We start from the raw sequence: 72,089 nt of genomic DNA on the forward strand, positions 1-72,089 counted from the left end.
GACTTTTAAAGGCTGTCCTGCCAAGTGCTAACCTTCAGTGAAATTCTGGACTGTTGGAGCTGTTACGACAGATGATTGTTACCGGTATATAGATATTGATGCTGATGTTGATGATGATGATGCTTGTTGTTTAAAGTGGCCTAACTTCTAAGGTCATTGGCCCCTATATAGAGATTATCTAGCACTTTGATAATGTTCCTTTTCTTTATCCTGATATCCAACGGTGAACCTGTCGTTAGACCTTTTGTACTGCTAACATTAAAATACAGTCCCATTTTTTTCTCTCCGTTCTCTAACTTTCATTATGATGTCCTAAAAATCCTCCTTACTTCAGCTATCAATGTGGTCTATGTACCCCAGGTTGTTTATATTCAGACTGAGTATCTTAAATCCGTAAGTGGTCTCATCCAATTCAGTTTTCTTTATGATGTGCTCAACACAGAAGTTGAGCAGGTAAGGTAAGAGTAAGCAAACTTGCCTTATCCGTTAACTAATTAGGATGGATGGGTGGGCAGGTGGGCGGGTGGATGGATGGACGGACGGACGGACGGTGAGGAACCCCCTATCCGCCACCTATGATGCGCCACGTTGGAGTATCACCTCTCTGCCTGCTACGACAGCGTAGTTGGTATATTATATAATGTATATTATAATATTAGCTTCTGGAATCCGTATAAATCCAGCACTCTTACTTGGAGCCAAGAACACTTATTTTCTTATTAGGTGTTCTATACCACCTAACTCTCTGGAAGTTTGGACAACTACCAAAATAAAATTCTGGATGAAGACCTACCTTAATGGACCTACCCCCTCCCCAAAACTGAATTCCTGGCTACACTACTGTACACTTCATCTGACCATGGAAGAATATGATTCTCTGACCTTCACCAGCTTCTAAATACACTCAACAGATGGCAGAACATTCCTAATAATTTACATTTTGCTGAAGGAAAACAGTCGACGTATGCATAGACAGCAAGGTATCAAGTCGACTAGCCTTCTGTATGACCATTAATAAAGCACAGGGACAAACTCTTGAAAAAGTGAGTGTCTTCTTACCCGAACCAGTACCGTAAAACGGGGTAACTTCGGCCATCCAGGGTAAATTCAGCGACTGACACATGGCAACACTGATTTTCTCCTGCCCCCTCTACTATAAAAGATGAATCACTTGTAACAGCTAAAATACTTGCGCAATAGAACTCTATCAACACTCGCTAGTTCAAAGAACATAGGCAGGCTCATTGTCAAGTAAAGCGATTTGTTTTGCAGCACCGATTACTGTCTTGTTGGGTAACAAACTGTTCTCCAGCCCCAGCATCTGATTCTCTACTCCAGTGGTGTATGGTGTTAGAAAGTAAGTGAAAATGAAAACCTACAACCTGTTTTCCAGTCTTTGACCAGGTCAGGGATGTAATGAATGAACCAGATATAGACTGTTATTACAATGGGGTCACCACTTCCAAGGTGATATTAATGACTGATAAATGCTATGAAATGATAATGGAGAGTGTTGCTGGAATGAAAGATGACAGGGAAAACTGGAGTTCCCAGAGAAAATCCTGTCCCACCTCCGCTTTGTCCAGCACAAATCTCACATGGAGTGACCGGGATTTGAACCACGGTATCCAGCAGTGAGAGGCCGACGCACTGCCGTCTGAGCCACGGAGGCTCACAGTGTTAGAAAGTATGTATGTCTGGTAACTGATCAACTGAATTTGATGCATTTTATTCAAATAGGTTTTTCACAGAATAGTTTTGTGATAAAAGTTGTTCTCTTCCAGGGTAACTTCGGCCATGCCAAGAAGATAAAAGAAAGTTTTAGGCAACCGTGGTTATTGTAATTACAATCCCGTTTACCTAAAAAACACATTAGAAGAGATAAAGAAAGGCTCAATAACGATTCGGCAAGCCTCGAAGAAATATGCTATTCTGCTATCGACCCTGCAAGACAAGCTGAACAAGAAGCACACGGGAAAAAGATGGTGTCCATGCGTTCTTTCAGCTGAGGTTTGCTTTGACGCTTACATGTATCTGCTTCCTTTATACCCCCGAGGTATTGCTAACCAAGATGTTTTATTTACCTATTATCTCTGGTGTTTGTTTTCAGGAAGAAGCCGACCTCATTCATGGACTTACTATGTGTGCTGTATGGCAATATCTGTTAACACTTGGAGACATCAGAATTGTGGTGAAGGATTATCTAGACAGAGAGGGAAAAAATTTTTCCATCTTCAAAGATAATGTGCCTGGTGCAGACGGGCTCAAAAGTTTTCTTGATAGACATCGAGATTTATTGTTTCTCTTTGCAGAAAATATCAAATGTGCTAGAGCCTCTGTAGGATCAGTAGAAATTGGTGCATACTTCAACAACTTAGAAACATCACTGGACGGACTTCCTCCAGAAAACATTGTAAACTACGACCCTGAGAGGATTACTGACTCATCAAAGAGTGGAACTTCTGTCATGTTTCCAGGAACTGGCTCAGGAGAATTGTTGCCTCCATATGTGCTCTATGAAGCCAAACATTTGTACCCAGGCTGGACAGAAGGTGGTGTTACTGGTGCACATCATAACAAAAATGAAAGTGATTGTTTTGATATAGCCATTTTTGAGGAATGGTTTTCTAAATTTTGTCTGCCGTATCTCAAGAAGTTACCTGGTAAAAAAGTAATAATAGGTGACAACCTGTTCAGCCATCTGTCAATGGAAGTGATCAGACAGTGTGACAACAACAATATATCGTTTGTACTCCTGCCACCAAATACAACTCATCTAACACAGCCATTGGATGTTGCACTTTTCCATCCACTTAAAATGTCTCGGAAGAAACAGCTGAAAAAATGGAAGAATATGAATAGAGGAACCCTACCTAAAACAGAATTTCCCAGAGTTTTCAAGGCGGTCCTGGAGAATATAGGGGAGGCTAGGTTGAAAACTAGTCTGAAATCTGGCTTCAGAACTGCAGGACTTTGTCCTCTAAATAGAGATGCTGTCCTAAAAAGACTTCCTAACTTTTCCGAAAATCAGAGTTCGGAAAAGTCATGGAGCAAATCGTTCATGAATCTCCTGGAGACATCTCAATTAGGAGAGAAGAATAATTCCAGATTCAAAGGAAAACGACTGAATGTGAGACCTGGACGAAGTGTAAGCACAAACCACACATCAGAGCATCCCCAAGATGAACAGGAGCAGCTTGAAGGAAATGATAAACTTTGCAGCCAAGGAGAGAGAATTTTAACTGAAGACAGGACGGCAAGTTTGGAAATGCAAGTAGATGGGACTGATGAATATGAAGTAGGCAACTTCGTACTTGTAAAATTTTCCAAGGACAAAATTCTGCGATTTCATGATGGAGAAGTTAAAGAAACTGGAGAGCACTTGGTAGTGACTTTTTTGAGGAAGAAAGCTGGAAAGGATGTGTACTTCACCTTCCTAGTTATTGATGATGAATGTGACGTCCAGAAAGATGATATTGTCAGGAAATTGAAAGTTCGGGATCCAGTCAGACGTGGGCAATACAAATTCAAGAACTTAATTGACAGGCCAGATATATTTTAGAAGCCAGTGTATTGTGAGAACAATCCAAAAGTATTTTCTTTTTTCAACTTGTTTCTTTCTTCATACATTGGACTCAAGAGAATATGATTTTGCTATCTTGATTATCTTTCATGCCATTAAAAATAGTTACATAATATAATACATAATTTTTGTATCATTCAATGCTTATAGGCTTAAGTTAAATAAACATGTTTCTTTTTTGGGGGAAAATGTGAGTTTGGGAATATCTTGTAAATTTGATCACTATATGTCTGGTTTACCCTGAATGGTTTTAATTTTTTTGCTGATTATTGATATCGGGCATTTTACAAGTTTTTAAAAAACTTTTATGGTGGCCGAAGTAACACTAAGTTGGAGAAAACTTTGTTTGTTGAGTTCTTTGTACGGTGGTCATAGTTACCCCAAAACATGGGGTAACTCCGGCCGCTTTTTCAATAATCATAATTCATTACTGAATTACAATTACTATTATGTACATACATAACAGTGAAGAAAAATAGGGCAGAACTTATATTATTTTTTTTTCAGAAAATTTGAGGGAATATTCCATGTATATATTTTCAAAATATACGAGAAGTGGCCGAAGTTACTCCGTTTTACGGTATTCGGTCACAGCCAATTGCAAGTTGCACTATCTCGGGCAAGATGGTTTGAAAATGTTAAGATCCAGTCATGAATGAATTATTATGTACTGGTGTTAAATTTTCATAAAACTATTAAAAAGGGCATACAAAATGTTGTATACAAGAATCACGATATACAAAGCACAACATAAAAGTTTATTAGTTGGTAAATATTCACACAGTATGTACAGAATGAACAAAATTTGACTTGCTGCTTGAAGTGCTGTACACGTTAAATGTCAACATAAACTACTTGACTGATGGTCAGAGAAATATTTACATTTATATACATTAATATCTATATGTACACTGAGTTCTATCTTGATGAGATAGGATGTCCGATAGCTAAGGACTATCTGTAAGTTGGAGAATTATAAAGGGAACCTGGAGTAAAGTTCATGGTAGCAGAATGCTAGGCAGAAGCTTGAGAACTTGAAGGGAACTTGTGGCAAAGTTCATGAGTAGCAGAATGCTAGGCAGGAAGTATATCGGTGATACGGGAGGCAGGATAACTTGAGGTGAAGATGTCCTGAGGTGAGACCTCCCGATCAGAATTAGTCCACCTGTTCAGTACACTTTTTTAAGAGGGTACCTCTGTGTCTGACATATGGTGTAGTCTGATCGCTGGACACTGCTGAGTGCCTGGAGTGGAGAAGACATCGCCTCAATTTATACCCGCTGGCTGACGTCACACGATACGTCAGCTCGCTGCAGTTCACACCTCGTGGTATCTGGAAGAGTCGATGCGAGGCGGTTGCGGAGCATGCAGGTGGCGGAGAACACACACAACACCCTCCCCTCCTAATTACGCTGGTACGGCGTGAAGCGGCGACTGTGCTGGTGGCGGCAGCGATGCTGTGCTGGAGAGTCGGCCATGTTTGTTTTGTTGTCTGGAGCCTGGTCGAGGTGGAGCAGCGTAGAATCGTCCTGAAAAGAACCCATCGTGATTAAATGGTCCAGAGCTCTTTCTGCGATGGATTTCTGAGGTGTGATAAGGGAATCAACAGAGGGAGATGGACGGTAGTGGAGGCGGATCTGGTCCTGGTGGCGGCAGATGTGTTTCTCTGCGGTCTGGATGTTGTAGAGACGATGTCCCAAGGTACGGCAGATGATACCAGGTATCCAGGGAGGATTGGTCTTGAAAGTCCGGACATACACTTTGTTGGCGGTGTTGAACTTTGGTTGCGAACAATGCGGCTGGGCAGGAAGAGGCTGCAACAAAGAAAGCAAAGTTCTATCAGGGCGTCCATGGAGCTTGTGAGCTGGAGTGAGTTTGTCAGTACCAGGCATAGTTCTATATCTGCCGAGGAGTTGTAATAATGCCTGATCCTTGGTTAAACCTGAAGATACAACTTCATGTTTTTCTTGAAAGTCTGGACAAAACGTTCAGCTTCACCATTGCATTGTGGATGAAAAGGAGGTGCCAAAATATGCCGAATGCCATTATGAGTGCAAAAGTCCTGGAATTTAGTGGCACTAAATTGAGGTCCATTGTCTGAAATTAGCACTTGAGGTAAACCTTCAGTAGTGAAAATCTTCTGAAGTGTGCGAATGGTAGCTTCCGTAGTTGTAGAATGCATTTCTACGACGTAAGGAAAATTAGATAGAGAGTCTGTCACGACGAGCCACATAGAGTTGAGAAAAGGTCCGGCGAAGTCTATGTGTACTCTTTCCCAAGGAGAATTAGCAGGAGGCCATTGAGCGAGGTCAGACGACGGTGTGTTCCGATGTACTTGACAAGGTTCGCAGTGGCAGATGAGTTTCTCGATGTTGGCGTCAATACCAGGCCAATAACAGTGTTGACAGGCGAGTTGCTTGGTGCGGGATATTCCCCAATGACCTTTATGTAACAAGGTGAGAACTTGCTTGCGCAGACTAAGTGGGACAACCACTCGGAATAGGGTGCCTGTTTCTAATAGGATTACTCTGGCATGAACTGTGAGACGATGCTGAAGACAATGATAAGGTGCAAGGCTGGTAGGAAGCTTATGTTGAAGAGGCCAACCATTGCGGATATAAGTATGAATTGTAGCTAGTGTACTATCCTTATCAGTCGCTTTGGCGAAGCAAGTGGCGGCAATGGGAAAACTGGAGACTGTGTCTTCAAGTTCAATGTCTAACTGAAGACATTCAGATTCTTGAGTATCAAAAGTAGTATCGGGACCAGCAGGTAGGCGAGAGAGAGCATCAGCATTACAATGCTGGGATGTGCTATGATAGTCAATCTGATAGGAGTAGTCAGAGAGAAATATTGACCATCTCTGAAGTTTTTGTAGAGAATGTTCAGGGATCTTATTACCAGGATGGAATAAGTGAACAAGAGGCTTGTGATCAGTGATGATAAGGAAATGGTTACCATATAGATACTCATTGAAGCAGCAAATGCCAAAGATAATAGCTAAGGCTTCTTTCTCTATCGGAGAGTAGTGATGTTGGTGTTCGTTGAGTGTCTTGGAAGCGAAGGCTATAGGACATTCTTGTCTGTGGCGATCCTTCTGGGAGAGAACGGTGCCGAGTCCATAATCAGATGCATCTGTGGCAAGAGTGAGTAGCTTACCGGGCTGAAAATGAGTAAGTTTGACAACGTGTACAAGGGCCTTGTTGATGGTCTGCTAGGCACGCTGACATTGCTGAGACCAATGAAATTTAGCACCTTTCTTGCATAAGGCATTCAGAGGAGCTGCTACTGAAGCAAAGTGTGGAATGAACTTGCTGTCATAGTTAGCTTTTCCGATGGAGGATTGTAGTTGCTTGAGATTCTGTGGTGAAGGCGTGTTGGTAATGGCAGAGATGTTCTGTTCGCTGGGCCGAATGCCATGTTTATCAATGATATGACCTATGTATTGAACTTGAGGTTGAAAGAAGGTGCACTTAGCAAGATTAGCACATAGGCCATTTTCTTTCAATTTGGTGAGAAGCAGGCGCAGATTATTCAAATGATCTTGATGATCTTTTCCAGTCACAATAATGTCATCAAGGTAATTAGCACAACCGGGAATGGAGGCAGTAAGTTGTTCTAAATATCAGTGGAAAATCGCAGTGGAGGAAGGTACACCGAAAGATAGCACTGGAGCTGTAGCAGACCAAGAGGGGTGTTCAGTGTGAGGCACTGTTTAGATTCTTCATCTAAGAGTAGCTGGAGATAAGCTTCTTTGAGATCCACTTTAGAGAAGAACTGTCCACCGGCTAAACGGCGAAATAAGTCTTCAGGACGGGGAATTGGAAAAACGTCTGTTTCAATCTGAGAGTTGATTGTAGAGCGAAAATCACCACAAATGCAGATATTGCCATTTGCTTTCTTAACTATGACTAGCGGAGTAGCCCATTTACTGGAATTGACTGGAGCTATGATACCGGCTGCTAGCCATCTCTGTAGTTCTTGTGTGACTTAATTCTGAAGTGCAAGTGGGACTGGACGTGCTTTAAAAAAGCGAGGCTTGGCTCCTGATTTAAGCTGGATATGAGCTGTGTAGCCTTTGGCTGTGCCTAGGGTGGAGTCGAAATCTTCAGGAAATTGCTCTAGTAGATTAGTGACATCAGAGGTAGGTTGCAAGGCGGAGATGACATTGACGTCATGTACTTGAAATCTGAATAAATTGAAGAGATCCATGCCTAGAATGTTGGATGTGGTCTAGTTATTGACATCCAGTAAGGTAACTACTTTATGAATATCTTTATAACTTGCAGGAACAGTGATTTTGCCTTTAATATCTTCTTCTTGTTAAAAGTAACAATCTGGACATCTGCAGGAGAGAATGACGGCGATCCTAAGCTGTGATATGTAGCAAGATTGATGATGGAGACAGGCGATCCAGTATCTAACTGAAAATCAGTCGAGTGATCTGGGAAAGCGATCAGAATGATGATCTTACTCGAATTACTTGTAGGTAGAATGAGGCTGATTTGATCAACTTCCATGTCCTGTTGTCTTTTGAGTAGTGTTCTTCACAGGAGGAGTACGGGCAGGGCGGGACGTACTTTGACAGACAGTCTTGATATGCCCTATTTTATGGCACCGATCACAGGTGGACTTGAAAAAGTGGCAGTCACAGCGTTTGTGATGCTTAAAACATCCTCTGCAGGAAGGCAGGAGCTGAGGAGCTTTCTTATGAATGTGTGTCTTCATAGAAGAGCGAGAATGAACTTGTTGGGAACGCTTCGAAGTGAGCGAGCTGACCTGGCAGTTCGAAGGAGCAGAATGCTTGCTGGCCTTATGAGATACCTGAGCGACTTCATGTTTGGTAGCTATTTCAGCTGCAGTCTTAGTAGTGATTTCATAGACTGTGGCAATACGCTGTACTTCTAAAGAAGAGTTACTACTTTTGACAGCGTCGAAACAAACTTTGTCTTGGTGGGTATGGAGAATGACCATGTCCCAAATGAGCGAATCCGTGTAGGGTGTGCTACAACCATCCTTAGAACAGACAAACTTGCAACTCTTGGCGAGACCACATAATTCCGCAATCCATTCTGTGTGAATCTGGTGCGGTTTCATTCTGCATTGAAAAAATTTATAGCGAGCTGCTACAGTGTGGGGATCCTTAGCATAATGCTCATTGAGGCGAGCTAGGAGATGTGCGAAAGGAACTTCCGATATCTGTTCTCCTGGGCTTAATTTCTGAAGTAATTCGCAGGTTGCATTTCCTACAGAACTGAGAAAAAGAGCTTGTTGGCGCTTCTCGTCCGTAATGGCGCGACAGATGAAATGCTGTTGAAGGCGAGCAAAATATACCAACCATTCTTCTTTCTCTGGCTCAAAGGCAGAAAAGGCAGGAACGGCAGTGTTCTGTGGAGATGAAGAGAGAGCCTGAAGGGCTGTAATCAATGCTGATTGCTGCTGTTGCATAAATTGCTGTTGCTGCTTTTACAAAGCCTGCAATATAGCTGCTAATTGTTCCGTATTAGCCATGCGTGCGGATGACACAGTGAGCACAACGTTTGAAGCAGGGTGTAGTAGAACCAGCTGTAAGCTTGACCTTCAGTGAGCGTAGGGGAGAGCCGGGGTGGAGAAAGAATGCACTAGAGAAACAGGTGCTGTGTCCTGCATGTGAAATGTTGGGCTGGTGTTCGCAGTTCGACTGGGTGGACACACTTGGAATAATGGCACTTCACAAATGTGGAAGTGTAATATTGTCCTAGTGAGGTGAGGGAACATAACGTGTCACGGTGGCGAATATGTTACTTGTTCTCATCATACTGTCGCGAATAATAAAGTTCTGAAGTGTCCTTGTTATAATGTTAATGATGGTGTTTCGAACTTTACCTTGTCGCCATATTGTTGATGGCATTTCTAACTTTTCCTCGTTGCCATATTGTTGTGTTGTATACAAGAATCACGATATACAAACCACAACATAAAAGTTTATTAGTTGGTAAATATTCACACAGTATGTACAAAGTGAACAAAATTTGACTTGCTGCTTGAAGTGCTGTACACGTTAAATAACAACATAAACTAGTTGACTAATGGTCAGAGAAATATTTACATTTATATACATTAATATCTATATGTACACTGAGTTTTATCTTGATGAGATAGGATGTCCGAAGGAATGAATGTTCGTGATAGCTGAGGACTATCTGTAGTTTGGAGAATTATAAAGGGAACCTGGAGTAAAGTTCGTGGTAGCAGAATGCTAGGCAGAAGCTTGAGAACTTGAAGGGAACTTGTGGCAAAGTTCACGAGTAGCAGAATGCTAGGCAGGAAGTATATCGGTGATACGGGAGGCAGGATAACTTGAGGCGAAGATGTCCTGAGGTGAGACCTCTCGATCAGAATTAGTCCACCTGTTCAGTACACTTTTAAGATGGTACCTTCGTGTCTGACATACGGTGTAGTCTGATCGCTGGACACTGCTGAGTGCCTAGAATGGAGAAGACGTCGCCTCAATTTATACCCGCTGGCTTACGTCACACGATACATCAGCGCGCTGCAGTCCACACCTCGTGGTATCTGGAAGAGTCGATGCGAGGCGGGTTGCGAAGCTTGCAGGCGGCGGAGGATACACACAACACAAAACAATATGACTACGACAGACATAAGAAAATTATCACAAAAGCCTATTTCTAACCAATCATACAAGGAATACACTGAAAATAATAAGTTTCACTTTAAAACACCTAGGTTACCTACAGGCTGATGATGCCCTATATTTTAAATTCCTCCTACATCATCAGTAGGCTGCCACAAATACAAGGAGTACCTTACAAATTTTGGTTAGGCATATGCCTATTCTTTGCAGAAATTGAATTAAATAAATAAAGAAACAAGAGTTTTTTAAGGTCCATATGTGTGGTTCCTCAGTGGAATCTACAGTGGAGAAGATGGACTTCAGAACGATAGAGATTGTGGAAGAGGGAGCCTAGTATTCAGGGAATAGTGTGAGAACACTGTTCATCAGCAACGTTTATTTCCCATGTTAGTGGCGGCCTGAATATTTGCTGGCAGTAGCTCTAAAATGCCTTTGAGAGTGGTGACCCTATTATAAAAATAGCCTAAAAATGAGTGGTGGTAAATATTAGCCTCGGAAAAGGTTAGGGCATACCCTGCAGATGACGCCAGTTCTTGTTCCGGGGGAGTGGTGATAAATGGGCAACCAGCATCCAATGTTATAAAGGAGGGAATAATGTGATGACCCTGATAAGAAAGTCAGAAGAGGTCAGACTCTATAGAGAAAGAGAATGTTGCAATGATGGAACTGAGTCAAGTGGTAGGGAAAGGGAGTGAAGAAGATGACTAGAGGATTCGCCCTGTACTGGAGTGGAGGAGGTGAGGCAAAGAATGGAGTAGGAGTGATAGTTAACACAACCTATGTGGATAAGATAGACTATGTTGGTGACAGAATAATCAGAGTTTGACTAAGGTCAGAAAAAGGAGTGAGAGATTTCATCCAAGTTCATGCACCCCAAACTGGAAACTGTGAGGAAAATATGGAGGAGTTCTTGGATACACTCGAGGAAGTAATCCCCAATGTGAAAGTGATATTCATGGGAGACCTTACTGCCCAGGTTGGAAATGACAAAATTGAGAAATAAGAAGTTGATTGGTCCTTTTGGATATGGAAAAAGAAATAGTGAGGGAGATAGGTTAATTGATTTTTGTGAGAGAAACAGAATAATTATGGCTAACACTTGGTTTAGAAGGAAGAATACGGTAGTAGAAAGATCACTAGATGGCTGGGGTGAAAGAAGAACAAAAACAGTTGATTTTTTTTGGTTGAGAAAACAAATCATAAACAGTGAATAGGCATAACAGCACTACCAGATGAAGCATTTAATGAAAATCACAGAGCATGGTAGCAAAATTGACAATACATAAAATTATGAGAGTAAAAGAAATAAGACAGAAGAAAACAAAATTATGGAAATTAAAAGCTAAAGGAACTGAGGAGAAATTTGAGAAGGAATTAAAACAGCACATCCCTATTTCAGAAATGGAAAGTGTAAAAGAAGAATGGACCAAATTTAAAAACAGCTGTGCAGAGAAGAACTTTGGCAAGAGTGAAGGAAAAGGAGAGACCTTGGTGGAATGAAAAGATGAAGGAGGTTGTAAAACAAAAGAAGAAAGCATGGCAGGAATGGAACAGAGAGAGGAAAGAAGGAAGTAAGATTAAGTAACAGGAAATTAAAAGTAAAACCGTGGTAAAGGAGGAAAAGAAAACATGTTGGGAGAGATTCACACAAGAGTTGGAAAAATATGTAAATGGTGGAAAAAGGATGTATGGATTGATAAAAAATATAAGAGAAAAGAAAAAATCTACACAAAACAAATGAAGGAAGAGAGTGGAAATGTAATAACAAGCCCAGAGGAGATAAAGAATAGGTGGGAAGATTACTTCAATTAACTTCTGAATGTGAGAAATGATGCAGAAGAGAGTGCAGTGGTAAATACGGATGATCCAGAAACGGAGAGTGATATTGCAATGGTAGAGGTGGAAATAGCTGTTAAGCAAATGAAAACAGGAAAAGCAGCAAGGATGGATGAAATAGGTGTGGAAATGATAAAGGCAGCAGGACCTATTGGTCTACATTGGTTATATAGGCTGCTAAGGTGTATATGGAAGAAAAAAACAAGTACCTGATGATTGGTGTAAGGGTGTAATAATACCAGTATTTAAGAAAGGTGACGGGAAGTTATGTGACAGTTATTGAGGAATCACATTGTTGTTACAAGTATCCAAAAATTGGAGAGAATAATAGAAAGGAGGATAAAAGTGGAAAGTGACAGGGCAGCCCAATGATAGACCCTACATTTACCATGAGATTACTCTTGGGGAAACAATGGGGAATATGGAAAAGATATGGTGATGGTATTCTTGATCTAGTGAAAGCATACAATAGAGAAAAGGTGCAGGAAACTCTGGAAAGAAAAGGATGTGGAAAGCTATCAAGGGAATTAGTGAAAGCAATGTTTAAAAACTGTTCCAGTTGTGTCCAGACTCCAGTGGGGAGAACAATAATTGTTGGTTTAGAAACCAAACTGGACTAAGACAGAGAAATGTATTGTCTCCACTTATGTTTAAAATGGTTATGGATGAAATTCTAAAAGAAACAAAGGCAACATATAGAGGGCATGTGAAAATATTGTTGTTTACAAATTACATAGTGATCTGGGAGGTCAACAGTACAGAAGTGCAAATCCAAATAGAGGCTTTAAATGACGATATTGAGAAATATGATATGAAAATCAGTGTGGAGGAGAGCAAAACAGTGGTGAAGACAAGAGGAGAAAGAGAAGGAAAATGAATTGTTAGTATTAGAGGACAAAACCTTGAGGTTGTTGAATGTTTTAAGTGTTTGGGAAGTGAAATAATGCCAGATGCAAGTCTGGATAGGGAGATCACCAGAAGGGTACAAGTGGAAAATACATTCTTCCAGAATGTAAAGAGCTTATTGTGGAACAGAGAATGTAAAGGTATAATGTACACATGTACTATACCCCTAAATTAATGTATGCATCAGAGACTGGGACATTGACAGCAAGAGATGAGAGTAAAATTCAGGCCAGTGAGATGAAGTTGCTGAGGAGTATGGTAGGGAAGAAAAGGAGAGACAGAGTAAAAAATGTTGAGGTCAGAAAAGGAAACAGGGGTAGAAAAAATGGCGCATGGCTTTTAAGACAAGTTCGGCTCGCCAGGTGCAGGTCTTTCTATTTTACGCCCATAGGCGACCTTCGCATCGTGACGAAGACAAAATGAATGATGAAGACGACACATACACCCAGCCCCCGCGCCAGCGAAATTAACCAATGATGGTTAAAATTCCCGACCCTGCCGGGAATCGAACCCAGGACCCGTGAGGCCAAAGGCCAGCACGCTAACCATTTAGCCAAGGAGCCGGACATAGGAGTAGAAAAACTGAGCAACTGGAGTGGGACATTGATGATGATGATTTTGATGATGATGATGATGATGATGATGATGATGATGATGACGAGGATGATGAGGATGGAGGAGGGAAGGATATAAAACAGGTGTTTGAGGCTAAGATCAAGGAGAAAAAGCAAGAGGGAGGCCCAGGGCAAGATGAATAGACTCTGTCAAGAACAGTATAAGAAAAGTGCAAGATGGCGACCAGTGCTTAGTAGCGTGTGTTTCAATCTCCAGGTTTATCAGTGATTTGAAGGTATAAGATCGGCATTTACGTGTGGAACTTTCAACTAAGTGATAAGTAAAACCACCATACTATGAATAGCCAGTTCAAAGTGTGTCACAAGTAATTAACATCATAATATTTCTTGTAAACAGCCATGCTAGGGAAAGGTCAGGTAGCAACAGCAGACAGCCCAGTGAAGCGCGCTCTACAGGAAGCTTTGAGAGACAAGGAAACACTCGTCACACTAGCCAACATCATACAAGACCAGGTAGCTAGGGCCATCATAGAGCAGCTTAAAGCTACGATAGACTTTAATACCAAAGTAATCGAGACGAGGGAAGTGCCCGAGGCCAGAGACAAGACAATATCAGACCTCAGGGAACAGCTTGAAACTAAGAGTGATGCTCTCGAGCAATATCAGCGGTGGCAATCACTGCGTGTATTACGGGTGCGGGAATCGACTCGCGAGGACACGGACAAAATTGTCATCGAGCTAGCTGACAGTGGAGTACATTTAACGCACGAGGACATAGACAGAAGTCAAAGGGTAGGTAAGATGAGTATAGATAAGCTACATCTGATAATAGTGAAGTTTGTATCATACTGCAAATGGAGCAAACTATTCAAATCTAAAAAGAAACTGAAAGGAATAGTCAAAACAATCAGAGAAGACCTCACGTCAATCAGGATGAAACTGTTGTAAGAAGCGATCACTAGATTTTCTGTGTCCAATTGTTGGACAATAGACGGTACAATTATTGTGAAACACAATGGTGTGAAATATCGTGTGATTTACATATACAGTACTGTAATAACTAGGCAAGATAGCGTACAGGTTGGCAACTCAAAGTGAGAGTGCTGCACATGCTTCTGTTTTCGGCAACGTTACTGGTGGTCAGCTGAGCAAAATCTCCGCTCCCATACCTATCCATCCCCCTAAAACTAATCGCCTTACAAATGCTTTTAACAACTTCCCAAATTCCTTACAGGTAGTATATGCTAACGTTCAAATTCCTCACTTCCATGAACTCCTTAACATAATTGCTAATGTCAACCCTCACATCGCCATGAATGGGGAAACCTAGATAAAACCTTGGTTGTCAGATTCTCTCGTCCACCTCGAAAACGATACTATGATCCGAAATTATCGTACAGGTAAAGCCGGCAGCGGAGTAGCTATGTATATTAGGAACGACCTAAAATATAAAATAATCTACAAAATAATTAGTGAATACTGCACAAGGCCTGAGTTCATGTGCATAGAAATTGAGGCTCTACAAGTGAAAAGTGCTTACTGAGTGTAGTGTATCGCCCACCAAAGATTGCATACATCACCGACCTTGAGGACATCCTACTAGACCTCTTATCCAGGTATGAGCATGTTTTATTACTAGGTGACCTCAATACTGACATTCTTAACTCTTTCCAGTCTAACTGCGAGCTATACTCGCAGTGGCCGAAATTACGTTCAGGCCGCGCTGCGGGCATAGCCCGTAGTAAGGTTTGACAATTCACTAAAAATCGAGAACGAGCTATGCTCGCATTCTGGTGGTTACATCGTGTTTCTTCATGTATTAGTTACGAGAGTATTTAAACAGATGGCAGTATTATATGTCTAAGTCAGAGAAGTTATGATATTTTCGATCAGCATGTTTCAGTAGATGTTGTCACTCAGTGAGCTCTAAGACAAACATGTGCTTGACAAAAGTGATATTTTCAATATTTTATTATATATTATAAGTTTACGTGCAAATGAACATATTGACATATGAATTCGAAACAACTTCTTACATTTCATTATGATTAGAGTTCGTCTACATATTAGTGAAGTTGTGTGTTTAGAAGACTGTATTTTCTCTTTCTCAGAAGTCTTTTGTGGTAAATGGAACAATAATTTTACATTTGAGTAACTTTTGACAAAATTTACCAATTAAAATAAAATTTCATAAGAGCTCCCATTTTCATTATTGTAATTATTACTATTACTATTAAAAAATTATTTTTATATTGTACCCATTATTTTTGTTGTTTTGTAGTTGCAATGCACATTTTATATTAGCAAAATAGGGTAAATATAAGAGTATTTCAGTAAACTGTACTTGTTTAGTTATCCGTCTGACTTTTCCTCCATTCGCAAAACATGGTGTAATATATAAACAATTTTAAAATCTCAAGTGATAGTTGACATGATACAAACAGCATTTTTCAAAATTAGATGCTCAAACTAGCGCAAAGAAAAAAGAATCATTCTACTACTGTAAAGTGCCAGGCCGTTTTTAGTGGATTTACATGCATTTTAACATTCGTGTATATCTACCGGTGTATGTCAAATACCGGCAAGAAATTTTCTACACTTCGACTACATAAAATAAACAACTGATTTAGAGTGATATAAAGAATTTGCAAGTATTATTGTTGATAATATAGTTGTCGATAACATTTATTTTTAGGAAGAGAAAAACATTTTTGCACTTTCTCTCTCAATATCTACTTTAAAAATATCATCTGCGATGCAAAAGAATATACGTGATAATGTAGAATTTATTTCTAATTATAATTCTATAAAATAATTGCTTTGAACGGTAAAAATAAAAAATAATTAAAATTCAAACATATGACACTAATAAAAATAAGACAATTTTATTTGCCGATAAAATTCATGTATATATCGATGTATGGCAAAAAGTGAAGAGAAATTTTATATGTGTGGACTAGATTGTATAGTTCTGAGTCATTAAAAAGTAAAAAATAATAGTTGAGGTTATAGATTTTATTTTCATGGAAATCCCTTACTTCTGATTTCGTTTCTATCTTCAGTGGATCTTGCTCCTCGGTAGGTACAAAAACCAACACAATACTTACTAACTGCATCACAAAACATCCACAATTTTATCTCCCCAATTGTAATGCTGCTTATTTGGCATGTATTGGAGTAGTTGTGTATAGCATTTAGTTCCAACTAAACTTTCGTTTATGGAAATTTGCTGATGAGGAGTGTGATGATGTCTAAATAGACTATTAGCATGATCTACAAGTGGCTGGATTCAAGCACAGGGATCATAGTTTGGAGAGCCAGGAGGAGAAAGCTTACTGTTGTCAACTAAATGAAATAATTTCAAAAGAAGCTGAAACCTATTCCTTGAGAAAATTTCACCAAACCAAGGGGTAATGAAATGGTCTACAGTACTCCAGTACGAAACAATGGTAGGTTTCCTTATCAGTCCCATATTCATGATGACAGCAATGAATGCCCTTATTTCATCAATTGTAGTGCGTCTCCAACATCGAGAGCGGGAATTGGGTGACAGTTCATTACAAGTAAGGAGTTGGTCAGCTTAGCGATTGGTCTCTGTGACTATAAGGTTTAGCAGGGAAAAAGTGAAAAATAAATTTAAGTATGATATGGGTGGAGAATCAGGAGGAGGAGCATGTTTAGGTCCAGGAAGTTCTATGAACGAAATAGGAGGCTGAGGAACGTTGTCAGGTTCATTGGGATAAATTTCCACAAAATGTTCTCCAGAGACATCATCATCATCATCATCTTCGTCATCACTAGTTTCATCAGCCACACTATTCACAGTAGCTTTACTGCCATTAGAAACAAATAAACGCCTCTTCTTTAGCTGTGGTGATCCCGGTGGCATGTCTGATATAATTTCATCACTACTCTCTGAACTAAATTCACCATCGCTATCCGATAAATCATATGCGTTCACTTTGCATTGTTCCAAATATTCCATTAATTTATCGTCATCAATACCTGCTGACAATATATCACATGAACCACTTACCATTTTGCTGTCAAGAATCCACTCACTGCAAGGAGCAATCTCGTACTGACCGGTTAGCGGTATTTCTAAACACAGGAAACAACTCTTGTGAAAGCTAGAACACCCTCTTAGAAATTCCAATAACTTGTAGCCCCTTTACTATAGGTTGTCACAAAAGTATGCACGTCACTATAGGCTGCCACAAAATTATGTTTATCATAGAATTTTAAGCCGGCCGATGTAATCGGCTCTGGCAAGTTCCGACCGGATATTTAAAGGCTGATCTCATCGGCTCAGGCAATTTAAAGGGTGGATGCTCGCAGTACCGCCTGGCTCCACGAGAGTTAAACAAGCAATAAACACATGCCAAAACACACTCCTCGTGCAACACACCCTGCGGTTCCATGGATGACTCAGGAAATATGAGACTTAATGATGGAGAGAGACAAAGCTTTCAGAAAATCTAAAACTACCCAAGTACCAAACAATTTTGACCTGTACAAGACCCTTCATAACAAGACCACACAGCCCATAAGGGATGCTAAAATAAGACACTCACAGAATATTTTACTAACCCGGAACACGACAACAATCTGGAAAACCGTTAAAAAAATGGGTATAGGTGGAAATAAAATACATACTGCCAACATTAAACTACCACTATATCATTTAAACCAATACTTTATTACAAGACTCGTTAACATTGATGAGACAACAAAAGAACAGACGATTAACAAAATTCTACACAGTGAAAATACTAACAATGGAGAAGAACAGTTATATTTTTCACTTGTAACTCCTGCAGAAGTGAGACAAATTGCACGATGAATAAAGACAACTGCGACAGGATGTGACGAGATTGTTCCACAATTACTGTTAAAAACTCTAGACGTAATCCTACCAACTCTAACCCACATCATTAATACCTCAGCATATTCCATTCCCTTTGGAAATGTGCAATTGTTCTCTCACTCCCAAAGAACAGCAAACCCGTGGAACCCAAAGACTTTCGATCCATTTGCATTTTACCATTTCTTTCCAAAACTTTGGAGAAAATAGTTCACAGACAAGTAACCACATATTTAAATAACAATATACCTCTTGACAAATACCAGTCTGATTTTAGAAGCAATCCCAGCACTACTTAAAGTTACAAACGACATAGGAGTAGCTATGGATAAGGGAGAAGTTACTGATCTAACTCTTCTAGACCTTAGTAAGGACTTTGACTGCGTTGACACAGACATACTGATGGCAAAATTACATGCTCTTAATTTCTCACAAAGTACACTATCCTGGATGTATTCCCATCTCTCTGATTGCCGGCAGTGTGTATCAAGAGGTGAAAATCTCTTTTCATGGCAATCTGTAGAGACTGGAATACAAAAGGGGTCAGTGCTAGCGCCATTCCTATTCTCAATCTTCATTTCAGGACTAACACAAGTAATTAAACATCATCAATATAATGTGTACGCAGACGACTTACAAATATGTACACATGCACATCCTCATGACTTACCGACTGTAATAAATAATATGAATGACGACCTAGAAAGAATATGTAAGTGGACCAATGACCATGCACTAAAAATCAATGCCCAAAAATCGCAGTGTATTCTTTTAGCTACCCAGAAAACCCACACACACCTCACAGACGTACATACCCACTCAGTAACATTAAGAGGCACTCAATTACAATTCAAAGACACAGTTAGAAACTTAGGGATGATAATGGACAAAAACCATAGTTGGAATAATCATGTAATGGGTATATGTCAGTGAGTGTTTTATTCTTTACATTCCCTTAAGAAACTTAGAGATATTCTCCCCCAAAATGTAAGAAAACTGCTTATCCAAAGTATGGTAATGCGAATATTCGACTGCTGTGACATAGTATACAGTAACCTGAACACCTCACTTTCCATCAAGCTCCAAAAGGCACATAACACATGTGTTCGATTTATTTCAGATATACCAAGGTTTAACCATATTTCTCCCGCATTTGTTAGACATTCATGGCTCTGCTTAAGAGAGCGATGAAATTTATACACTGTTTCCCTGTTACATCGTATACTGAACCTTAACACTTCCGAATACCTTGCCACACAATTCCATTACCTAGCATCACCTTCTAGTATTCCTACCAGATCATCCACCACCTCAGTGCTAAGCATTCCCATTCACCGCTCAACTGGCTATAGTAGATCATTTGTAATTGCCACCAGCCGAATTTGGAATTCCCTACCTGCTGAAATTAGGAGCATGTCAAACCACCTCCGCTTTAAGAAACTCTGTCACACCTGGTTAATAAATAATAATAATAATAATAATAAAAAAAATTATTCATAACAGTAGGATTAGATCATAGCTAAGTTATTAGGTTAATTAAAACATTCAATTGATACCTTAAGGTATTAAATTGTAGATAATTTATTTAGTGTATATTTAACTCTTCATGTAGGTGGATGTATGGTCGGACAGAATAGAAGGCTCCGTAGCCTGAGTCCCGTCATATAAAACAAGACAATAAATAAAAATAAAATAAAATAAAAGAAGACTGGAATAGAATACAGTTACCTACTGAAGAGGTGTGGTGGAAGAAGGAGAGGCAATGGTGGAGAAGTACCATCAACAATGCAAAATGACAGGAGCTGGACAAGGGGAAATTGAAATGATGATGATGATGTGTGGTTCCTAAAAATGGATATAAAACCTTTCAATGCACTAATTGCCATGGAAGTTATGAAAGTTTTGGGAAGTTCAAACTGCTTGCAGGAGTCTACAGAAAGTTTTAGGATGGCACCTCTAGGTCTGATCATCAAACCAGTGACTGATATATCTGTAAGGTGATACTTTTCTTTGAAATATTCAACAGTAGGTTCAGTGACGTTCTTCTTCTCTGCATTGACTTCATCTGGTTGATTGATGTGAGTCTCAAACCTTATGGTAGGGTCTATGATGTATTCTTATGAACAATTTGGCTTGTAGGTGGTAACGTCTATTCATCAATCGCTGCCATTACAGGAGAGACCATGAACTTCTTGGTATTGCATGTTATGAAAGTACGGTATTAATTGTTTACTGTATGGTATCTGTCATGTTACATAATTGCTGTTGGGTGTACAGTTCTTCTTGAATGTGACTTGCAAATTTTATTCGTAAAATATTTTCTGTATAATATATCTACTGTATAAACACTTTATATTTTATGGCAGGAAACTATTCAGTAATGTAGAAACTCTACTGGAGCTTGTACTACTGTTGCCAAGTTCCTCATGTGAAGCAGAAAGGTCATTTAGTGCTTTCATAAGCCTAAAAACCTATCTGAGAAATATGATGCCTCAGAAAGTCTCTATTACATTACTATGTGCAGATGACTATATATTTTATTAGAGAATACAAAATGTGGCTTTTGATTTCTTCCTGTCAATCATGCACTTGTTAGAAACTATACAAGTTACTGATGTGGAGTTTGTGCTTTCTGGTGTTTTAAAATTTTCTGTTTACAACAAACTGAGAAATTGAAAAGTGGTGAAAAGCATAGAATTGTGTGCTGTTTTGCAGCTGCAGTATTTCATTTTCTTGGAAGCTGTATGCCTGGGTCACCTCAGGATGTCCTTCATTTCTGGAGGTATGTAAAATGCCACTTACTTTCATTAGCAAAAAAGAAAGAAAAAAAGAGAAGAGAAAGCAAGCAGTAGCAACAACATCTCAGTGAATTTTATTGCAATTTTGAAATGTTGAATATTACAAGTTATTCTATCCATGTAAAGTGTTTTGTTAGTTACAGTATATACAGTAGTTTGATTATGTATTGATAACATCTTCATGTACCTATTATTATTCAAATAAAACAGTGAAACCTGAGAGATGAGGACCTCCTACCATGTTTATTCAGTCAGGCATGCTAACGGAAAGGCTTTAACAGTAAAGTAAGTATTGAACATGGTTTGATGAATTTGTGTGTGATTGGGGATCAGAGAATCAGTTTGTAAGTATTTTAGTGATCCGACATATATTTGGCTTGAATATTAATGGTTTTAACCAATGTAGAAGGCTGGGCAGATTTGTACTGAAATTAATAGTTAATATTGATTGGCGTTCAGGCATGGCAGCCTTAAAGGTACAACTCATTGGCAATGTTTCTTCCAGAAATAGTATCGGGTACATGCAGACTCCATATCTAAATTCTTATGTAAAAATACCAATATATACACATACTACTTAAATTTATATTTAAATTTTCAATCAATAAATCAATAACTGTTCCTTCCAGTACAGTTCCATATACTTCCATGTATAAGACAGCACAATTTGCTTGATGCTCAGACTGATTATAACATCTGTCATTGTCTTAATTACTTCCTAGGAATGTCAATGGAAACAGGTCCTCGTAGAATCAAAGAAGCAGGTCTGTCCACCACAATTGAAATAGAATCTGGTGTTGGTGTAGGTGCAGGTGGTGTTGGTGATTCAGTTGTTGGCTCTGTTTCAGATGTTGTTTCCCAAGCAGGTGTAGAGGTGATTGATGTGTCCCAGTTTGGAGTTGAAGACTGTGGTTTGGGAGTTGTGGTATACCAGTTTGGTGTGGAAGGTCTCCAGTCGGGAGTTGAAGTATACCAGTTTGGTGTTGAAGGTCTCCAGTCAGGAGTTGAGCTGTACCAATTTGGTGTTGACCAGTAGGGAGTTGATGTATACCAGTTAGGTGTTGACCAGTAGGGAGTTGATGTATACCAGTTTGGTGTTGACCAGTCAGGAGTTGAAGGTCTCCAGCTGGGAGTTGAGGTATACCAGTTTGGTGTTGAAGGTCTCCAGTTGGGAGTTGAAGTTTCCCAGTTTGGAGTAGAAGGCCTTTGCTCAGGAGTTGTGGAATACCAGTTGGGAGTTGAAGTATACCAGTTTGGTGTTGAAGGTCTCCAGTTTGGTGTTGAAGTTTCCCAGTTTGGAGTAGAAGGCCTTTGCTCAGGAGTTGTAGAATACCAGTTGGGAGTTGAGGTATACCAGTTTGGTGTTGAAGGTCTCCAGTTGGAAGTTGAAGTTGAAGTTTCCCAGTTTGGAGTAGAAGGCCTTTGCTCAGGAGTTGTGGAATACCAGTTGGGAGTTGAGCTATACCAGTTTGGTGTTGAAGGTCTCCAGTTGGAAGTTGAAGTTGAAGTTTCCCAGTTTGGAGTAGAAGGCCTTGGCTCAGGAGTTGTGGAATACCAGTTTGGAGCTGAAGGATCCTGGTTACCCGATAGTTTTTGTAGTTGTGACAACTTTGATTCTTGCCTGCCTTCTCTGTTTTCTCTGTTAACAGTATTAACATTACAACGGGCCCGCAATGGCCAGTCACACAATTTTAACCTTGGATTGAAATGTAAACCTCTTGGACATTTCTCTAGAATAGGGTTCTTATCCACACAGCGGTAAAATTTGTTGCAGTCTGATTCATGGGGCAGAAGTGTGCCCTCACTGTCAGCATTTTGGCAAATTTCTTGAGGTTTTGCTTGGACAGAGACGAGCAGTAGTACCAGGCAGAACCAGAGCCCTGCAATAAGAAGGATTGTTATATTAACCTCTGTTCTTATCAAGGCTATGACAACCCAGAATTGCTTTAGTTTCTGACCTATCTCTCCTTCCACTTATTGTTATACTTCCATTATGAAATAGAAATGGTTCAGTTATGAATATCGTAAAGCTGAATATGACACAAGTTAAGCTTAAACCTCTCTTTATGAAAGTATTTAGATGGGAAATAGAAGGTGAAGGCGAAAATGTAACAATGCTTTTTTTAAAACCAAATTTATATTATGAAACTTGATGTATAAAATTACTACCTGAGGAGTTAGTTTGCTTAGTCATATTAAACATTAATACAGTAGTCTTGATAATTTTGAGATGGTTGATACTGAGCCTACCTTGAATGATCAAACACTCTGATTATATGGAAAGAGAGGCAAAACTTCAAAAATTCCTCCAGTACTGTTTATACAAATTACACCTACTTAGATTATTATAACCAACTTACAATTAAATATTTGGACTAAAATTTAAGGGACACTGGGACTGAAATTTCTTAATTCCTGTAAAATTTAAGATATCACCTTAATATTTGGTTGGCTCAAAGTATGTATTAGTATGAATATATGTACCAAATTTGATCGATGTTGCTTTACTAGTTTCATAGATATGAATTATTTTCCTATATTTATATCCAAATTATTCAAATATTATAAATGCCAAGCGCATCAAACCAATCCAGGTAGCACATTTTAAAATAATGATCTAGTACTTTATTCTTATATAAATGAAACTGACCATCATTTTTGTATTATTTACTGTGGAGATAGTATTTTATCCCAGTCAAAGTTTATTTTTTGTAAAACTATTGAAATTTAAGGTTTGAATTTTTTTTTACAGGCAAGCCAAGAACTGCAATCATAACAGTAATACACATGTTTATGGATAATGCACCACAGAATATTCATGTAAATTTTCAAGATAATAGCATCATATCTGTAATGCGTAGTACATTTTATACATCTGAAAATGTGAAACTGAGAAAATAGCTTTTTTTCTAAAAACATGCATATTTTTGAATGTTGTCACTTGACTTATTAGAATTGTCATGCAGCATAAGTCACCTGTCTTCCATTTTGCAACCTTTTTCTTCATGTTTGTGACCTTCGCCGGACAGTTGCTGACTTTCATACTTCCTGCGAGCATCAAGCTTAAGGACTGATTGTTCTGTCACATGAACTGAAGTTCTTTTGATATCTGACTTCAAGTCTATTGTTGCACTGCACCCCATATTGAACTCTGCCACAGCATTGCATACACCAATTTCAAGTCTCTTTCTTGATACAAAAGTTTCCTTCTCCAGATGCTAGCATGTAGACTTTGTTCTGATTCTGGGTGGCACCACGGACACATCGGGATAGCACTTCATCAGAGGCCAGCCTCTGATATACAGGCGTAATCTTATACACTAATGCTTCAGAAAGCTTGACCAACATTTTATCATGACTCTGTGGTACTTTACCTTCTGCTATGATTTTGTTATAGAAGCACCAAAAATCTAAGCCTAGGGGGCATTTCTTATGTTGGGGCTTACTGTCAGTGGACATGTAATGGCAGAGTGTGACATAGATAAGCATTTTTCATGTTTGCAACATTAGGTGTGTTTTGTACAATAACATTCCTATAATAGCTGGTAAGCTTGGTAATTGTAGCATTAGTAAGCCTACCTGAACAGCCACCTAACTGCACACCCTTCATTTTCCAAGTCTGTGCCATCTGTCTCAAACCTGTTCCCATTCTCTTAGCATTGTAGTTTACACACTCCTCCTTCTTCAGTATTGTGTTGGTGCCATACACCATGCTTCAAAATTATGCAGTGAAAAGGCATAAATGCATGTGCAGGATAATGTTCTGTGAGGAGCGAAGAGGAAGGGGCATTTAAATTTCTCGTTGTGCCTTTAAAAATGGCAGAACGTGGAAAATTATACTGCTAATTTATGCGCAATGGTCAGGGGTAGAGTAATGTGTGAAAATCAAAAAATCGAAATATTTGATAAAATATGCCTAAAACTCAGTCCCAGTGTTCCGTAAAAACAGAAATTGACATAGTTGCTGTATAAAAAATCAAAACTGGAGTGAAATTCTCTGGAGGTAACAACACAGCACTATGAGTGATTCTTACCCGTGGGGGTTTTCTTACCTGTTCCCCTATCGGGCGAGTCCCAGGTGGCGAATAGGGGGGCCCTCCAGACTTGTCTGGAGGGTCTGAGGGAAATAAAGTACCCTCTTGTGGACCAAAAACAGCTATTGCCAGAAAACGTCTTGAGGCATTGTGATTGTTACTAGCCCAAGTCGAGGCTTGGAAGTGGAGGCCTCGCCCACACATGCTAGAGAGGCATCCATGGTTGCTCCACATGGGTGATTCGGTGGTTCAGGGGAAGTGGGCCTGGTGATTGAGGTGAAGGCTCACTGCGGGGTGCTAGAACCAACATATCACTTTGCTCTACGTAGCGAGGATGAGCCTCGGGTTGGGAAAGGGGCTATCCCAACCTAGGGGTAAAGTCATGGCTGCGAACTCAGTCATGATAATGCCAAGTGGAGACCACATGAGTAGGCCTACTGAAGGGAGAACAAACCTGGCTAGGTTCGGGCCAGGGGTGGACTGCTGGATGGATGACTGAGGGGCTTGGTCTCTGCTATGGAGAGCCTGAGTTACGGGAGGACAATGTCTGGCTGTATGCCTCACCACGGATGGTGAGAACCACGCTCAGGACCCTAGAAGGGCGAAAAACCCTATGATTGATTGAAATATGGATGCTTATAAAAAACCAATTTCAAAAATTTCAACATCAAGGGCATCCATGGAAGCTCCAGTAGCAAGCCTAAGATGAAAAAATGGAGACAGAAGTCCCAATTGGACAGGTTGTTGCCAACTCAAAACAAGAAATGGCAACAGAAGCTCCAGTAGAGCAGACTGCTACCACATGCAAACCAGGAATGTCCGTAGAAACAGAACTGAAGTTTTCTGCATCAAAAATCAATAGATTTCATATCAACAGCCCACCTCGCAACAGTGCATATTACAAGGAAAGGAAGAGAGTGAGGAAGGAAGCCAAAATAGCGGCTGGAACTTGGATGGAGAAGAAGCCAAGGAACAGGGATCAGGGAGAGGCTATCTCTCCGACAATGTCTAAAAGGGCAAGGTCGGGGGATAGTAAGCAATCAATTTCGGCTACAAAACTGCTCACCAAGAAACAGAAAGAAGAAACGGTCATGTCCTTTTTGGAAAGACTAACTCTAGCTCTGATAGTGCAAATGAAACTGCTGTCGAACGGATGCCTTCCAGGTTTCCTTGAGTCTCCAAGGCTGGAAAGTGGAGCAATGGTACTGATCTGTGCAAATCCAGAAATTAAAAGCTGGATGGAACAGACAGTGGCCTATTGCAACCCTTGGAAAGGGGAGAATTTGGAGGTGGCAGAAGTTAAGAAGGTGCTGAATACTACAAAGGTCATCACCAAGTTTCCTCCTCCATTTGACAAGATGAAGGTTGATGATGTGCTTGTCAGGATACATAAGCATGACACCAAACTTCTGATGAAAGAATGGAGAGTGCTGAATGGAACAACTACTGATGACACAGGAAGGACAATTGTTTTGGCCCTTAATGAAATAGATTTTGAAGAGCTCAAGAAGAGAGGCCTTAAGGACAAGCTTCGACTTGGGCAGATCAAATTTCAAGTAATTAAGGGAAAAACAAAATCTAGCATTGGCAAGGATGGTACTGAACGTTCTACAGGCCAACCTACAACATAAAAAATCAGCTGTGGCCAATTTCGTCAGGAAGTCCAAGTTCGAGGCTATCGATCTGGCTCTCATACAAGAGCCATGGGTAGTTAAGGGCAGAGTAGCAGGACTGGCAGAATCTGGAGGTAAGCTAATGTATGATACTACATCGAATATGCCTAGAACATGTTTATTTGTGAGCAGAAAACTAAAATACCTTCTGTTGCAGGAACATTGTTCGAAGGTCTTAGTGGCGGCCAAGATAAAACTTGGAAATAGGGAAGGTCCCAGAGAAATAACCATACGCTCTGCACACCTTGCATATGACTCAACTAATCTGTCCCCATCAGAAGAAGTTGAGAACCTAATTTGCAACGTAAAGAGGAAAGGTGAACACCTAACCCTTGGAGCAGATGCAAATTCACACCACACGGCATGGGGCAGCAGGAAATGCAATGCAAGAAGTGAGTCTTTACTAGAGTTTATTATTGGAACTGAGTTGATGATACTAAACCTAGGAAACAAGCCTACATTTATAAATAAAAATCAAAGGGAGGTAATAGACATTACACTAAGCACTATGCATGTTGCAAACTTTATTAAAGACTTTTTTTTTTTTGCTAGGGGCTTTACGTTGCACCGACACAGATAGGTCTTATGGCGACAATGGGATAGGAAAGGCCTAGGAGTTGGAAGGAAGCGGCCGTGGCCTTAATTAAGGTACAGCTCCAGCATTTGCCTGGTGTGAAAATGGGAAACCACGGAAAACCATTTTCAGGGCTGCCGATAGTGGGATTCGAACCTACTATCTCCCGGATGCAAGCTCACAGCCGCGCGCCTCTACGCGCACGGCCAACTCGCCTGGTTTATTAAAGACTGGAAGGTGCTGGAGGAACCATCATTGGCAGACCACCAGCACATTCAATAGATGCGAGACTATGTGGGATTGAGATGTACAGAGACCCAAAAAGAACTGAGATAGATACAGAGAAGTTCTAGGGAAGGCTGTTCGAACAATTCCAACTAACGTGAGAGGACAGAAAGAATTGGATGAGGCAGTGGAACTATTAGAAGAGGCCATTATAGACTCATTCCATGACAACTGTCCTCTCAAAGAAAAGAAAAACACCAAAAAAGTAAGGTGGTGGAACAACAAACTAGCCAAAATGAAAAAAGAGGTTAGGATGTTGTATAGAATATCATCTAGAAATGGTATGTAGAACATATATCATAGGAAACTCACTGAGTATAACCTAGAGATACGGAAAGCAAAAAGAAAATCTTGGAGACTGTTCTGTGAGAAAGTAAAATCACACACTGAAACTCCAGGAGGTTCTTAAAGCAACCCATATAAATCAGGTGGGGACACTGGAGAAACCAGATGGGTCGTGTACTCAGGCGGGGAAGGACACTCTGGAAATGCTAATGGCGTGTCATTTTCCTGAGGCTGAGGAGATGACAGAAGAAGAAACGGTTGGAACAGAGACCGGAGCTCGAAGAGCAGACTGGAACTGTGCCAACAGAATAATAAAACACAACCATGTAAAATGGGCAATCAACACGTTTCACCCTACAAAGGCTCTGGGGCCAGATGAGATACTGCTGATACTCCTGGAGGAAGGACGGGAGATACTCATCAATGCCCTGACGGACCTCTTCAGAACTAGTCTAGCTTTAGGGTACTTGCCAAAATCATGGTCTGAAGCTAAAGCAGTATTCATACCTAAACCTGGAAGGGCAAACTATGCCCAAGCCAAAGCATACAGACCATTATGTTTAACCTCCTTCATGCTGAAAGCAATGGAGAAAATTCTGGATAAATATATCAGAAGAACAGTGCAACTGAACTGAACATTATATGAAAATCAGTTTGCATATAGACCTGGCAGATCCACTGAAGCAGCACTCCACCAGTTGGTTTGTAAACTAGAGGAAAGCCTAGAATATAAAGAAATTGCACTGGCAGCATTTCTAGATCTAGAAGGACCCTTCAGCAATACAACCTATGACTCTATGATCAAAGCATTGGAAAAGAGCAAGATGAGTATAACCGTCATCAAATGGATTAAATCCATGTTAGACGGAAGGAAGATAAAAGCAACCCTGTTTGAAGAAACGCTGACATTTAGGGCCACCAAGGCTGTGCGCAGGGAGGAATTCTTTTGCCTCTGCTGTGGAACCTCGTGGTGAACAAAATCATAGCTATGCTCAACGAACGTGTTTTCTGTACACAAGGATACGCAGATGACCTAGTGATTGTGGTACGGGGTAAGGTGATGAGTGTTATCCAGGACCTCATGCAAAGATCACTCAACCTTGTGGAGAACTTGTGTCGGTAAGAACAACTATCAGTCAACCCGAACAAGATAACTCTGATCCCTTTTACAAGAAGAAGAAAATTAGAGGGAAAGAGATCACTGAAGCTCTATGGGCAAGATATATATATGGAAGAACAGGCACTGCACCTAGATGTAGTGTTAGATGAAAATCTAACCTGGAATCCACATATAGAAAGCAACATAACCCAGACCAAGAACTTGCTCTATGCATGTAAAAGAGCCATTGGGAAGACATGGGACCTAAGACCATCAATGGTAATGTGGATATACACAATGATCATTAGACCGTTGATAGCCTATGTTGCAATCATCTGGTGGCAGAAAGTAAGTCAAGGAAAAGTCAGCAGTAGATGGATAGCCTACAGAGAATGACATGCATAGCCATAACTGGGGCTAGGAGAACTACGCAGACAGAAGCCTTGAATACTTTACTAGACCTCTCATCACTATGCAATTTCATAAAAGGACAGGCTAGAATGAGTTCATATAGATTGGCACAATCAGAGTGCTGGAGTGCACAATGACCCAATCTAGGACACTGTAAAATTAACAGAGTAATAACAGAGGAAGTTCTACACATGCCTTCTGATCATATGATACCAAAGTACAACTTTGAAAAACTGTTTAAGACCCAGATATTAAAAAAAAAAAAAAAAAAAAAAAAAAAGAAGACTGGGATATCAACAAATGGAATACTGAAAAAGAAGATATAGTGTGGTGGACTGATGGCTCAAAGACTGTGGATGGCACAGGAAGAGGGATCAACAGAGGAAGACCTGAGAGATCAATCCAGATGAGCCTGGGCAGACACACTACAGTCTTTCAAGCTGAAATGATAGCTATCACAACGTCTTGAAGAAAATCTGAAAATGAACTATAGGAATAAGAACATTTTCATTTTTACAGACAGCCAAGTGGCCATTAAGTCACTAGAGGCAGTCCGGATAATATCCAGAATTGTCTGGTATTGCCACTCACTTCTTCCGAAGCTCTCAAAGTACAACATAGTCAAAATAATATGGATACCAGGGCATGCAGGAAAGGGGTAGAAACACATTTTGTAGGCCCAGAACCTGTATGCAGGATTTTCTATGGACAAGCCCGATACTACATAGGAAAATGGGTACAAAAGAAACAAATGGAAAACTGGAAAAATACTCCAGGATGCAGGGTTGCAAAGGAACTGATAAAAGGATCAAACAACAAGCATACTAAAGAACTGTTGAAACTCAGCAGAGAAAATATAAGATGGGTAGTAGGACTGTTGACAGGACACTGCCATCTGAAAAAACACCTACATAGAATTGGAGCAATAAGAGACAACATACAGTATGTAGGAAATGCAATGAAGCAGAGGTATCAGCTGAACACATATTTTTCGAATGCGAGGCGCTGGGTAGAATTGGATTCTCTACTCTGGGACTACCAGGTGAAGAGAGAGAAAAAATCCAAGAAGACCCAATAAGAACAACCTGCAGCTTTGTGAAGAGAGCAGGTATATCTAGGCGGAAATGAAGGAAAAACATGTTAGCAAAACATCTTAGAGGACGACGCTAATTAGGAACTAATGTTTTGAGGCCCCATCCTTTAGTATGAGGGTAATCCCGAAAATAAGGTCCCTATTTTTTTATAAATACAGAACTCTGTTCGTGTGGCTGTTGGTCACAATATTGTGAAGAGTGTTTCCCGCTCTCGCATATAAACATGCGCACGCTGTGCTGATTCACTCAGTCTTGGCTTGCCAGCCATTGAGAATGGAGATCCCATTGGATGTTACCGCCAAGTGCAAAGTGCCCGCAGTTATTCAGTTTTTGAACGCAAAAGGTACTGAACTGATTGAAATCCATCGCCAATTGACGGATGTACATGGATGTACAAAATGTTCGTAAATGGTGTAGAGAATTTGCAGCCGGTCGGACTGAAATTCAGGATGAACGAACAAAGGAGCGGGAGACTGTCATTTTCCATCGAGACAGTCGTGAAGATTGAGCAGATCATGCTTGAAGGTCGGCAGAATACCCTGGATGATCTCTGCACTTTGGTTCCTGAGATTTCCCGAAGCGCCACTCACAACTTCCTGAACAGCATGGTGGCGAGCTGGTATGACAAGGGCATACAAAAACTGTCACAGCGTCTACAAAAATGCATCGACCGAAATGGTGATTATGTAGAAAAATAGCTAAATGTTCATGCTGTAAAATGATGTAAACCATTCTAGAAATAAATAGGTCTATGTATTTATAAAAAAAATAGGAGATCTTATTTTTGGGATTACCTTCGTATTAGGTTGTCTTTATCAAAGGAGGACAATGGTGTTTTATCCTCTATATTGCCAGTTAGGCAATTTCTTTGTCATGATAAGCATATAAGCACAGCTTCCTCATCAACATCTTAACATCTACCGTACATCATCACTGCTTAATAGGTTATAAAGTTACTATCTAATAAAATAAGAGTATGGGAATAAGAACAAATCTTCAACATAAAATAAAGCAAGGAGCTAAGAAGCAAGTTAACAAATAGTATGCAACACATGATATTATTGACCATATAAATGATTTCTCAAAATTACAAGTGAAGAACCGCATATGGCAGCTAACGCTATGTTTATAAACACCTGTTTTTCTATGCCTAACGAAGTCCAAAACTGGGATAAGACTGTAGTCCCCTATTCTGCATTGTTGTCCTCAATACTGATGATGTATTTCTTATTTTTTGGTAAGCTTTTCCTCAATGGTGTTCTCTAGAACAGATGTTGTGATAATTTCCAAGAAGTAGGAGCAGCACTCCAGTAAATAGGCTACTTAGTCTTGCCTTAAATACCATGACATATTATTATAACAATATATGGAGCACAGATTGTAAAAAGAAATATAAAGTTTTTAGGTATGAAAAGCCATATATCTATTCTTAGAATTTTAGGTATTGTATTCAAAAGCCCCACCATTTTCTAGAACTCAGAACTTACACCTTCTTGGCCATAAATCAATTGTCATATATGATGTTAATGGGAAAATTAACTACAGCAGTCTTTCAGGCTCTTTTAGGCTGTCAATGTTAGGATGACTTTTCTCAAGTACTGACAATAATTTGTAATCCAAAGGATCAAGTTGTTGTTGTTGTTGTTGTTGCAACCTATAGCTTTGTTGAGAAGTAACTCCACTACAAAATTGATGTATCTAGACAACAGTAATATACAAATAACATTAATAAAGTGTGGATGTATTAGGGAACAGAGACTTGTTTTATCTTGTATTCTGGCTGTGAAGTATAGGGCTGGTAAATTGCCAAATTGCCTTGTTTTTGTTGAGTTGGATTGAGTCCTGTGCGCTGAAGTAGTGTATTGAGTCCATCACATGATGATGATGATGATGATGGTGATTATTATTATTATTATTATTATTATTATTATTATTATTATTATTGTACCGGGTGGTACACCTCCACGCCGCTAATTCAAACTTTGCGCCAATTGAAACTCCTCTACTGGAGGAAGTCTGAACTTTATCTACAGTGTTAATTCTCAAGTTTCTCAGAAGATGTCCCTACTTGTAAATTTTGAAGTTTCTGAACTGGGTCGTTTTCGATGTATTTTTGTTTTGCCTGTAGTAAGAAGTGTGAACATTCTCTTCTAGAGGACACTACTGAAGAACTACAATTGTGCACCCTAGTGCGAAGTGAAAGAACTATGTTTTTGGAGAAATTTTGTGTTCATAAGTTTGTTCTTAGTTAAATTTCTTTCAGTCATTGTTTAAGTTGGCAATATTAACCCTTTCTTTCTGCCAGTTTTGAATTTGACCAATAAGGAATTTCTGTAATAAATTTTCCACCAATAATGTGTTTCTTCTTCATCTAGTGTAGGGGTTTTCGTTGTTAGCCAATAAAATGATTGGGGGCGGGGGTTCTCATTCCTGAAACGCCTCGAACTTTCCCCGAGGGTATATAAACTGCTGATTTTCGGGTCTCCGCGTCACTTCAGTAACATCTATCTTTGTGTAAAGTACGTAGCAGGGGGCGGGAAGCGCCTCTTTCTTCGGGCAGCAGTTCAACCACCAGGTAATGGCCTTTTAATAACTTCTTTTCTTGCTAGCTCAGCAGTTTAACTCTCGGGGCAGGTCCGAAGCCTTTGACCATGTAACCTTCCTCTAAAATGTAAAAGACGCTTGATTTAAATTCTGTCTTGTTAAACTACATATTGGGACAGAGAGTGCTTAACCCTCTCGAGCTCCCACTCATGTTGCATTGAGGTGAACTTATTTTCTCAACCGTTTCTTCCTTAACGTAATGTAAATTGTCTCCTTCTATAAGTCACCTCTTTAGTATGGGATTAGCCCTTGCATTTGAGGCCTAGTGCCAAGTAGGTTTTAATAAGGCGTATTTGGAGTGCAGTTTCGCCTCCCCTCAAGTTAGTATTGTGGAGGCCATGTAATATTTCTGTTTCTTCACTGAATAGGCCTCAGTAGGTTGGGTATTTTTACTGCTGTGTCTATGTCCTTGGAGGACAGCTTGAAAGTAGAGTTTGGTGTGGCCTTTGATAGGCTTGAATTTTGAGAGCGAGTTGCTCTTTCTTGAAATTTGGTTGCTGTATGCCTCGAGGAGGCTTTACCGTGTAAAGGGGAGCAAGTGCTCCTAGGCATGATTGGGGTTTTCTGCCCCTTTGTTGAACCTTGTATATAAGTAAAGTTGGGCTCATTGCTCAAGAATTATGTGTCTGGCTCTCGGAGCCCAAATCCTGTAACACTGTAATTGTACATTCTCGTTTTTTTGCTTTGCTACTCTGTATCTGCCATTCTTGTTATTTCTTGATTTTGCAAAGAAAATATAACCTTGTTAAATTTTATCTTAACTTTAATTTCGTATTTTGAGACCTGTTCACCCCCGCACCTTCTTTCACCTCTGCACATCCACAAAACTCGGTAACAATTATTATTATTATTATTATTATTATTATTATTATTATTATTATTATTATTATTATTATTATTATTTAGGGGTGGTAGATGGAGAAAGGGCAAGCCTCACATACAAGGAAGTGCCTCTGTCCCTACATGTATGTTTATGTAAAGTGTACTTAATATACACAGATGTATAGACAATTTTAAATTTACATATTTACACTCCAAACACTGTAGTCTTAGAATAATAATTATCTTGATTTATGCTATACATATTAAGAGTAAAACGAACCAGTCGTTCGTACCCTCACTCATACCCCTGCATACACACTGTTCCGAGCTCATATTCATTCATAACCATTCCCATATGTGCATGCAAACACATTCACCCATATTCAATTGTACTTGTACACATCATGCTTGAAATACTAATTTATACAAGTTACATACATCACATCTGGTTTTCTGTTTACATATACATTTTCTTTACTGCGTGGAGGAAGTGAGGAAGAGTTTTCCTTCAGATGATAGAAGGCTCCATAGCCAAGCAGACTGTGTGTAAAATCAATTTAAATATGAGGTGGTTGTGGTTGTGCGCTCTTAACTGAGCGATAATTAAGCTGCAGGAGGTGGAAAGGGGAGAGACGTGTGTTGTCTCAGGGATTTCTGGAGTGGTTGTCTAACCATTGGTTTCGACCCACTGGTGGCAATGACCTGGCTGTGTTTAAAGGGATGTGTTTGTTTATTATACGTTCTGCTCGGCGCTGGACACCTTACATTTTTCTCATATTTTCTGTTGTCGTTGGGTATAAGGAAAGAAGTCCACAGAGTAGTATGGGTCACACGAGAGAAATGTATGTCATTTGTAGTGCTTTCTTCATTCAGAGAGATATCGATGGACAAAACCTAGTGCTCTATATGACTTACACCTCACTTCCTCCACATGCTTATTTCATTTTAGGTTATGTAATGTGAATACCGAGCAGTTTGATGGAGTTGGAAGGCAGTAGTTGGATTCCACATAGAGTGGGCCGATTTTGGAGTGGTTGTCTAAGTTCTTAACATTTATACATATTTTATTTACATCACATCACAGAGCTATACTATCCAGATCCAACTGGAATTGTACCAGATCATCATTAATTTTCATGGTTCTGTAAATTACTGTGTCGTCAGCATACTGTCCCATAGTCGAACTTGCACAATCCAGAAACTTGAGAGCATAAATCGTGTACTGGAGGGGTCCTATCACACTACCCTGAATTACTCCAGAAGTAATTGTGGTTTGGTCTGATTTGGTTCCATCACACATAACACATTGCTTTTGACCCACCAAAAATGACCTCAGCCATGCCAACAGTTTACCCTGAATGTCACATTTGTTAAATTTTAACGGAAATCTCCAATGTGACACCTGGTCAAAAGCTTTGCTCCAATCCAGGATCTCGTAATCTTTTGTGTGACATCCATATGCTCCAAAGAGAACTGCCAGTCATCAATGACTTTTGTTAAAAGTGTTGTGTAAGTTTTTTCCAGAAAGGAAGCCATGATGGTTTGAGTTCAACAGATTTCTCTCTTTGAGAAAATCCATCATACATTTAACAACTAGACATTCCATAGATTTATACACCCCTGATATAATCGAAGCTGGGCAGTAATCATCTCATCTTCATCTTTGAAAACTGAGATTATGTTGGCTTCTTTCCATTCCACAGGCACAGTTCCAGTATTCATGGAATGGTTGAAGAGCGCACAAAGAGAAGGCGCCAAGACAGCTGCATAGTTCTTCAGAATTCTTGCTGGCACTCTATCTGGCCAGGTTGTAGCATGTAGTTTTGTTTTCAGAAGGCTCTCCTTGACTTCACTTTTTGAGAAGTACAGGTTGGTTTGAGGGTAGAGGGACGTAGTTGTCCTTGAATAGAACATCTTCTCTTCCTTAGTTGGGGGAGAAGTTATTTTTAAATTTACTGCTGAAGGTGTCTGCAATTTCTTGTGGTGTGGAGACTGCTGTACCATTATGTTTAAATTTGGATGGAGCTCTGTTGCAAACTTTATTCCTGAGAAAAGCCCACGGTTCCTTGGAGTTGATGGTTGAGGCTGTGCATATAAGAATTGTAGAAGTCTCTGGACAGATTGTTTAGCCTTGTTCCTAGCCAGCCTGTACTTCTCCCACTCACAGTTGGTTGGGTTTCCTTTTCCATTTTTTGAACAGGTGGCTCCTCCTTCGAATCTCTCATACTATCTCCTTGGTGATCCATGGGCATTTCCGTTTGCTTGTCAGATTTACATTTATATTTGATGTGGTTTTGTGTGCACATTGGAAGAAAATATTCTTCCAGTCTTACCATATCTTGTTTATGTCTATACTGCTGGTGAATTCTGAGGTGAGAAGAGGGAAGCAGTTTGATAGTAAAATGGATAGATCATTCCAGTTTGTTCTGGAAAAATTATAAGTTGTTCTGGTATGGAGTTTGGGAGATGGTTCTATATGGGTCAGTGTTGCAAGAATTGCCTGATGGTCACAAAGTCCACTAATAATAATATGGAATTGGATGGATTGTGGTATGTTACTTAGGAAAAGATCAAGGGTTGAGCGTGTTGTTTGTGTAATACGCCTGGCTTTGAATACTAATTGATGGAGGAATAAATCACAAAAAGCGGAAAGGAATCTATTTTACATGCTTCTTTCTAAAGGAATATTCAAACTGATTCATACCCTAACATGAACGACTTTATCCAAGGTTCCAGTTTTGTAATAATTCTTACGACTCAGGCGACCATAACAATTGAAGAAACCCCATCTCACACTGTGATAAACCTCTAGTCAATACAATTTGAGAAACCCCAACTCACGCTGTGATCAATCCAGTCTACAATTTGGATGTCTAATCATTATAAAGTAAATTAATTCATTGTTCGTAAATTCTGGCAAAGTTAATGTACATATTGTACATACTGTACATATTGTAAACTATGTAAAAAGCATAAGACCATTGTATTTAGTATTAAGTTTACTAAGTTCCGATGTTTATAGTTTTAATTCTTGACCTTAAGATTTAGTATTAGGCTGAAGATGCCCATAACTAGGGCGAAACATGTCCCTAACTGGTGTTTCTAATTCATGTAGATTTTAATCACTAAAAAAATATATTTGTATTGAAAAGGTGGACACAATAATTTTAATCTTGAAAGTGTTTTACTTAAGGAATCTATTGCTGAGTTGGTTATTTAGAACAGGGGCAAGATTTCTGGACCACCTAATTTCTAGGTTGAAATCACCGACAATGAAATGGCATTGTAATTTTGTTGTACATGTTGCACATGCTCAAGAGAGGTGATTAATTCATCTCTGATTTAGGGGTGCAATATATTGATCCAGTAAGGAAATTGTATTTGTTGCATGTCACTTCTATCCACAGTGCTTTGGCTGTTGTCTCCAGGTGATGAACTCGAGTTGGGTGACATTCTGGCTTGGCAGCAATTAGAACTCCCCCTGCAGAGCTGTGGTACCGGTTTTTACGGAACAGTATCAGCATGTCAGGAAACACTTCCGAACCATTAATTTTACTGGACAACCACATCTCGTTGACACATGTGATGGTTGAGTCATGGCTTTCAAGCAATGCATGGATATTTTGTAGCCATCCAGGTCGCATAATACTGTGCGCATTGAAGACGAGAAGTGTTAGATTTACATATTTAACTGGAATGATATATTTCACTGTACTTCAAGGTAATGCCTTATTCCATTGTAATCTCTATTTTCTATCATTTTATCAGAAAAAAAAGCATTGTGAATTAGATCCACTGATTATTTTAATTTCATCATTTTTTCATTATCATTTGCTTTAAATTCTAGTCAGTGGATACATTTTAAAATTTTAATTATCGTGTCATTCATTCCATTTCGTACCATCAGGGGCTGATGACCTAGATGGTAGGCCCCTTTTAAACAATCATCATCATCACATATTTACATTTAGAATTATTCACAGAGTCGCTGGTAACTGTAAAGAATGAGCATGATAACAGCAACATTTCACACTGCCAATATGACCATGTCTGGAAACTGTTATTTATTTTTCTGAAGTCAGATGTTGAGAGTTTTGTGCAGTTTCTATTGCCACTCAGCGAGCAGTTATTTTTTTACAGTGGACAAATAATTGGTTCCTCCTACCACTATTTCTGAAAATTGTGCACTGTTGATGGCCCAGGTTCAGTTAGATGTCCTCACTTAGTGCCAGTGCCAAACACCATAGTGGCTGATTAGCTACAGGCAGTCTGACAACACCGCTCCCATCCCTTCGCTGTGGCCAACCTATTGCTGCCAGCCCCAGATTTTAAGCATCAAACCACGATGAACAGTTAAGAGTACAATTTTTACTCACCAATAGCTATTCAAATAGAATGTTTTTCTGGTTTCTGGGAGGGTTATCTGAATCGATTATATCACGTTTGGAGTATGCACTGCACTCTTTTTATCACCAAAAATACAATACTGCGCATAACACTTACTGTAGTGTCACTTCTGCACATGTTGTCATCTTGCATTATGCAATTACATGCAATAACTTTCGTCCACAGTAACAATGATTTTTGACTTAAAAATTACATAAGAAATGATCAGTTTACAAAAATATGTCTTATATGTTGAAATGTGATTCAGTGAACTATATTAATCAGGCCAAGCTAGTCAGCTTAGCCCACCTGGTGGCCATGATTGTTAATGCATCAATCTATAGTCTGATGCTGTGGTCGTGTTGGTCACGAAGATTTTCATATTCAGAATGTTGGCTGGCAGGGTAAGAGAGGTGGTGGTATAAAATTTCTAATAACTAGAACACATGCCAAAAACCTGGATTCAGTTCTAAGCCTCTCTGCAGTGTTCATGTGGAATGAGAGCATATGGTGCTGTTGATAGTGATTCATCTGTCGGATGTGGACATTAAACTTTGAGCAGACCCATTGGTTCTATTCAACAGGAGTAGGCTATGTGCTGGCAACAGGTTTCACCCTCTCCCTTCCTACTATCAAATTTCACGACATTCATTTCATCTCATTAACTCCTCTGATGAGACTGACATCAGGAAGAGCATTCAGCCCTAAAAACTCACTACGAAGATTCACTTCATACCCGACCCCATAGAGAAACTGGACAAGGGTTGGACACACGCACAGTCAGCTTCCAAGCACTCATTAATGAAAAACGATGGATTGACCAAAAACTACTAGCAAAGCCCTTCCTAAAAGCTTTTAATGATAGATTTTGAAATGTGTATCCTATTTTATTAAAAAGTGTTATTCCTATGAAATTTCTGCAAACTCTACACATGGGTAATTGATTTGATACAAATGTCTAGTACGTATTATATGAATGTACTAGCTGATGTACCCGTGCTTCGCTACAGAATTCTACACTGTATACAGAATTCTAGGTTAGGTAGTGTAAATGTTGTTAGTAAGATTGTATTAAATTACATAGCACTTAACCTTACCCTAGAAACACGATGGGGAAGTCACCAAATGTCTTTTCTTATGTGAAGACTGGGTTAGAGAATTTTCATTGTAATGGTAGGCCCTCTTGCCTACTATCAGTCACAAATCAAGTTGGGGAGTTTTTCTTATAACGACAGACACTCTCCACCTGCCTTTTTACATCCTCAGAAGGAGTGATTTTCCCAACTGAAATCAACATAGGTCATTACAATGACGCCAGTAGCAATGTCGCAATTAAAAGCAATGCTATCATGTGAAATACTTGATCAAATAAAATACCACACATTTTCTCACTTTTAACGAACAGTACTATGCTGCCGATCTAACAGTCCAAAGTTCCGGTGCTGGAATAACCAGGCTGCAGACAGCCATGAACACTACTCTGCCATTATTCCGTTAAATGTGCAGACTGCTCATTCCAATCAGTGCCTCAGAGCAGGCATTGAATAGGTGGAATGCTATGATGAACCAATGTGTTACGTACCAGTAGTATCAGAAAATTTATGAACCAGAGGAATGGCATGCTAAAGAAGGGAGAGATCTAACTCTCAGCTAATTCCCGCCAGTATTCAGGCAGGCTGTTATACTCTATATCGAGTATTTTATATGATAACATTGCTTTTAATTGCTACATTCCTTCAGACGTTATTGTAATGACCTGTGTTGTCTTCAGTTGGGAAAACCACAAAGACAGTCTTTCTGAGAATTCCATAGCGAAGCACGGGTACATTAGCTAGTCCTGAATAAAATGTTTGACCTACTTTCATCGACAATTAATAGTTATGAGAAAGACTTACTTACTACCTATCCAAATAGGCAGTATGAGTTCCATCCATAGTTTGCAAAGATTTTTTTGAAACCTAAAATCTGAAGGATATCAATATCCCCTAGCATCGAAATGTAATCAGAATATTTTAGAGTCATATTTTTCTATGTTCAGTGGCTTAGGGCAGTTTCATGATCACCCCCTGTTTACAACAGTCATCTAGAGAATAAATCTCTGTTACTGAACAGAAGTGCTTATGACATAATTAAAACTTGAAACTGAAACAGAAAAGAATGTAAAACATTACTGTAACTGTAAATGTCCTCAACCAAGTAGACAGTTTTGTTACTAATGCCACTACAGAATCATTTGAAACTATAAATTTCTGATCCAGAGTATAAAGATTTTAATTGTATAGTTGACTCATTAATAGAGCACTTTACTAAGCAGCACAATCTTGAAGATAGTTTATATATTGAGGATAGGGACTTGTTGAAAATATTGGCAGTATATATTGCAGACAGTGTTACAAAGAAAAAAAGCAATTGCCACTAGCTTCAACAATGTAGGAAGAACTGGAAAGTGCATTAGTGTTAGGAACTCTGACTGAATCTCAGCTTTGTCTAGAGGAGGCTTAATGAGCCCATCCCCCCAGTGGTTCAACATTGTTTGCACAGGATGCCATTCAGCATCTTTACAGTATGATCATTTGCATGCCTGCATTGCCGCCAGAGGGGGGGGGGGGATGTACACTGTGTATTGGTGTGACTGTTTGGGCAACCTTTACTGTGACATGTGTATTTCATTTGGTCTGAATTTGTTATCATATACTCCTGCAATGATGAACTACCTGTCACATCGCTTGTGAATAAAATGACTTTTTCCTTGAGGATGTTGCATGTTTTTCTTTTTCCCCTGGAAATGTGTGATTTGTATACGTAAGACAACATATCATCATCATCAGTTTTCCACTCCAGTTGCCCGGGTGTGGTTTACGAGCTCTCTCCACTTCTGTCTGTCCATGTACCACTCTTCTCTCAAGAAGACATCCCAGCTGACTCCTCTTGTTCCTATGTCCTCTTTCACTTGGTCCAGCCATCTCTTCCTAGGTCTTCCTACCGGTCGTTTTCTGGCCACGACTGTGTGTAGCCATTGTTTTGCTGTCCTTCTATCGTTCATTCGTTTGACATGGCCAAACCATTTCAAACGGGCCCTTGTCACTTTTTTATTCAGGGATGGGTACACACCAGCTTCCTCCCTTATTCTTTCATTCCTTGCCCCGTCCCTTTTTGTCTTCTGTACCATAGTCTGTAGGAACTTCATTTCTGCGGCTTGTAGTTTGCTATCCACTTGTTGGGTTGTTGTGCAGGTTTCTAGGCCATGTATTATTATGGGGGTGAAGTATGATTGGAATAGAATCTGCTTTGATCTTAAGGGAACTTGTTTGTTCCAGAGGAGGTTCCGAACTTGATGGTAAAACTGAGCTGATTTTTGAATGCGGTTGTTAATCTCATGCTGTATTCTGTTATCACTTGAAATGATGCATCCAAGATATTTATATTGGTCTACTGTTTCCAGCTGTGTACCTTCCAGCATTACTTTTCCTTTCTTCTTCTGCCTGTTGTCAGACATACGGTAGTAACAGTTTTCGATTTATTTATTGTTAATCCGTGTGCTTTCAAATGTTCATTCCAGGTGTTCAGCATCTCTTGGACTTCCTTCTCTGTATTTCCCCAAATTACAACATCATCTGCAAATGCAAATGCATTGATGTCCATATTGTTCTTCTGCTTAATTTCTTCCATGACTTCATCCATGACAGTGATGAAAAGTAAGGGTGAAAGGGTACTGCCTTGTTGCACTCCTTTAGTGGTTTGGAACCAATCAGAATTACCGTTTCCTATCTGTACGCAACTGCAGCAGTCTTCGTAAAGCAACTTTCTGGATAAGCCCTTTGGGTACATTTTTCTTTCTTAAGCATTCCCATATAGTCTTCCTTGGAACATTATCAAATGCTTTTTCGAGATCCAAAAACACTAGTGTTAAGTCTTTGCCCTTCTCCCAATGCTTTTCTAACCGTATTCTAAGTGCAAATATGAGATCGGTAGTTGATCGGTATTCGCTGAATCCATATTGTTCTTCCTGTAGTTGTGGTTCTATTATTTTCCTTAGCCTTTTTTCAAGTAAGACAACATAGAGGTCCAATAATACTTCCCTGTGGGATCCCCCTCTTAGTCATCAGCGGATCAGGCACTGCTTGACCAACTCTAATTACGTGAGTTATATTTTCTAGAAATTTAGCCACCCACCCATTCAACCACTCTTTTGTCTAGTCCAGTAGCCCTCATTTTCATCAGTAGACACCCATGATTTGCCCTATCAAAAGCATTGGATAGGTCAATCTTATATTAACAAGAAACCATCTGTTAGACTTGTTTGCCTGCGGCAAAACAGTTACAAAAGACTTAGTACAGAACCAAATGTTGGGGACTTGAAAATTTTTTCACAAAATACCAGACCAACATTTGCTATATTGTATATTTTACTGGGAATGAATGTGTTGTACATTCTATTGAAACTGTTAATGATGGATATGATGTTTTGAAAAACAGAATCCCTTATCATCCAACAAACAAATTTAGTGGAACAGGATGTTATCCTTTAGTGAATCCTCAGAAATCTTATCACCCTCAGCTGCTTTTCTACTCTTCAACTTTTGTATTGTTTTATAAATAACTTCATAATCATAGGTAAATTTTAGTATTTTGCCAGTCTTTGTAACCTCCTCTACCTGGATATTTTCCTTATACCCAACTACCAGTATTGTATCTTTATGTACTGCTGACTGAATTCTTGTTCCTTCTGTAAGTCCTCACATATACACTCCCCTTGTTCATTAATGATTCCTGGAACCTGCTTCTGCCTTAAAGTACCACTACATACCCTTCTATATTTCCCTAAACTGTATATAAATACCATAATGTACCGTAATGGTTACAATTATAATTATTATAAGTAAAAATTTCTAAAAAGTATTTGTTACAAGTAATTTGATTACGTTTACTAAATTGTTTCCAAATCAATTTCCTTCTATTTTTTTCCAAATTGGTCTCTCGCTAACTTGATTCAGTTTATTTTCCTGTGTGACCTAATTTGCCCATCTCCGTGTCAACATCCTTCTGTATCAATCTAAGCCCTTTTCATACAGCCCATGAAGGTAATGGAGGGGTAGAAAGTAAAGGTTTCCACTATCTATAAGTTTGGGCGCCTTTGCTGCCAGGAATTTGGAATTAACCTGATACACATTTTTGGTGTAGGCTGAGTGAGGCCATTGCCTCAACAGAAATACCCATTATTATTATTATTATTATTATTATTATTATTATTATTATTATTATTATTGTTGTTGTTGTTGTTGTTGTTGTTGTTGTTGTTGTTGTTGTTGTTGTTGTTGTTGTTGTTGTTGTTGTTGTTGTTGCTGCTGCTGCTGCTGCTGCTGCTGCTGCTGCTGCTGCTGCGTATTACAAGCGCATATCGCACAATATCCGAACCTGCGGTCTTTACGGTAGCAGCTGTAGCACCGATTGATTTACTTGCCTTAGAGAGACAGGAAGGGCCGATGACCTTCGATGTTAGGCCCCTTAAAACAACAAGCATCATCAACGTCCAAGATGCACGCTGGTTTTCTGAGTCAGACAGTCGGCGCCGAGTCGGCATGAGTATATACTTTGTTGCTAAGCGGGACTGGCCATAATGCACCTGCGCGCAGAAAGCCTGCGCACTGGTTCTCTGACTCACATGTTTACCGGAATCATTGTTGCCAACTTCAGTGACAAGTCGCTAAATCTAGGGAATTCGGGAACCTTGTTAGCGACAAAATTTTATTTTTCCGATTAGCGACTTTTCTGGGGATTATTCAAGCACTTTAGAGGGAAAACTGGTGAATTTCATAGTTTAATAAAATTATTATCAATTTAACGGAATAAACTGCAGTTCAGTACGTGAATGTTTATGACTGGTTATTTTTCAATCTGGACTTCCTTGTATATCATTTCATGTGATCTTGTAATCACATTATGACATCCTTCGGCAATTCCTCTTCTTATCTGCTGGATGGCATCATGTGTAGGCGCTGGGAGTTGCACAGACAGCGTTAATGGAGTATTAACGCAGTAGATTAGTCAGTCATTCGAATTTTTTTTTTTTTTTTTTTTTTTTTTTTTGGCCTCTTAGTTACGCGTAAAATTACACAGCGGACGGAGGTGATTCAGGCGCGCACTAAGAAAATGAATCGGTCTCTTCGCAGCTATCAGTGTAATAGTAAGTTCTGTTGTGATTTGTGTTTTTTCTTGAAGTCATTCATGGTTTGTTAGGTGTATTTACGCAAATTTACACGTGCGATTTCAAATATTCATTTTCGTATTTTCTTGTTTGTGAACTGTGTTTTTATTTTTTGCTGAACAGCATGGGAAAGCCAAAGTATCAGCAAAACTACCGTAAAGACTGGGAACATCAGTTTAAATGGTTATAACGGTAGATTCTGGTAAGTCCAAAGCCTACTGCATATACTGTAAAACAGAACTGTATGCTAAATATAATGATTTAAAGAAACATTCTAAAACTCAGAAATATAAAATGCGATCAGGGCCGTTTACCTCACCTCTGCAGAAAAAAATACCGTTTACAAAAGTAAACATAAGTACTGCTAGGACTGAAGGAAGTTTGGCATTGTTTATTGCAGAGCAGTGCTCATTGTTGACTGTAGATCACTTGTCAGAACAGTGTGTTAAAAATTTTGGCGATAGTTCTAAATCAGTAGATCTCCGTTTACACAGAACAAAATGTACTGAATTAATAAAACATGTACTAGCACCATATTTTGTTGAGGACATAGTTTCTGATATTTGCGATCAGGGTTACAGTTTAATAATAGACGAGGTGACAGATATATCCGTTACCAAGTTGTTGGGTGTCATAATTCATTACTTCAGCGCCAGTATGAAAAGGATAGTATTTTTAGGTTTGCTAGACTTACTAAATGGCACAGCACCAGCTATTGTTAATGCAATAGGAATATTCGTACAGCAACTGAAGCCTGCTAATTTGTTAGGTATAGGTGTAGACAACGCTTCCGTGAACACTGGGCTGAACAATGGGGTATATGAACTTATGAAGAAAGAGTTTAATATTCCTCATTTCAAAATGATTAGGTGCGTGTGTCATTCCATACAGCTAGCTGTTTCTCATGCTACGGAAGACACTTTGCCGCGTAATGCTGACTTCATTGTCCGTGAAAGTTACCTTTGGTTTGCTCATTCCAGCAAGAGACAGGGCATTTAAAAGCAAATTTACAATGCAATAAATAGTAAAGTGCCTCTAAAATTTCTAAAAGTTTGTGAAACAAGATTGTTATCCATTGAACCTGCTGTTCGGCGAATTGTTGAACAGTGGGATGAGCTCAAATTACACTTCGATATAGTAAGGACACAAGAAAAGAGTTATACTTCACAGATGTTATTCCAAATGTACTCTGATTTATCAAACAGATTGTTCATGACTTACCTAAAAAGTATTCTGCATGAGGTCCAAAAAGCAATTAAAGTATTTGAATCTGAAAATGCAGACCCCACTCATTTACTTGATGATCTCACGAATCGTATACAGTTTTTAGGAAGGAAAATCCTAAACCCAACTGCTCGACTTGATCTGTTTTCTCCATCAAATGTGATTGATAGCTACGTGGACCCCAAACCCTATCTGGGTGACGAGTTCGAAAAACTGGCGGAAACTCTATCAGTAGAAAAGGTAGAAGTGGTTAGGGGCCGCGGTATTAACTTCACGAAAAAGCTAATTACAGAACTAAAAAATAGGCTACCGAACAGTTTTCAAAACCTAAGAAAAATGGCTCTCGTTTCTATTAAAAACTCTCTGAATGTTGTCAAAAACCCAATATTTGAGTTAGCGAAAGATATGGGTTGTAGTATCTCAGATATAGATCACGTTGAGAATCAGTGGCGTAATTTAAACGCAATAAAATGGAGTCAAGTTTCAAATACCACAGATTTCTGGGTAGAGGTGTTACAGTATAGTGATTCGGCAAGACAAAATCCCTTCAGGGAACTAACTACTTTTGCTATGAAAATTTTGGCTCTCCCGCATTCAAATGCTGAAGTAGAAAGGCTCTTTAGTAAACTTGGTATTGTGAAATCTAAATTGAGAAACAGAATGAAAGTCGAAACAGCAGCATCCATCTTGCACATCAGGAATGCGCTTATGTGCCTGGGAAAAACTTGCCATTCCAACGAAATTCCAGACAAGGTCGTCAGGAAGATGGGAACTAAAAATGCTTATTCAACAACGGCTGAACTATTACCTGCTCCATCAACAACTCAGCAACCTTCCACTTCACAGGCTACATCGTTTGCTGAGGAGGAAATGGAAGACAATGAAGATGGAATATTTTTTTCTGCATAGGTATGTCCATTTTATTCATGTTTACTGGTAATTTTAAGTTAGCGACTTTGACAAAAATTTGGCTATTTTTAGAGACTTTCATTAACGAATTTAGCGATATTTTAGGATGTACAGTTGGCAACACTGACCGGAATGATTAATTCATTCTGGTTTCCGACAACCTGCCGCGCAGGCTGTTGATTTTCGTGTTGAGGGTGTTTGACATGCATATCGAGGATTTGATTTCAAAAGTTCAACTTAATGCTCCGATATGGGATAAGCGAATTAAAGATCTTTCCAACAGGAACATCGCCTATGTTAAATTTTTAACAAAATAAAATAAAACGTATCCGAACTCATTCTGAAATATTCGAAAAATCTGTTTTCGTCGGCAAGTAACTGTGGAAAAAGTTGTTTGTGCTCCCCGTAAATAGTTCTTAATTCATTAATTGGATGTATATCACTTCTCATTCGTTTTAACTTGGTTTTAACATTGTCACTTAGCAGCAATAGAGCTGCAGCATGTTCTCTTGTTAGTTTCATGCTACACTGATGAGTTGTATCTCATATCTTTTCTTTTGTGGCAGCTCTGTCTGCGCTGACAACCAGCTTTCATAATGGCCACATCCCACCTGCCGCTCGGAGTCAGACAGTCGGCGCATTTCGGACGTACCCGAAGTCTGGCGAACTCAAGGAGAGCTCGAAAAGAAGCGTGCTAAGGAGCTAGCTTATAGGCAACGAATGGAGCGGTGGCAGCAAAGATGGGAAGAAGATCCTCGAGGAAAATGGACTAAATTAAGCGACTGATACCACGCCTAGCTGATTGGGTTGCCCGAGCTCATGGCGAGGTTAACTTTGAATGGAAATTCTAAGTTCCCATGGAAGGAATTAGATATTTTTCCACCAATAGAGCATATCAAAAATCAGATAAAAAATTAGACGTATGGCTGGTTAATAGAGCAAACGCCTGAAAAGCCATACGTCTAATTTTTGATCTGAGGTTAACTTTTACATTACGCAACTATTGACTGGTCACGGATACTTCCGGAAATTTCTACGTAGAGTAGGTAGAGCGAGCGATTCGGCGTGTATTTATTGCAATGATGTAGACGATGTATTTCACGCATTTTTCGTATGCTATCATTGGTCAACTCAGAGAAGATGTTTAGATACTGAGCAAGGAGAGTTGACGCCAGAAACTATTGTGCAGGTGATGCTACGAAACCAAGAATCTTGTGATGATAATGCTTGTTGTTTAAAGGGGCCTAACATCGAAGGTCATCGGCCCAAACCAAGAATCTTGGGATCAGGTAGCAGTATATGTAGAAGGCATCCTGCGTCAGAAAAAGAGGGATATGAATGCTCATGAACGGCAGTAAGGAGAAATAAAGGAAGAAGAACCCTGAGCACAACACCGCCCTGAAGTAATGCGAGAGCGGTACCGAGGCGGAGATATACGTCGTGGGAAAAGGGTGTGTGGGTTTTAGTGAGTAGGAATCTCACACGCTTGTGGAGTGCTGACCCTCACAAGTGTCTCATGAAAGATTTCCCACACTTCCCCGTAAATATTATTATTATTATTATTATTATTATTATTATTATTATTATTATTATTATTATTATTGCGGCGATTTTAATCCTGAATGGTTAATTATCTTGGCTTGGGTCTTGTGTGTTCTTCTTTCCATCACAATAACACGCAGATCCGCCCTCCTCCCACACTGGAAGGTCGGTCTTACAAGGGCCGCACCAGTCTAGCAATAGCTACATGAAATAATAATAATAATAATAATAATAATAATAATAATAATAATAATAATAATAATAATAATAATATTATTAATTAATATTATTATTATTATTATTATTATTATTATTATTATTATTATTATTATTATTATTATTATTATTATTATTATTATTAATTAGTAAGCCTTTCATAAGTAAAAACGACAGAAAAATACATAGCTACGATCACAATACAACAGTCGTATACAATAAGGAACGTGGTGTCCTTTATTTAAAAAATCTGATAGCCTATTTCTTTTTCTGGGAATTATTTGGATGCTGAGTCTTCAGCCCAAAGGGTAGTGGGATTCTCAACAGCCAGTCATCATCTATCATAGCATAGGCGTCGTGGAAGCGGTGTACAAGGGGAATGAGGAGTGAGGTAGTTTCCCGCTGCTTTCCTCACAGACTGAAGTTGGTTTTACATATCAGTCTGCCAAATCTACTGAAATGCATGCACCAACCGATCCCATGAGTGAAATTTTCATAATATTTACATTAGGGATTGGCTGCATAAGATACAACATCAGGCCTACTGTTTCTTTCCTAGAGTTTTTGGGTCGCACCGACTCAGGAAAGTCTTTTGACGTCGGTGGGATAGACAAGAGCTAGAATGGAAAGGAAGCGTCCGTGGCCGTAATTAAGATACAGTCGCAGCATTTGCGCGGTGTGTAAATTGGAAACCATCTTCAGGGCTGGCGACGGTTGGATTCGAACCCACCATCTCCCGAATGCAAGCTTAGAGCTACGTGCCCAAAAGCGCGTAGCCAATTCGCTCGTTAGCATTACTCAATAGCTCATACCTCAGTAAATTTCACATTGTCAAAGCCAAGAACGAGACGTAGACAGACAGGCAAATGTATGAAAAGTGCACTGTAATTACTATGCCTCACCAGAAATGGATCTGAGCCTACGAGTTACTTATATTATAGTAACTGGATTTAATTTGATATCTCTAAGAGTATATATATTTCATTTAGTTACTCTAAAATACAGGCTACCGGTAGGCTACATACCTTCCATGATATGTCCTCCCATGAGAGGCTTTTTATTTGGCTGCACTTTTATAATAACTGATAACAAACTACCGCTAACAGGGATTACAAGTCAGTGGTTTTATAGAGAAGTCTTTATCAGAGCTTAACTGATATAATCAGAATTAAAAGATAAAGCTGGATTGCTCAAGATGGCGCTCCTACGAAGTCCTAACTACTACTGTTAGACACTGTGTATCATGTGATGTATTTTAGAGAAATAATATTTGCTCTACTAACTTCAAACATTAGGGCACTCACAGGGTGACCAGTCCGACGCGTTGGCTGAACGGTCAGCGTACTGGCCTTCAGTTCAGAGGGTCCCGGGTTCGATTCCCGTCCGGGTCAGGGATTTTCACCTTAATTGGTTAATTCCTACGGCACGGGGGCTGGGTGTATGTGTTGTCTTCATCATCATTTCATCCTCATCACGACGCGCAGGTCACCTACGGGTGTCAAATAGAAAGACCTGCACCTGGCGAGCCGAACCCGTCCTGGGATATCCCGGCACTAAAAGCCATACGACATTTCATTTCATTTCACAGGGTGACCAGACATATTCTGCGTTTTTCAATATGTCATATTTCTGTCGTATTTGGTTCTGGTCTTCTAAACTTAATGTTGTAATTACACATTTTACTGTAAGATGAAGGAGCATTCATTTTTTTTCTAAGAACTCGGGAGTTTTTTTTTGCTAGTTGCTTTACGTCGCACCGACACAGATAGGTCTTATGGCGACGATGGGACGGGAAAGGGCTAGGAGTGGGAAGGAAGCGGCCATGGCCTTACTTAAGGTACAGCCCCAGCATTTGCCTGGTGTGAAAATGGGAAACCACGGAAAACCATTTTCAGGGCTGCCGACAGTGGGGTTCGAACCTACTATCTCCCGAATACTGGATACTGGCCGCACTTAAGCGACTTAAGCTATCGAGCTCGGTGGAGTTATTTTCAAAATGTTGGAAACAGTATGGTGTGGGCTAGAATAAATTTGATAGTCTACTTTTCATTTATTTGCCCGTCTGTCTCAGTCCTATTCTTGGCTATGACAATATGAAATTGACAGCAATTGAGTAATGATATTGTGCCCTTGCAAAGGCACCCAAATGCGGTGGTCTTCTCTCTTGAAATGTGCGCCGGCTGCTCCTGTAAATAATGACATTTTAAAATACCTACCGCTTCATGTAGACTCTTCTTCCTCAAGGGTGGTGCGTCCTTCGTATCCCACGGGTTCATGGGCCACACGTCGATCGGGGGGTGAGGAAATGAAAGATGGGGTAAACTAAACTGAAAATGACGGTACCCAAAGACTGAATTAAATTTAAATAAATAAATAAAATAGTTTATTGAACAAAGTCGGAAAGTGTGTAAAATAAACTGAAGTTAAATTGGATTAAATAAAGAAGGTTACTGGAAAAATATTACAATTCAAAATCTCCTCAACAAAACATTAAAACATCTGCCTAAATGAAATCGACTGAAGGTCAACAAATTTTAATAATACACATCACCATCGACCTGGTGTCTCTTATGTACGTGACATAACCACAACAGACTACAGATCCATAAATATACTGCATTTGAATAAAGCACAATGAACTGCATTTAAAACATATCTCAAGTGACTGGACTTGCATAACATTAAAATAATTAATTAATTAAATGATTCCATAATGTGGATGTCCTAGACTTGATGACACTAAGTTCAATTTAGTTGATAACTGCCCAACTGTAAAACATAATTGTGTACAAAAGCCCTGGTTAATAAAAGAAAATCCATGAACATGGTATTTCACCACCATTCTATTTCTTAGCCACAAACTTAACAAACATTGGCTGAACCAAGAAAAGTTATCAAATCAATCCTTGATGACGAATAGTTACTCATTTAAATAATTTACACATTACCAGCTGTGATAGCCTGGATCCTTTTACAAATGAAATAGAACAAATTTGGCCAAGTGCCTCAGATTTACCTTATTAAATGAATTCGACCCTTTTACAAATTAATTTATTTTACCTTGCCGCTGTCTGTATTTGCACAGAGAATTATTCAAATTATATGGCATCACCATCGATGGAGGCAGATTCCATCTTGTCTACGTATTTTACGGCACTTACGAAACAGCTATTTAGCAAGGGTCGAACCATTTACCTAATTTAACTTTTGTAGTGGGGTTCAAAGGTTTTGTGATTTACGATGTCCTAGAGCATAAATGTTTACTTTGATATTGGCTATGAACGATCTGTGGTCATGCTAACCTAACACAGTGAAATTATTTACAAAATGTACGTGACAATGGAGTAACCACAATGCTCCAACAGAAAATAAATAAATTCAAAAATACCCTAACTACTCCTATCTTATTTACATCAATCAAATCATGAACAATCTTTCACGTACCTTCAGTTACTACAGAAGAAATATTAAAACACCGTGCTCAAAAATAAAATATCCGCGCAAAGCAAAAGAAACCGTATAAGGAAAATCACAATAAAGTGGACGTGATCACTGCCTAACAGAATTTAAATAAAAAAATGCACAGATCCAGATGCAGAAAATTGTAATCAAACATATTTAAAGTAACAATCTCGTGATATCAGGCGTAAATGTCTGGGCATGACCTCTCACAACTTTCAAGGATTCTAACTAGGAACATTACATGTCAATTATGATTATCATTGCTTTTCAAAAATTTCACACATTGCTTGGTCAGTCCGTTCCATGTTTCAACTCGGTCTTTGATTTGCATATTTCCGAGTGATATATTCATCCCTGGAAAAATTATAAATATGTATGCCTTCCACCTTCCCATGTCACATATATCGTCGAAGATTTAACTATCCTAGTTAAATTGTTTACCTCTCAATTCACATTCATCTCATTATTCACAAAGTGGCATTTCTTTGCCAATGCAGCCTCGCTCATTTGAATACGGGCCAATCATAAATAATACATTGTGTCGTACGCATACACATATTACGACACCATTATACCACATGGTCCTCAAGCTTCATATTCTCCATTTTTCAATTGTTATCATCAGGGGTATTACCATTTCATTGCTCATTAATTCCACCTTATTTTCACATGCACATGCCATGGATTATCAGATTTGACCTGCAATGGTTTCCCTATCCTTCTTTATTGACTGTTACCACAAGATTTGCCTGTCAAATACCCAGCTATCGGAAATGTGAAACCACGTACACCAAAAAAAGTATAAAAATGTATTATATGAAATGAACACAATACCGCAAATAACATGTAAGATGTCCAATGAAAACGATCATTAAAAAAATGATAGTGCCAAGTGGATAAAAAAAATTGGCTGCGCTATAACTACAGTTATTTTTAAAAAAATCCAAAAACAACTCGGCAACGTCCACAAAGTCAAAAAATATCACTAAAACACCATATTATAGTTAAAAAATCATAACTTGAACTGGACATAAAATATCTACAGAAATCCTAGGTTCACGTCCCGGTCTCACATCTAACCCTAACTACAAATAACATCGAAGAATATAATATTCCATCCGGTACGTAAAATTTATAATTATTAAGCCTACATAAATCGCTACCCTAAATTTAACCACTGATTGTTCATAGCCCTCAAGTAAATTGTTACATGATTATAGTATGCTCACATTACCTTTGTGCTGGAAGGCGGGTTAAATCCTCACAGTCCCCGCTACATGATTCTACTCCATCTTCTTCATCTTGCGGAGGCTATTCGACATTTCATACACACGAATTGGATCCATTCTCATGCTTGCGTTGCACACGTAAGATTATTTCACACGCCTTTTAACCATGAAGGAAAACATAAATTACACTGCAATAGCTCTCGAAGAGTTGACGTGCGCTGGAAGAAAAGATCTACCTGGAGATTCTCCTGCTGGTCGTCTCCGTTCAGCACTCTCCTTCTACAGCCTGTTTACACAAGGGATTATAGCAGCCATCGACCTCTCTCTGAGAAACGAAAGTGGACACAGTCCTTGTACCGTTAAGCTCCACTAGTAAACAAAGTCTCCCCTGCAATTAGCTCACCTAATGTTTGCTCCCAAATGTCTCAGATGAAATACCGTAACCATTTTATAGACTGTTCACGTTTAATTGTAATGTTCCCATGTAAGATATGGAGAAATGTTTATGAAAATACCGTCCTCCAAAATAATACTTCTCCACTAGAATCGTGACGTGCAAGCTAATTGTGAGCTAAGAAAAGTTGTATAAATACAGATTAAGCAAACTCCTATTGTCCGTCTCTGTTCAGCCAGCCTCACTACATTAAATGTCAGTGGCGGCGCGTGACGTTCATCACTGGGGGTTCAAAAGAAGAAAAAATTGCCTCCCCCCCAATCTCTCCTCTCCCGATCTCCGCCAGCTTCTCTTCCATCGTAGGCCGTAACCTCCTAAACTAAGATGACATAAGTTCTAGAAATGTGATCAAATACGAGAGGAGCAGAAAATACGGTAGGCCTACATGCCGAGTTTTACCACATGCAAAATAAGAAATAACTGCTTCATTGAAGTCCGCAGAGTCTCGAACAAAGTTCCTTTCAATTGACAACATAGCAAGAGCAATAAGTCTATCCTCGGTCATTGTGCTACGCTAGAAAGTCTTTATTCTCTTCAGGGTAGAGAAACACCTTTCTGCTTCCGATGTCATGGGAATAGTATAATAACAACTATATTTAAAAGTTTTCATTGGTATTACCTTGCCGCTATTCTTTGCCTCAATGATTTTTGAGTTAAGTTTCTCTCCAAAAGGTAATTATTCCAAAGAAGGCAAATTAATAGGTGTTTAGTAAGTAATGATATATTTGGGACAAGATATTAATTGGAATTTGACAGTTTAATGTGACTTTTGGTAGTAACGATGCTTTTCAACACTAGCGCTAGTTAGGTGCACTATTCTCTGTTGCCTAGTCAAATTCCCGTAAGGCCAACAGATGGCAGGCACATACCCCAACCCCAACAACACGGCTAGCTAGTCTTGAGACAGTGGCCTATTGCGCATGCGTAAAGAACAGATCCGTTTCTGCGATATCCTGGTCTTGCCTTAGTGCTGGCTTTCGTCCCCCCGCACCTCGCCACTCCCTTCGCCTTTGTACGGACGGAGGGCCTTTGCAAGGGGGTTCATTCCAGACAAGTATACGAGCGTCTAGACCCTGACAGACATTTCGCTCCATGTGCCCGGAAGTGAGCATAACGATACCTCTCTGTCTTTCTCTCGCTCCCTTGAAGCGAGCATAATTTGAGAGTGGAGCGGAACACGTGTTTCTATGTTGTGTATAATTTGAGAGTGGCGCGGAATACCTGATTCTGAAGCGTTGGTGTAGTGTTCATGTGTTGTAGGCTGTGTATCTATGCGAAAGTCCAGTTCATGTGTTGTAGGCTGTGTATCTATGCGGTAGATTATACTAATCAAAATGTTCCAGTGTGCGCTGTGTGATAAAGTGTACACACAACATAGGAATTTAAGACGACATGTAAGACTGTCCTACAAAACAGTAGACACAGTCCCGTCCTTAAAATCAGACCCTGTCGAGTGGCTTCAGTGCTCCGTTTGCCCGGGAAAGTTTAGAAATAAAAGACTTTGGAGAAGGCATAATTTAATCAGTCATCCAGATTGTACAAAGAAATCGAAACCATCTGCTAGTTCAGACAGGAGAAACGTTTGTCCTTTACAATGTGGTTTTGACTCTAATGATAAGAGTAAGTTTGCCATTCATTTTCAGTCAGATCATGGAATTGAAATTAAATCAGAATCTCTTACGTTTTCCACGTATGCATCATTTGCTACATGGAAAGAGAAAATAGAACATGACACAAAATCGAAGTATATTGTCAGCCATTCCGCAGCAGCATTTAAGGCCAAAACTCATTATTATTTTTCATGCCATCGCTCCGGACAGTTTGTATCAGAAGGTAATAATATGAGAAGCCTAAAAACACAGGAGAGCAATAAAATCGGCGGATTTTGTCCGGCAAGTGTTAAAGTAATAAAAGACAATCAGACCGGGGAATGTCAGGTTGATTACGTACCCACACATGTAGGACATTCAAATGATCTGGGTCACCTTTCGTTAAGTACAGAAGAGAGAGATGCCCTTGCAATGAAAATCGCAGCCAAAGTGCCTTTTGATGCCATTTTGGACGACCTCCGAGAAAATATTTGCAGCTCTTTGGAGAGAGTACAACTTGTAACGAGGAAAGACCTCTATAATATTGAAAATGCTTTCTCTTTGGCATCTGGCGAAAAAAGGCATAGTGATGACGGGACAAGTGTTCATTCCTGGGTTCAGCAAATGAAGAACCAGGATTCTTGCATTTTATTTTATAAACAGCAAGGAGTGCCATGTACCGACGAACGATTTCCCTTTCTAAAAGAAGAGGATTTCGTACTAATTTTGATGAATGAGGGACAACGTGAAATGCTTCAGAAATATGGAAGTAATATTATTTGTATCGATGGCACACATGGCCTCAACAATTATAATTTTGAGTTGTTCACACTCTTAGTTATAGATGATTTGCATCAAGGTTTCCCGTGTGCCTTTATGTTCACGAATAAGAGCGAAGAACAACTAATGGTACTCTATTTTCAGACAATTAAGGACATAGTAGGTAGTGTCAATCCTAATGTGTTTATGAGTGATATGGCTGACTGTTTTTTTAACGGATGGGGGAAAGTTATGGGCGAACCTAGAAAACGACTCTACTGTACTTGGCATGTGATTAAAGCTTGGCGGAAAAATCTTACAGAGAAGATTAATAATTCAGATAAGAGGGAAGAAGTATACAGACAAGTCACAACTTTACTGCAAGAAACAGATGTCAATACATTCAATGTAATGCTTGAAACTTTTATAGAGAAAACTGTAAATCCTGATTCCGAAATGTTTGGGAAATATTTTGTGCAGCATTACGTCTCTACTGTAAAATCTTGGGCATTCTGTTACAGATTGTGGGCACAAATTAACACCAACATGCATTTAGAGTCTGTCCACAAAACTCTAAAGTATTTCTACTTATCCGGCAAGAGAGTGAAACGTCTTGACAAGGCAATACATGCCATGATGCGTTTCATTAGAGACAAGATATTTGACCGTATCATCACCTTAGAAAAGGGAAAAGTCGCGTCAAAACTCAAAGATCTTCGAGCTAGACATAAAAGAAGTTTGAGCATTTCCCCTGAAAATGTATTCGAAGATGAAGATGGTTGGCTAATCCCCTCAGAAAAAGACAATATGGATTTTTATAAGGTTGGGAAAACCGAAATTAAATGTGAAAGCTGTCATCTTAAATGTTCTGAATGTGACACATGTATCCACGAGTTTAATTGTACCTGTATAGATAATAGTATACGATGGAATATGTGTAAGCATATTCATGTCATATGTAGGTACAATGCTGTAAAGAACACAACCAGGAGGCCTTCAGATTAGATCGAGAACGTTAATTCTACTAGCACCGACGTCAGCTCTGCTCCTGACTTGATTATCGACAACATTAACGATAATCAACTAAAGAAAAATGAGACTGAAGTACTAATTGCGGCTCTAAACAAGAACAGTGCTACAAGTAAGAGTGCAACTTTAACCCTAGAGGCGAGGAAAAGTAAAACTTTGAATATGCTTCAGGAAGTAATATCCTCTGCATGTTCTCTGGAAGAAATGGATGCAATAGATGAAATAATTGCAAAAATAAACCCGACTATTTCAGCAGTCCGTTCAAAAATTGGAATATTTTCCTCAGCCTCCAGAAATGTACCAGGGAATAAAAATGTGGATCAACAAAAACGATTTTTCTCCACTAAGAAATCTACTCCTAAATTGTCTAGAAGCTTTCGACGTATGGACCCCGAAAAAAAGAAACTGGTTTCGTTGTCAATGGTAATGGAGGGCAAACATAGAGACGGTTGACCGTTGTGTTCAATGTTCTCAATCGCTAGTTATTCGATGAGAAAGAAGGTAGCATAATTTATTACAATAATTTATTTAATGTGTAATTGTGACATGAGCCTAGCCTTAACTTCTGTGATAAACCACGCACACAAAATTAGAGACACACGGACAATAGAATTCGTGTTAATAAAGTTTGACTTTAAATAAATGTGACGTTTATGCTAAACTGTAGACTATAGACTATAGCGTGTTAGATGGTGTGCATGGACAGTAATCCACCTTCAGGTCTTTGTGAAAGTGTCCGGGAGTCGTCTTCAGCAGACAGCAGTTGTGGTGAGTTAATTAATAACTTTGTTTTAATGCATGCACAGTGTACCTTACACGGTATTTTGTTGTTCTGTTCAATGGTAGGCTCCTGGAAGACAGCAGTTATGGAGAGTAAATTAATAACTTTGTTTTAATGCATGCACACTGTAGCATGCACAGTATTTTGTTGTTCTGTTCAATGTTTGGCTCCTGAAGGGAAGGGAAATAGTAAATAGCTACGCGCATGCGCCAAATCAGGATCGGAGCGAAGGAGCGAAATGCCTGTCAGGGTCTAGACGCTCGTGACAAGTATCCAGCCACAGACCTTGCGCAGCTCACATGAATAGAAAGCCAGTACGAGTATATTACGGATAGAGGGACTTAGCAAGAGCTTCGAGATTGACAAGGGAGTTATGAAAATTACATAGTTGAGTACAATTTGATATAAACTGGAGGTTCATTGCTCCATTGCGCTATACCAGAAACCGCCACTGTTAAATGTTCATTTATGAAAAGTTTGTATTACAACTACCACTGTCATTTTGCTTGGATAATTGTTTGACTGATTCTTAAAATCTGATATTATTTAGAGTTCTCCCTAAGTGTTCTTTGCTTGGCTAAGTCTCTACTCACACAAATGTTAAGTCTTCTCTTGATGCTGCACTCACTGTAGAATCACCTGTCTGCACTAAAATTTCAAGTAGGACTGAGGTATCACCACACTGATGCTACTGCTTTTGTAAATTCTCACACCCCCACTTCAAAATAGTCCGATTGGAGGGGATGCTGCGTAGTGATACGGTACCTTGGATCGTTTTTCCACTTGTCCGTAGGTTAAAATGCTCGGAAATGCACTTTAAATACTCCAAAATTTGGTTTGCTTTGAGTGTTGCACTGCGTTATCAGGAATGATCGTAGCTTAATTTTTAAATTGGAAAGCGTCATAGGGCCTATTTACACTGAGAACATGGCGCTTTGCCGCCATGAAACTCCGCTCTCTGGGCGCAACCACTCTTCCAAACAATGTTGACAACTAATTTTTTTAGAAATATTTAACCACGCATTTGCGTGAAATATTCGTTAAATATTATTTGCAGTTCAGGACACCGTATTCCACTATTACATTCGACACCGAATCACGGAAAACTGGATACAGATTCCCGCTAGGACATGACACTTAAATTTCGTAAATCGTGATTGGTTGAAATTTTGCCGCTCCTCGTAGCTTGGGCTGAACCACGTTCTGGCGAGGGGTGACGGATATTATTTGTTTCTTCCTCGCACTTCTAAGTAGGTCTAATTCCAAGGTGCGGATTTCCCGTGAGAACTGGCTAGAAAGTTTCCATTTCTTGTCGGCATCATAAACATTATTGGACGTACCAGTTAGGCCAGCTATATGCCGTTCGTGCCTAAAGTTGTATCCGGTGGATATTCTTGCCGTCTGAACGGCGCCAGAATGTTGCTTTGTGAGACTGCAAGCTTTTCCAGCCTACTGCTGTATTCTAATATGTGAATTATTAAATATTTAATATATGCATTCATTTACGCGCATTCGCTTATGGGTGCAATATAGAGCCGGGCTGGCCACAACGAGGCTCGCGAGCCGCATGCGGCTCTTGAATCAGTCTCGTGCGGCTTTTACACCAAGCGTAGAGTAAAATTAATTTATATAATTAATGGAAACTAACAGCATCTCGCGGCCGGTGGCAGTCAGTAGCAGCGATGTGCGCCTTAACGTTATTGAATGATTTGAGATCACTTAAACCTTCATTTTCATTCTTGGAAAATCCTTTTGCTGTTGATGTTGCAGGTGATGTCTGTCCTGGTTCATCACCAATAACAAAGGATAGAGCAGCTGTAGAGTTGGAGCTACAAGATCTGCAAGAGGCGAAGGAGTAAAAGGACTCAAACGAAGTGGCGTTTCTACCATAGAATTTTGGAAGAATGCTCCAGAAGAAAAATACACACTAAAAAAGGAGTGTACTAAGAGACTTATCTCAATCCTTGGTACTACTTACGTGTGTGAATCACTGTACTCAACGCTCAAATTCATTAAATATAAATATCGATCTGAACTAACTGATGATAATTTAAGTGAACTTGTGCGAACTGCGCTTACAAAAAAAAAAAAAAAAAAAAAAAAAAAAAACTAACAGCAAAAATCAACACTCGAAAAAGCACTTCTCAAAAGTAAAATCTCATTCCTTGATGTGTACCAGAACAATAATGTTCTGTGTAGTGTAGAAAATTAAGGTTCCTTCATTTTTTTATGAGATGGAAAACGTGTCTTCATTTTATAAACCATTTTCTAAACATGCTCCCAATTTTGTCTCCTAAATTTGCGGTTCCCAAAATTAAGGTCAGTGGCCACCCCTGATATAGAGTAATACTACCGAGCGATGTATCACATGGTAAAATTACTCATTTCTGTTCACTCGTATTGGAAGTTCATTCTTTTTTAGCTTTGCTTGGCGAGTGAAAAGGTCGCGTACGTGTGACAGGTTCATTATTCTGCGAACTTGGAAACTTTGAACAATGCCGAAACGTAAACGCCAATTTGGCTAACATTAAGCAAATAAGCACAAATTATTTAAATAGTAGCTGCCTCTGTGGATCAGGTGGTAGAGTTTTGGCCTCCGGATCGCAAGATATCGGTTTCAAACCCGCTAGAGGTAGTCGGATTTTTGAAGGGCGGAAAAAGGTCCATTAGACACTCCATGTCGTACGATGTCGGCAACGATGTCGGCATGTAAAAGATCTCTGGTGACACATTTGGTGTTCACCCGACAAAATTTATTAAATCTCAGCCATAGGCGCCCAAGAGAGTTTCGGTTTACTCGGTCTGCCATCTAGTGGGCCTAGAGTAAAACGGAACGTCGAAATTGACGAGCAGACAGCCAGATGGCGTCAAATTGAAATGTCTACACACGGTAGCTGAGACCATACGATTATTATTATGTAAATAGTATTTACATTAGAGACTGGCTGCATAAGGAACAACATTAGGCCTACTGGTTTTTTCGTAGTGTTGAATATTTCGTTTGTCCAGCGGGAACAAACGTTTCCATCTATAAAATGTAACTTGTCCTGACTGACTGATTCATCATCACCGAGCCAAAACTACTGGACATAAAGAAATCACATTTTGAGGATTCATTTATATTACAATGAAGGTGCTCACTAAGAGAGGATTTTTGGATATTCCGTCGCTAAGGGGGTGAAAAGGGGGTGAATTTTTGAAATGAGTATATCTATATCTCAAAAAAAGTTTAAAGATCTAAAAATTGGTATTTAGATTCTCTTCTAAAAATAAAGAAACATGTATTTTTTGTTTTCAGAAAATCCCAATAGGAGGGGTGAAAAAGGTTGGAAAACGGGTTGAATGCCTGTAATGAGGATACTTATATCTCAGAAACTGAAGACACTACAGACCTGAAAATTTGTATTTGGGATCTCCTTTAAAAATAAACATGTATTTTTTTGTTTTTGGAAAATCCAATTAATGGGGGGGGGTATGTGAAAAGGGGAGTGATTTTTTAAAATGAGTGTATATATATCCCAAAACTTTAAATGTTTACAGGTGTAAAAATTGGTATTGAGAATCTCCTTTAAAAATAAAGAAATGTTTTCGGAAAAACCAATAGGAGGGGTGAAAATGGGGTGAAAAAGGGGTTGAACGCCTTTAATCGGGATACTAATATCTCAGAAACTGAAGATATTACAGACCTGAAAATTTGTATTTGGGATCTCCTATAAAAATAAAGAAACAATTATTTTTTGTTTTTGGAAAATCCAATTAATGGGGGGTGAAAAGGGGGGTGATTTTTAAAGTAGTGTATCTATATCTCAAAACTTTAAAAGTTTACAGATGTTAAAATTGGTATTTAGAATCTCCTTTAAAAATAAAGAAACAAGTATTATTTGCAGACGTGAACACTGGTATTTGGAATCTGCTTTAAAAGTAAAGAAACACGTGTTCTCGGAAAATCCCAGTGATGAGGAGGGGAGGTGGAGGTGGAGGTGAAATAATTGAAAAATTAATTGAATTAATTTTATGTGGATACGTACATCCAATAAAAACTAAAGATGTTACAGACGTGAAAATTGGTATTTGTTTCTCTTTTAAAAACAAAGAAAAAACGCGTTTTTGAGGAAATCATCTTGGGAGGCGGGGGTGAAAAGGAGTTGAATTCCTTTTATAAGGACACATATCACAAAAACTGAAGGTCTTAGAGTCGTGTTAATTGATATTTAGAAGATCCTATACTATTAAGGAAACAAGTTTTTTTGCCAGAAAATTCACTTCGGGGGGGAGGGGGTGTGAAAGGAAGTGAAAAATGTGAATTACTTTTACGGGGATACTCATATCTCAAAACTGAAGGTAACAGGCGTGGAATCTCCTTTATACGTAAAGAAACACGCCTCTTTATTCTTTTGGGGGTAGGGGGTAAATCAAATTAACGTCGGTGGGATGAAAAAGTAGTTGAGACCAATTGATTTTACTGTTCATAATGAACTTATTCTGATCATTAATCGATCATTTTTAATCTTTCCTGGGTTCGTTTCCAAGACCCATCTTTTCCTTATAAATGAAAATTTAAACACATTTGAAATAAACGATAGGAATGATATTGACCGCGCAATTGTCTACATCTATAATAAGGTCAATAATGCACGGAAGTATATAATTCGTGTCGCCAGAAATCCCGCGCACTTGCCTACGCCCGGCAATGGTGCTGGTCACATTGTAAGTAATGACAATGGCAGCAGATGTAATTTAGGCCAAGTAGCGGTCTTGCATCTTGCTGTGGGGTCCAGAACATCAATGATAATAATTGTACCGGCTGGTACACCTCTACGCCGCACATTTGAATTTTCCGCCTTAAGGTACTCCTCTACAGGAGAAACTCTGAACTTTAAAAACTGGATCAACTCATTAGTTTCTCAGAAGAGGTCACTACCATAAATTTTGTGATTACAAAGTTGTCAATACTGTGTGGATTTCAACTTGTTTTGTTTTCCATTAATCAAAAAGTGAGGGCATTCTCCCATAGATGTCACCGCCTAAAAACGATAATCATGCACCCTGGTGCGAAGGGGAAGAACTTTATTTGAAGAAATTTTGTATTCATGAGTTTGTTCTTTACTAAATTTCGTTCTTTCTTTTCTTTCCGCCAGTTTTGAACTTAGCCAATCCAGAATTTCTGTAATTAATTTTTGACCAATCGTGTCTTTCTTCTTCAATTTTGATGTGTAACTTTTAGCCAGCTAATAAATGACTGTGGGTGTGTCTTAATTATTCACGAAAGGTCTCGAATCTTCCCCGAGAGTATAAAAACTGCTGATTTTCCTGTCTCTCGGCCTGATCATCAACATTTAGCTTAGTGTATGGACGTAGAGCAGGGGGCGGGTAGCGCCTCTTCCTTCGGGCAGTAGCTCTTCAACAAGGTAATGGCCGTTTAACATCTTTATTTCTTGCTAGCTCAGCAGTTTAACCCTCGAGGAAGGTCCGAAAACCTTTTTATTATGTAACCTATCTCTTAAACATGTAAAATTTTGTAATCTTCACATAATTTTAACTGTAAATCGGGGATAGAGAGTGCTTTACCCTCTCGAGCTCCCCTTCCTTTTGATTTGAGGTGACTACGTTTTCGTAACTGTTTTTCTACTCTTTCTTCATGTGTTAACTCTTTTCTGTATACGAATCACCTCCATAGTTTGGGAATAGCCCCTGTTTCATCGGCCTAGTGCCTCTTAGGTCTTAAGAAGTTTCTTGTAGGAGTGCAAATTCTCGCCTCCATTCATTTTGCATTTTGGGCCACTAACGTAACCTGTTATTTTTCTACTAAGGCCTAGTAGGCTGGGTACAATATACCCCCGTTTCATTTGATGTAAGCTGTGCCTTGATGGCAATTTGTTATAGAAGTCTGGTATTGCCTTTGATAGGCTTGAAAAATTGAGAGCGGGTCAGCTCTTTCTTGTATTTGGATATGTGCCTCTAGGAGGCTTGACATTGCCAGGTGGGAGCAAGTGCTCCATGCAATAAGGGGATTTCTGCCCTTTGGTAGTATGTGGTTGTGAGCTGAGTGCTCAGAAATTGTAAAAATTAGGGCTTGTGGCCCAGATTGTTAAAATATCTCTAAATCTTGGCTTTCTTAGTCATGCCACCTGATTGTTGATTTTGTTGACTGGTTGTTAACATTTCAAATTATATGTGAAAATTGTTATGTTGCCATTTTCAAAAATATAACTTTTGTTAAAATTTTAATTCATTTCTTGGATTGTAGTTAGACCCATTCCCGCCCGCACCTTCTTTCACCTCTGCATTCCACGGGTAACCCCGTAATAATAATAATAATAATAATAATAATAATAATAATAATAATAATAATAATAATAATAATAATAATAACCTAAATTCAACTAATATCACCCACCCTAATAATAATAATAATAATGTTCTGGACCGTCGTCAAAATGTGCGGACAGCGCCGGAAACGGGTCCTGGCCGGGTAATGACTACGAATGTAATCCGGCCGCGGGTTCAGTACCGCCAAGGGACCCAAGACGACACCGCGCCGGATCTCCTCAAGGATTTGATCCATATTAAAAATGCTTACAGGAAAAGATGGCAAAGATTTAGGGACCCAACTGAATGGGTGGAATACCTGGACCTAGCCCGGGAAGTACGAAATCGATTGCTGGAAACAAAGATTGAAAAATGGGAGGAACTTTGCCGTAATCTCTCAGGAAACGAGTCAGATCGCGAATTTCGGCGGATTATATATAAAACGTTAAGCATTTAATTATAAATTTCAGTATAATACCGTAGAGAAGCACGGGTATCTTGTTAGTAGCCAATTAAGGTAGGCCAAGCTATTGAAAAATATGTTCGTTTCTGTGAAATTTTAGCCTCGATTAGAAAGAATAGTCTACAGATATTGCTTTTAACGTTGAATAAATGTTCTAGTAAAATCCAATTTCAAACATTAATGTTGTCTTCCTTGATCTATATTTTAAATATTTGCTAGTACAATATTTTTGAGTGCATCATGGAGCTTGATTCCATAGCCGCCGCGCTTTAACGCACGCGCCCACTCCGCTCAGTAACCTATGTTGGTGTAATATCACGATTAATATTGTATCAACAAAATTGAAAGTCTTCAAGATCTTTAGGCTTTTTTAATCATGAAATTACCAGCGGTCCGTCCCAATGTAGCAATGGGCTTATCAGTTCGAATGCCACACTTCTCCCGGATGCACAAAGTACAACTTTGGGGCTTCCCGCCGCCACACTGGTTTGGACGCAAGTCACGGCCTTGAAGCCATCAATCACAGTTGCGGATCCTGCGGGCTGTCGACACATGGTCGGTGGCCTCGAGGCCGTGCCTTGCGTTCTAACCAGTGTAGTAGTGATGGGCAATGCCTTCGCTCGAGACTGACGTCACAGATCTTGAGACTCTCGCGAGATCCTCGAGATCTATTCTCCTGTGCTGCGATCTGTGCGACGTCCCAGTAACTATGAGCGTAAGCTTGACAGTATATCATCAGCAGTTATTGCGTGAAATAACGTTCTCATAATATGAAACCAGTGTGCCGATAATTTTTATCAAAAGCCTGGTAAAGTACTGTATGTTCAACTATGAACCCCTTAATAGCATTAACGAAAGTGCAAACAGAATGTCAGTATCTTAAACGGTTCACCAGTTATTTGAGGTGACATCTTAGTTGAATAACCCAGTATAATTTTGTTTATAATTGTAGATAGTATGTACACCTACCTGGATACCTCGCAGTTGTTGTCGAAAGCGCAGATTCTTGTGTTGCAGACCGGGCCGGAGGTGCTTTCTGTGATCTTTCCACTTCAGTGATATAATGTGTTTTTATGTGTGGGATCATCCCAGAAGTATTTTTGCTGATGTATTTTACTTCTTTGAAACAATTGAAACAAACAACACAACGGATTGTGCTATGTGGCATATCTTCAAAATAACACCACGTCCTCGACTTACTTTGCCTTTCGGACATCGTTTTAAAGTTGTCGCGTACAATTAGACACAATTACACATTGCACCGCCATGTACCGAAGTACCTAATTATGACGCGAAAACATTGTAAGGAAGTATTTCCTTCGCCACCACACCCATTCTCTTTGCCACAATGTCGGTAAACACAAGTATTGGTCAAATGGATACTGAATGTGAAGTCTGGTAAATTATGAGTGATAACAGTGTACACCCACAGTAGCCGTCAGTTTCTGTACTTAGCCTACTCATTCGTCTACTTCCCGCTGCATACGATGCGGGAATGCGTATATCTTATAATTATGTTCAACTGCGTTAATAATAGTTATCTGTAGAAATGAACGGCCTAGTCGCTGTTGATACGTATTTACGGAATGGAAGAGGCCGTGGTTGGCCATTCGCATACGCGGCACAAACATCATTCAGCTCTTTCTACAAGCAGACCTACGACACACTGCTCGCCGCACAGTGCGGGGACAACGCTCTCGAGATCTCTCGACATTTCTCGCGATAAACAGGTGCTTGCGCTAGTCTCGAGTAGTGGTGGGAACGAACGGAGCTGAGCCGGAGCTTCCTCGCATTCAGTCGGAGGCACAGAGTACAACCGCAAGTGAAATCGTGGTGGGAAAACAGTCGTTTCCCCCGAAACCTCCGTTTCACTCATCGCTTTTCTTTTACATGTAGTAGAGTTGCCGCATTGCCATTTGGACGTTATGTGCATGCTGTACAACGTTTTAGAATGCAATTATAATGAATGGATGTAGGGCCTATTAGCACATTATAACAAACGAGGTTACATTTCGCAATCGTGTAAAAACACAAATTTGATATTCTGAGTACTGACTTTCAGAAGGAACTATTTTCTACATTAATCAATTCAGAGGCAGATACAATTAATATTATTTATTGATAGAAGGCATATAGGCGACATTTTTAAAATCTGAGGAACATTAAGAAATATTAAATGATGAAACTCTATTCTGCAGGTGCACCAAGTGTAATAGCCCTACGTATGAGATTAACGTGTGAATAATAATAATACTGTACGGCATCATGGCTAAATGGTTAGCGTGCTGGCCTTTGGTCAGAGGGGTCCCGGGATCGATTCTCGGCAGGATCAGGAATTTTAACCATCATTGGTTAATTTCGCTGGCACGGGGGCTGGGTGTATGTATCGTCTTCATCATCATTCCATCTTCATCACGACGCGCAGGTCGCCTACGGGAGTCAAATCAAAAGACCTGCACCTAGCGAGCCGAACATGTCCTCGGACACTCCCGGCACTAAAAGCCATACGCCATTTCAATACTACTACTAATAATAATAATAATAATACTAATAATAATTTCTCTCGGAGATTTGACCAAATGTATGTATGTTGGGTATTCAGCCCGAAGGCTGGTTTGATCCTCTGCAGCTCCGCCAACAGCTGTCATAAATAGCCTAGGCGTCACTGAAGAGGCGTACTAGGGAAATGAGGAGTGAGGTAGTTTCCCGTTGCTTTCCTCACCGAGCCAGCCGTTGACATTACATATCAGTCTGCCAAGCCCACTGAAATGCATGCACCAACCGACCCTATGAGCGATATTTTCGCACCATTCATAACAGGGACTGGCTGCATAAGGAATGGTATTACTAGCATCACTCATACCTCAGTCACTTTCATATTGTCAAAGCCAAGGATGAGACTGAGACAGGTCAGTGAAAGTAACAAATTTGATGTAGCCCACACCAGAAGACACAGTGCACTGTAAACACTACATCTCGCCAGCAAAGGCATTTTGACCGAATATTATACATAATTTACAGGGTGTTCAAATGAAAGTATCTAATATTTTAGGTGGTGACAGTAAGCATCGAAACAGAAACAAAAAATCTAATAAACCTGGGTTCTTCAACACAAGTTCTGAGATCTGAACACGTGTTTATTCTTCTTCTAGTCTCTATCCGTTCCGGATGTCGGCAACCATCTTGTCTGTGTCTTCTCTGTTGTGAGCTGATTGGAGTAACTCTGCCGATGTCTTGAGAGTCCATTCTCTGAGGTTTTTTAGACAGGAGATTCGTCTCCTTCCAACACATCTCTTTCCAGGTAACTCTTCTGCAGGATTTTTTGTAATAGATGATACCTGCTTCTGTTTCTCATGATGTGGCCGAGGTATTGCAGCTTTCTCGTTTTTACAGTGGTCAGTACTTCCTTATCTGTTCTCATTCTTCGAAGTATCTCTGCATATGTGACATGATCAGAGATCCTTCGAAGAATGAGAACAGATAAGGAAGTACTGACCACGTGTTTATAGGAGGTGCCTTATACGATGTCATTCATGGTAGTGCATTTCTCAGCCCTGCAATAACACCACACTACCAGATAATCATAGTTGACATCCCTGACATGGAATGAAAACACAATCTGGTTTCTCGCCAATGCGGGCGCTGTTCGAATCCCGGCCAGGGTTTGTGGGTTTTTAAAATGAAAAGTCACGTTCCTGTGGTTCGGATTCCGCGTAAAATTGGAGATCTCCTAGCTATGATCTCGAAGTAAACTGACACGTAAAAGTAGAAGCTTAACTAAAAATATGAGCACCGTCTTTGCGTTGGCACTCCGTCAATTTTCATAACGAGATCAGCAGTGAGTTTTGATGTCCTTCAGTATCAAAGTAAACATTAGTGTGAGCCGAATGTCTGTCTGCTGCTATTGTAGGGCAGAGGAATGCATTGTCATGCATTACATCACATTAGGAACCTCCTACGAAGAAGTGTTCGGATCTCGGAACGTACTGTACGTGTTGTAGGACCAATGTTTAGTTAGACATTTTTCTTGTTTTGATGCATACTATCACCTCCTAAACTATTGGACAGTTATATTTTAACAATCTGTATAATGAAATACCCTCGACGTTTCTACATAATGATAAATCTTCCTCCAGCAATTTTGAATTTCCATTCAAAAACAACAGCACTTTCACCCTTTCTGGGGATAATGCATTTCTTCTGTCTGATATTATTTGCCCTGTAGCAGAAAACATTCTCTCTGCAGGTGCGGATGTAGCTGCAACTACGTGGAGTGGAGTGGATTGGATTGGTTTTCCACCTGATACCAGTATTTCACTGGATTTGTAGAACTGTTTTCTTGTTTCAGTTCTGTGTGCCGTAAAAGTATTATGGCGTTTGACGAGGCACTAGAATGTTGTCGCTTTACGGATATCTTCTTTTCCACAAATGCAAGGAGATTCTGACCTCTAGCTATAAAATATCCCAAGGTACGTTTTTTTTTTGTTTGGGGCTTTACGTCGCACCGACACAGATAGGTCTTATGGCGACGAAGGTATGGTTTTATCGCTTTTGTTCATCGCTTTCACTAAGGTAGACGAGCACACCTCTCTTGTCCAAATTGAACTGTGAACACGTTTCAGGTGATTCAACAAAGTAGATGTTGCTCCTGCTGTTGCAAATTAACGCTCACACACTTTACATTTGGCCCCCTTCTTGCCTCTATCTCGTTCGAAGAACGACCAAACTACTAATTGACGTCGCGGCATTTAGTCGAAATATGCGGACACCGGACAGGGCTCACATGCGTACTAACCGCGCCTTCCATCCTAACGTCCTCCGAGTACTTCGCTGCCACTTGGATATCTCCGGTTATCTCTGGAGGGGCGCTGTAATCGCTACTACCGATTCAATCACTCGGAGCAGTCTCTTCGCTCCCAGCACGGTAGCTAGAAGAAAGATGGTAGGGGACACGCGACGGATGCGCAGTAGACTGGCGTGTTCGTGATGTCGCATGACTCTTCCTCCCATTACACTACGCATTGTCTGGCGCGTTAATATCAGTCTATATACTCTTCGGTGTCGGTGTTTTCATTCTAAGCAGTTCGGTGCATTGCTGTTCGTCTGCATACTGCACATTGTTTCTTTAATTATTTAGGTAATTACCAGCGGCGTATACTGAGGGCTACCAAGTCTATCGGTGAAGCCCAAACCTCAGTTGAGAACGATGGAAGTCTAAACCATATTATAATGCAATCATCGGACACATTGTTCCATTTTCAAAACTTGAAAGCAGTGAGAAAAAAACGTCGCACGTAATTCTGAGAGCTAAGCATCGGAGACTGATATCGCAGCCCAGACTCTCGTCCCTCTCCCCTCTACTCGCCCATAGCGGCTTGCTGCTGTATATCTGATAGGAGCAGGGACCAATGGGAGATAGGTGTGCTAGGCTTCGGTTCGTCAGATCGCCACTCCTACTACAATCAACCATGCGTTACTCATCGTATATACCTCCTCATTTCATACTGACTTAAAATCATGTAGATAACAGAGTGCTGGTATTTCACTCCCGTTTCCTTCTACAACTATATCCTTGTAGGAAGACACTGCAGGGCTGGTGTTATAGGAGCAATATAGTTTTATTTTTATAGGTACAACTGCTAAAATGAAATGCAATCTTTCAGGTTCTCTTCTGTTGTTTGGGATCGAACCCGTGAGCATGGATCAGACACCACCACTGATCTCCCGAGGAAGCTAATAAACCAGTGAACGATGGGTACGACCGCTGTAAAAATGTGCATTTATATTTAATAATAATAATAATAATAATAATAATAATAATAATAATAATAATAATAATAATAATAATAATAATAATAATAATAATGGTGCATGGCATCTGTGTAGGCTTGGTTGTATCCTAATGAGGACGAAATGAATGGCGAAGACGTCATAAACACCCAGTCCCCTAGCAAGGGGAATTAACAGTATGAGGAGGTTGATTCTGAAAATTGATCCGGGGCCATTGGACCAAAGGCAAGCATTCTATCCATTTAGCCACAAAACCGGACTTTAATTTTCCAAACCTTCGTCTACCATCTCCACTGATCAGGTGTTGAGCATTGGCAGTGGTAGAGGCCAGGGCAGTAGCTTGTGAAGCAGCCTTCACAACACAGCAGGCTTCTCCGTTGGCATTTGGCTGCAGCTCAAAACGCTGAAGGCTTGACATTCACTAAACCAACCATCGAAAAAGGGTAACCTAAGTCCACTGTTAGCCCACGTCTTGATCCCAGCATACGCCACTGATCAATCAATCAATCAATCAATCAATCAATCAATCAATCAATCAATCAATCAATCAATCAATCAATCAATCAATCAATCAATCAATCAATCAATCAATCAATCAATCAATCAATCAATCAATCAATCAATCAATCAATCAATCAATCACCACTGATCTGCATTTAGGGTAGTCGTCCAGGGGGCACATTCCCTAGTCTTTCCTTCAATAATTGCAAAGAATTTGGAAATTTATTGAACATCTTCCTGGGTAAGTTCTTCCAACCTCTCCTCTTCCTATAAACGAATATTTGCCCCATTTTTTCCTCTTGAATTCCAATTTTATCTTCATACTCCTTTCCTACCTTTAAAACATCACTCAAGCTTATTCGTTTACTTATATCATTCCACGCGAACTCTCCACTGACAGCTCGAAACATACCACATAGTCCAGCATATCGTCTACTTACTTCCAAGTCTTCCCAGCCCAAAGTTTGTGACATTTTCGTAATACTACTCCTTTGACGGAAAACACCAAAAACAAATCGTGCTGCTTTCCTTTGAATTATTTCCAGTTCTCGTATCAAGTAGTCCTGGTGAGGATCCCATACACTGGAATCATACTTTAGTTGGGATCTTACCAGGGACTTATACGCCCTCTCCTTTACATCCTTTCTATACCCCCCAAATACTCTCATAACCATGTGGAGAGATCTGTAACCTTTCTTGACAACCTCCTTCAAATGATTTCCGCAATATACATTGCCCTGTACTATGCGTTAGTTTCTAGTCAAATAATCAGCAGTAACAACATTAATATTACGGGGAATTACATTCAGAAGACCAGAGATGAATGCTAGTCGAGATGTGATGCTCGCCATGTCAGTTATTTCTCTTCTACCAGAAGTAAAGTTTGTGGGAGCTTTAATATACTTTTAACTTGTCTTGTTGGTTGGGGCAGTAGAATAACACCCACCATCTGCCAGTCGTAAGAGACGACTAAAAGGGGCTCCAGGGACTCTTAGCTTGGGAGCGTGGGTTGCGACCACGGAGTCTTTATCTGAGCCCTGGCATTGCTTGTGCCAGACTCCTCACTTTCATCTGTCCTACCCGCCCTCAGTTGATCAACTCTTGTTCATTTCAGACCCCAACGGTATTAGGTCACGAGGCCTCGGGAGTCTTTCATTTTCATGC

General features: G+C 39.6%; 1 protein-coding gene and 1 long non-coding RNA gene across 2 annotated transcripts; both read right to left on the reverse strand.

Annotated features, from left to right (window-relative positions):
• Positions 1-4,320: 4,320 nt before the first annotated feature.
• On the reverse strand, positions 4,321-20,726 carry LOC136858204 (uncharacterized). The gene is made up of 2 exons (XR_010858614.2): positions 17,571-20,726; positions 4,321-5,112 (listed from the first exon to the last, which is right to left on the reverse strand). It is a non-coding gene; the product is annotated as an uncharacterized lncRNA (long non-coding RNA).
• Positions 20,727-21,240: 514 nt separating this feature from the next.
• Positions 21,241-49,701, reverse strand: LOC137497018 (DNA-directed RNA polymerase II subunit RPB1-like). Its single transcript, XM_068225448.1, has 2 exons — positions 49,585-49,701; positions 21,241-23,076 (listed from the first exon to the last, which is right to left on the reverse strand). The coding sequence occupies exons 1-2, from the start codon at positions 49,604-49,606 to the stop codon at positions 21,908-21,910; spliced, it is 1,191 nt and encodes a 396-aa protein (XP_068081549.1). The 5' UTR covers positions 49,607-49,701; the 3' UTR covers positions 21,241-21,907.
• Between the last annotated feature and the right edge of the window lie 22,388 nt (positions 49,702-72,089).

The sequence above is a fragment of the Anabrus simplex genome, chromosome 1 (assembly GCF_040414725.1).
Source record: "Anabrus simplex isolate iqAnaSimp1 chromosome 1, ASM4041472v1, whole genome shotgun sequence".
Taxonomy (NCBI): domain Eukaryota; kingdom Metazoa; phylum Arthropoda; class Insecta; order Orthoptera; family Tettigoniidae; genus Anabrus; species Anabrus simplex.

Coding starts and splice junctions, on each gene's coding strand:
- LOC137497018 (XM_068225448.1), bottom strand. CDS start 49,606: ATGGGAGGACATATCATGGAAG. Junction 23,077..49,584: donor GGGAGGACATATCATGGAAG/GTATGTAGCCTA, acceptor TTCTTATTGCAG/GGCTCTGGTTCTGCCTGGTA.